This window comes from Parasteatoda tepidariorum, chromosome 9 (assembly GCF_982258835.1).
Source record: "Parasteatoda tepidariorum strain Cologne lab strain chromosome 9, Ptep-v5.0, whole genome shotgun sequence".
NCBI lineage: Eukaryota > Metazoa > Arthropoda > Arachnida > Araneae > Theridiidae > Parasteatoda > Parasteatoda tepidariorum.
The window spans coordinates 84,400,557-84,460,608 of record NC_141763.1 but is presented as its reverse complement, the minus strand read 5'-3'; the positions used below and the strand labels follow the sequence as shown (position 1 = coordinate 84,460,608).

At 29.3% G+C, this 60,052-nt stretch overlaps 1 protein-coding gene across 3 annotated transcripts; it reads right to left on the bottom strand.

Annotated features, from left to right (window-relative positions):
* Positions 1-570: 570 nt before the first annotated feature.
* LOC107443789 (uncharacterized) lies at positions 571-46,267 on the bottom strand. Of its 3 annotated transcripts, XM_016057780.4 has the most exons (10): positions 46,157-46,267; positions 42,556-42,714; positions 36,556-36,703; positions 18,205-19,562; positions 15,392-15,508; positions 13,735-13,791; positions 11,993-12,031; positions 6,209-6,265; positions 4,298-4,393; positions 571-734 (listed from the first exon to the last, which is right to left on the bottom strand). In XM_016057780.4, exons 1-10 carry the CDS (start codon positions 46,193-46,195, stop codon positions 726-728), a joined length of 2,079 nt encoding a protein of 692 aa, XP_015913266.1. In that variant the 5' UTR covers positions 46,196-46,267; the 3' UTR covers positions 571-725. The 3 variants fall into 3 exon arrangements, with proteins under 3 accessions (XP_015913266.1, XP_087008404.1, XP_087008405.1); XM_087152278.1 differs by lacking the exon at positions 13,735-13,791; XM_087152279.1 differs by lacking the exons at positions 42,556-42,714; positions 46,157-46,267 and adding an exon at positions 42,236-42,354.
* Positions 46,268-60,052: the final 13,785 nt, after the last annotated feature.

The window sequence follows — 60,052 nt, the reverse complement described above, 5'->3', positions numbered from 1 at the left end:
TTTTTTCATACTTACTATTTTAATTAAAATAATTCGAGTTATAAATCAAACATATGCTCATTTTGACGAATCAATTTATTTAGTAGCTTACAAGCGCATTTTTTGTGAATTAGAGTTCCACCATCATTATTTTTTGTTCGAAATTCAACTTATAATGAATTAATATGCAATTTTTTAAAAACAGATTCGATAATTTTTCCTTTTTAACTCGAATAATTTAATTTTAATATTCTATTATCATTTTCATCAAAATAATCCGATTTATAAGTTATACATATTCTTATTTTTACGAATCAATTTTATACACAACTTATAAATGGAATGGAAAGCTTTACCATTATTATTTTTCATTCATTTTTCTTCAATTTTTAAGAATTAAAGATGATTTTTCCATTATCTTATTCATTCAACTTGATTTATAATAATCAATTTAATTGAAATATATATATATGAATATAAATTTTAAGTAATTTATGGAAAAAGAAATCAAGCAAAAGATTTCATAAAAAATTAAAAAAGTTCTTCTTTTGTTAATATGATGAGAAACACACTTGTTCAGACTCAAACACACTTGTTCAGAACAATTAAGCAAATAAAAATAGTATCGAGAAAAGTAGTTGTTTCCTTAAAATAGATCAGTTAAGTCAGTAAAATTTTACGAAACTTAGTAGAAGTTTCGTAACTACTGTCCTTTGTATTTGGTATTCTTTTAGTGTTTTTCTCACTTATAAAAGCTAAAAGGAAACAAAATAGATGCATTAGAAAAAATTATAATTAATTCTATGTAAATTTATTAGCAGTTGCTGTTATTATTCTTCCAAAATGATTAAATTACTGCATGCGTATAATATGAAAAAAAAGATGAGCTTCTACGAAAATTCAGGGTTTTCGTGAAATGTTCTACTTTTTGATATTGTGAAAAATTAACTCATAATTTAGTGAACTCGTGAAAATATGATTCTGTTTCCCAAGTAAAGTAAAAAATTCAAGTGTGTGACTGAAATCTTTGTTATGAGTGTTGCTTTTGTTAAAATTTTCTTCGTCATTTTCAGAATCTATACCTAGCGCAGGTCCTGCTTTAAGTTTTGGTGTTCGTGAGAAAATAATGTCTTGCTTTTGGGAAAAACGCAAGGACTATGGGGACTGTAATTTTAAAGAATTGTTTCAGTTAAATTATGAAAAACTGACGTCATCGACTAAGCTTCTTAAAAGTAGAATTTAGGAATGGTCCGGTTTTACAAAATAATTTGTGGAGTATCCGTTTAACAATTTGAGAAGGACCTGTTTTTGCGATAAACTTACTTGGAGGGTCTGTTTTCAGGATAAATTTCTTTTTGGAAAGGATTCGCTTATATAATAAAACTACTTAAGAAGAATCTGTTTGCACGATAAAATTATTTGAGAAGGATCCAAATTTTCAATAAAATTACTCGTAAAGATCCTTTTTACAAAAACTACCTCTGAAGGATCCGTCTTTACAAAATTACTTCTGTGAGATCCGTTTTTGCAAAAATTACTTCTGTAGGATTCGCTTTGATAAAAATTACTTCTGTAGGATTTGCTTTGAAAAATTATTTCTGAAGGTTCCGGTTTTAATCAAGTTACTTCTGATGGATTCATTTTTTTGAAAAAAAATACTTCTAAAGTTCTGTTTTTACAATAATTACTGAACTATTAAATATATGATATTTTGAGATGTAGTATAATATGAGATGTAGTAAAATTTTCTGTTGTATCACACCAAAACACAAAAATTGGTGGCAACCAAGGGCGCCGGCAGCGGGGTGCACTTGCACCTCCTGGTTTTTTTTAAACAATTAAGGAGAAACAGAAAAATAAATTTGTTATAAAAATTTTTATATTAAAAATATTTTTATTCGAGAACAAATAATTAAGTAATTATTTATACATAACAATTAAGAATTTTATAACCAAACAAGAATTGTAATCGTCTTGTTAACTGTCCAAATCTGTTTATAACTTTTTCAATGAATTCTGAGTCATCTTTTGATTCTTTTCTTATGCACACAGAGCATACACCAACTACTTAATCTCTCGTGAGACATAGTAAACCAATTCCATGTTTTGATGCATCGCATTGTACTAAAAGTGCGTTCAATAGTGCACATAGTAGCTGGGGGAGTTAGGCCAATTTTGACTGCCTCCGCTCCACCTGGATAAAACGGTGTGGCCTGAATAACTAAATCGATGTATGCGAGGGATTTATAAGAATTTTCTCTATTAAAACAGATGAAAAAAATTAACAGATGAAATTATATGTAATAACAAAACAAAATGTAACAAAATATTTTTACTTTTTTGGGGGGGAGGGTAGTTTCTTAGAGGGTTGCAGCCCCTTTTATATTATTCTGTCGGCACCCTTGGTGGCAACAACTTCATTACAAAACTAGAAGTTAAGTGAGAGGTGTCAGAAAAAAATACATAAATTCACAGCAGATGGGACACAGGTATCCCATCTGCGTCGAAGGCTTAACAGTCACCATTAGCCGCAGGGCGATGAAATACAACAAATTGAGATTAGAAAATTGTCGACGAGTAGCCATCGTCACGTTTTCGTCGAAAATTCCCCCCATGTGCATTTTATTATCAAATTTATTAAAAAATGTGGAATTAATGTGAATGTTTCATAATATTCATTTTTTTTCCTTTCCTCCAAGCCCTGAGCACGTACCTAGGTTATGAAAACCCTTAACCATATAGCCCAGGACTTGGCCACTGGTCCAGCTCCACTCCAGCCTTAAATAACATAAAATTTAAAAAAAAAACAAATTTAGAAATTAAAAAAAAAGAACAGATTTTACTGAAAGTGTGGAATTTAAGAAGAAATTAGACAAAAAAATATTATACATGTGAAATGGGAAGTTATTAAAATTTTAATAGATAGTCATTATCCGCTAAGAAGTTCATTACTGTTATTAATCTTTTATTTAAAGTATTGTTTGTAATAAAAGTTTTCTGCCAAATTTCTAAATTTGTTGGGCTAGGTTGACAACTATGCCAGGAGACAGTGTAGGAACAACTAGTGAGATAATGTTCAGACGAACCTTGTTGGCCACAGGTGCAAAGATCAGTATCTGTTATATGCAGGTAATTAAAGAAGGTTGGAAATGGTCCATGACCCGTCAAGAACCAGATGACTTGTTTTGGAGGAATTGTTTTGAAAAAAGTAACATTGTTAATAATTTTGAATAGACGTCTGCCTCTGTCTGAATTATTCCATTGAGATTGCCATTTTGTTAGAAGAGAATCTTTAATACGTCGTTTAAGATATGAAACTGGAAGTGGGTATACATAATTTTTCGGTTGTCTCGTAGATTGTTGAGTAAATCATCTGCTTTTTCATTACCTACTCTATTGTTGTGTGCTTTAATCCAGGAAATTTGAATTGATGTGTGTTGTAGTTCTTGTTGAATATCAAAAGAAATTCTATTACTTGTGCCAAAATCAAGTATTGATGATATTGATGATTTTGAGTCTGACCAGATTACATAAGTATCGTTATTATTGAAGTTTTTTTCCATAATATTCTGAAATTACTTTATTTCATCCCTTGTTCATAACAATATTCTTCATTTTAGAAATGAACCTTGAAAAGTTCACCAAGCGTAAACAGCGCCATAAAAGAGTGAAGAATTCCCTCAACAGCCCGTTGCGTGCCAGGTAGGTTAAGACTTCACAATCATGACTTACATTATTAAAAATAAACACTTTTTTACATCGTTTCAAATTTTAATTTTTTAAAAAGTGTCCACTGTTAAAAATGCTACAACAGATCACTGGCGAGTAGTAGCATATTTAACGTGCCAAATACCTGCAATTCTGCTTGGTGAAACCAAACGAATTTAGGGCAGAGGGTGCATTTTTTGGTTTTCAGTGGCGCCATTTATGGCCAAGAATACGACTTCAGTTACACACACGTCACAGCCCGTTTATAGAGTAAACCCATTCATACAATCACAGATCGTAATTTTGGCCTGATCCATAGAACGATCCATTTCCCATTCAGTACCCCCAGAGGTATTAACTTGTTACGGGAACACGAGGAACCCGACATATTTAACGTGCACCAGTCATCATTTACTAAAACTTCGGCCAGCAGCTACCGAACTTACGACCTATTGAACATGGGCCCAATTTCCTACCAACCAAACTATCCCGGCGAACATTTTGATCATATACCTAGTCCTAGTAATATGATCATGCACCTAGTCTTTAGAATCAAACTTAGGTCTACGAAAATTTTACCCACCACACAAATGGAAAAGTTTGAACTCACCTCCATAAACTCCTGGGGAAATTCTTCGATGCATTTCATTAAGCTTCCGGCAGATAATAATGACGAATAATCGTTATATGCCTTGCTTGAAAAGTCCTGAAAAATATTGACAATATTATATTTTCTTGTAATCTGTTCCACTCCTCAACCTAAGCGTATGATAGAAACAATTTAAGAACTAATTCCATTAAAAGTTATAAAAATATGCTAGGATGTTTAAAAAAAATTAAAACTATTAGAATTAAAAGTTAACTGCCTGGAATTGATTTGCTTAGTTTAATTTAACCACTCAACTAGATCAATTGAAAAGGAGAGCTGATTAAAGAACTTAGAAGAATCAATTTTTTAAAGAAAAACTAGTGGCAGCGTTATTTGATGTAGAAATTCGATATTAAAATGAAATATAAAATTAGAAACATAAAATAGTAATATAACATTAAATACCTGAGACGACTATTAAAAAGAAAATAAACATTAAAATAAAAAATAATAATTTCTAAACTAAAAATTGCTTTTACAGGTAAGATGTCCACGAAATGGAAAATGATATCAAAGACAGCATATATTTTACAACATAACATTATGAAAGGGAAAAGAAAACAAGCTAATTAACAATAATTTTTTGGAAAAAAATTAGAGCCAAAGTTATTTTATGTAGAAATTTGCTATTTAAATAAAATATAACATTAGAAATATCAACTCGTAATATGAAACTAAATACCAGAAACTAATAGAATACAGAATTAGCATTAAAATAAAAATAAAAATTCTTAATATTTAAATTAAAAAATTTTAAATGATACCAAAGATGCTTCATCGCACAGATGGACGTTGGCGTATACGCCGTGAAACGTCTGAAAGCAAACATCCTGCAACATTTGCCAGAGGGCTGCAGGCTGGAGGAGGGAGCAATATGGTTTGGGGAATGTTTTCTTGAGATTCGCTGGGTGCACTCATCATTATGGAAGGCACGATGGATCAGCACAAGTACGCATCTGTCCTTGCGGACCATGTCCACTCCTATTGCGAAGGATTTTTCCTTAGAATGATGGCATCAACCAGCAGGACAATGCGAGGTGTCCTACAGCTCGCAGTGTATGTGCGTGGTTCGAAGAGCACCAGGATGAATTTACCGTACTCCCCTGGCCAGCAAACTCACCGGATTTAAACCCAATCGAGAATCTGTGGGACCATCTCGATCAGGTTGTTAGCGACATGGATCCTCAACCGCGTAATCTAGCGCAGCTGGCCACGGAGTCGGCATTGCTCAACATCCCAGTGAATACCTTCAGAAACCTAATTGACTCTCTTCCTGCACGTCTCGCAGCGGTTCGCTCTGCCAAAGGTGGTTATTCTGGATTTTGACAGGTGGTCACATTAATGTGACTGGACTGTGTATTTTACAACATAAAAATAATATACGAGAAAGAAAACAAACTAGTAAAAAAGATACAAATTTTAAAAAAAGTTAAGAGAGTAGAATGGACAGATGGAAATTAAATTATTTCAGTGCAATAAGTCAAAAACATTAAGCAAACGAGTTAGGTAAGGTTTGGTTTAAATATATATATATATATATATATATATATATATATATATATATATATATATATATATATATATATATATATATATATTGATGAATTTATCTCTACCTACAATATGATAGTTGATTGATCGAGAGAAAAAATTAAAGAAAGTTTAGATTTATTAGTAAATGAATAGATTTCATAATGAAGAAAATAAAACTTTAAATAAAAATAACTTTTTACCGTAAAAAACAGGTTTCAAAAGAAATAAAGCATAAAAAACTAAAATGAATAGCTTCCATAATGAAGAGAAAAAAACTTTAATTTAAAAAATAAAAATATTTACAGTATGTATCAAAAGCAATAAAGAAAACTAACATACTGTTTTTACATCAACATAATTGCTGTTCATAACATCCACTGGCTCATTTTTCACAATCTAAAAAATTCAAAATAAGTAAGAAATAGGCTAAAATTCACATTATATTGACATACATGACGTCTTATAAATTATACGATTACACTTGGAAAAATTTTGGCGCATAGCCATCGTTTTTGGTGTTGAGGTAAATTAGATATATTATTAAGCAAAGATGAAATTAGTTATATGCTGTAGTCATTCTATAAAATTTTATATCAAATTGACAAGATCACAATTGTCTAGAAGAATTAGCGTGAATATATTGCTAAAAATGTGCTTTCTTTTAAAACGAAATGTTTTTGCACTGAAGCTATTATGATTCCAATGCTCAAGAAAAACTATGTAGTCAGGAAGCAAACAGACAAAAAATGAATAAGTAATCAAATAAAACTATAACAGCATAAAGTATTAAAAATGTGACTGCATGGACTATAAGAAAATTGAAAAGCAACACCAAAGATAGTGGCTGCTGCACTCCAAAATTTTTCACTGCTTATATATGGTTGATTTTACCAGGGGTCTGTTTAGAAGAAATCTGGGTTCGTTAACGGACCCTTCACAAAATAATTTAAATCTGGGTCCGTTAACGGACCCTTCACAAAATATCTTTTCACAAAAACGGACCCTTCACAAAATAATTTATCTTTTAATCAGGCCTTTCACAAATTTGTTTGGACCCTACACAAAATAATTTAAATCTGGGTCCGTTAACGGACCCTTCACAAAATATCTTTTCACAAAAACGGACCCTTCACAAAGTAATTTATCTTTTAATCAGACCCTTCACAAATTTGCTTATCTTTATTATTGTTGTGTTAATTGATTGATGTAAAATTTTGAAGCTTTTAAATCAATTTCTAAATGCGAGTTGACTCTCGATTATTCGTTCTGCTATTTGTTCAATTTTATATTGTGCGACTTTAATTGATGCAAAATTTTGAGGCCTATAACTAAATAGGAGTTAACTTACGACTATACATTTTGTCGTTTATTCAATTTTATGGTTGGCTACTTAAATGGATGCAAAATTTTAAAGCTTATACGTTTTTTTTTTCTAAACAGAGTAAACTTAAATTTATCTTAATTAAGCGTTTATTTTTCAGAAAATCCTATCTCACTATTTGTTTGTGGTTTTAATTAATGCTAAATTCCGTAAATTATGTATCTGTTTATAATTTGACTTACTCCAAACATTACATCGCAAAAACATTAAAATTTATCCGTTTCTGTTTCGTTTAGTTTGATTTGAATCCGTATTATTCTCACTGCTTGATATTTTAACTTTATTTTAAAAATACGCGTGTGTATGCTCCTTAAAATAACCGACGTTATTTTAAACTGTACCTCAAAATTACTTTATTGACTACCGTACTTATTGCCGTATATACTTAATTGCCGTTCCTGATCTACAAAAATGATACCAACTACTCTACACCTACAAAAATGATATCAACTACTCTACATCTACAAAAATGATACCAACTACTCTACATCTACAGAAATGATACCAAGTACTCTACATCTACAAAAATGATACCAACTACTCTACATCTACAGAAATGATACCAAGTACTCTACATCTACAAAAATGATACCAACTGCTCTACATCAACAGAAATGATACCAACTACTCTACATCTACAGAAATGATACCACCTACTCTACATCTACAGAAATGATACTAAGTACTCTACACCTACAAGAATGATACCAACTGCTCTACATCAACAGTAGTGCAAAGGAATATTACTGATAAATTATTACATTATGTTAGAAGTTTTATTCTGAAATTACAGTATAAGTTCCGGCAGCTGTCTGTCCATTCAATTAACCATTAAGTTTATGGTTGGGAAATTTTTGTTATCTTTGCGGTTTTGAAAACATTTACAACTCGTACGGTCAATTTTTATTTGTATTTTTATCATAAAATTAGATTACTACAGTAAAAATTTAGGTAAAAAACAGAAGGTGGCGGTGCTTCTAATTTTTTACTTAAGCGGGTGAAAGGGTTGATGATTTGCTTATTTTTGCTAACAAAAGGAGCGGGGGATTCCAAAAATATGCTTACGTAATATATTTTAGCGTCCCCTAAATGATCAAACTTTTTTGGTGGAATACGGACTAAAATATCATTAGCTGCTGCGATTATACTAACAACAAAAAAAAAACGATCTACTCATTATGATGAATATGCTTAATGTGGGAACGTTTGACTTCCATTGAGATGACCAATGCTTAATGTGGGAGCGTTCGACTTCCATTGAGATGATCAAAGTCCTTCGAATCCTATCTAGGGGGTCTGTTTAGAAGAAATTCGGGTCCGTTAACGGACTCTTCACAAAATATCTTTTCATAAAAACGGATCTTTCACAAAATATTTTAACTTAAAAACGGACCCTTCACAAAATAATTTATCTTTTAATCGGACCCTTCACAAATTTGTTTATCTTCATTATTGTTTTGTTAATCGAATAAACCCTTCCCAGGAAAGGGGGAGGGTGAAAGACAGATGTAAACGAACTAAATTTTGTCTTCAGCAGACGTTTCTTTCTTTATTCGTCCGAAATGAATATTCTGCGTTCAGCAGTATAGGCTAAATACCAAATATTTATATGTTGCATCGCTAATTTAGTAGCTGCAATTGCTGATTATTTTTTAAAATTTAATTTTTTTAATCATTATTTTACAGTGTTGAGCATAATCTTGTATGTCTTTACAATTTAAAAACTCCTTGAAAAAGTTTTTTCGCAGTAACGGACCCTATTTACACAAATTCACAAAAGCAGGACCCTGATTGAAAGAATGTGACTTAACGTTTATTTTATATGCATCAATTACGAGTAATTTTTTCACAATTTAACAAAAAACGGACCTTTCACAAAATGTCTGGACAGATCCCTGCCATCGGTGGCTAGTTGATACGAATTCTTCTCCCGGTTTGCCCTGACCTCACATCTGACATAAAATATCTTCAATGATAGAAGGATCATGGTTACCGTCCGGCTAACCGGAGGAGGATTTCATGTTTTTCCTCTACATGTAAGACAAAGATCCATCAAAAAATCCTTCACGAACGCTAGTTTAACCAAATGCTTGATATAGGAGCTACCTTGTCTTCTGGGTAGGGTTCAAAATTACATGGAAATGGAGTTTGACATTGATAATCGTAAATTCAGAAATGGGTCGGCTGTTCAACACCGGTTATAAAAAAATACTTTATGTAAAGAATAAAATATTTTATTAAATTATAAATTTGCTTCTCGTGTTTGCATGTGTTGACATGAATAAAATAAGCTAAATTATTATTTAAAAAAAAAAAAAAAAAAAAAAAAAAAAAAAAAACAGTTTTAAACGTTGAGAAACCCAATTTTTTATCCTTTATTTTTTCCGTTTCGTATTGAAAAACTTGATGAAAAATGCTCATGGAATGTTTTAAAAATTTATGTTCTTGTCATAGTTAAATAAAAATATATAAATTTTTGCGATTTCTTTCTTCATTGGCAATTTCATATAAATAATCGAAGCATTCAATAAATATTATTATGGCTATATTAAAATAAGTTAACTATTGAAAGCCCGATAATTCTGCACTGTTAGAGTTTTTATTTTAAAATTATGGTAAAATAGCAGCAGCAGTCTGTTTACCTAATTAAACATAAAGTTTATGGTAAGGAACATATTTTTTACCTTTCTGGTTTGAAACAATTTACAACTAGTATGGTTATGACACCATGAATCTATATGGTTTTTTCAACCATTTACAACTAACATGATTGCAAACGTGAAAATGAAATTTAACTGGACATAGGAGCTAAGTTTTTCGTTAGGTAATGGGCATTGGGGAGTGTAAGACACAAATTGGTTAGTGCAAGACACTGGAAACTCTTCATATGCTGAAGGAAATATTGTGGTGTCAACGCTGGAACTCAAACCAGTTTTGTCGGTCATGAGACTGACAGTAACAAGTTATCCTTCTCAGCTGTAATGTGTGTAGGGTATCTACCACTACAAAATTACAATTGCAATTCACTAGTATATATAAGCCGTTTGTACTCGATTTTTTTTATGTTGGGGTACCTTTTCATAGATGACGGTTGACATGGTTGAAAACTACTCTCCCCACATTGGTGACCTTCGGACGTGATGTGACACACACAGTTGACACTAACGCCCACTTCGTTGGATGGTCCACATTGAACAGTTGACTTGCTACTTGTGACTGCGACATTATCCACCTCCTCGCACTGTTGCTACTCAGTCTCGTCTCGACCACGCACAACGTTGGCTTGCATACACTCGACTGCTAACGGCAACACAGGAACGACTACGACAGTGAAGTTAATACACCTCTCACACTCAGCACTCAAAAATTACGGTGATCCTAATACAGCTCTTCCGGCTTCTCACAAGACAGCAATGAATCAACTAGTGGTATCCGTTCATTGATTTCTATCACGGATATAATTCTGGTGGGGGAGTACTGTAGGGTATCTACCACTACAAAATTCCAATTAACTAGTATATAAGACGTGTTAACTCGATTCTATGTTAGGGTTCTTGATTCCTTTTTAGTTATTCAAGCAAGGTGCTTGAAGCATTCATAAAAGCAACTCCACTTCCTGCTTACCTCAATGCTCAACCAAAACTGTGTTAAAATTCAAGATGAATGGGATAGAGGTCGCTTCGAGACCCAGGTGCCCAATAAAATCGAAACACTAGGACTAGGACTATGTTAGGGTATCTTTTCATAGATGACGGTTGACATGGTCGAAGCTACTCTCTCCACATATGTATGCAGTTGCAAGCAACAAAGTGGTTACTTTAAATGGGCTTAGTTGACGAATTAAAATTCTGATTATTTAACCGTATTGGATGAAAGCAGTTAATTAACGGCTTTTCTTATAGCAGTTTGATTACCATCTTATTTACGGTTATTTGACGGTTTCGTTTTAATTAAAAAACAATTAAATAGTTATTTAACATTTTTTCCAAGAAATTTCTAACAGAGTAGGGTACTGCAAGATATTTTTTGGAAACTGTATGTGCAGACACTTTAATATTCTTTCTTTAACTTTATAGTTTGGGAATGAAGTAGTTTCTACCATTTTTTGTGTTTAGATGCACCAAAAGATTTAACAGCATATCACATTCAAATTAATAAGTTACAATATATTCCTTTAAGGCAGATGGTTAGGACATCGGTATCTTTATATATTTTTTCCTGACGCTTTAATTACGAGTAAAAATATATTTCGATATTTGTTGATTATAAAAAGCCGTCTAATGGTTACTAAAAAATCTGCTAGATTATTGGAATTACATTTGTACTAAAATATATAAATCCAAATAAGTAGTTCAAAATTTTTTTTATTAATATTCAAATATTTATCAATAATTTATCTTGTAAATTGAAATTTCATTGACGCATAACTGTTTCTCTTAGATCTAAATAATTGAAAATACGAGAAAATTTGAAAAATTATTGTTTGAAAGAGAGCCGTGTATGGAAAATTTAGCCTTTAACGCAAAAAAGAGACCTCAGTGTTTCATGCGGTATTTGATGACTATAAATTATTGAAATGATAAATATAATATTTTTCACGTATTTTGACCTTAAGTAGAAAAGAGAGATTAACGAATAATATTAAGAAAATATAAAAATATTTTTTTACTGCGAATAAGCAGCAAGAACATAGAACTCGTAAAATAAGTTAAAAATATAGAAAAAACATGATTGAAATTTACCTCTTTTTTGTCCATGTCATTCAGTGTGTAATCATTAATCTGCAACAAATTAAATGTTCATCACCGAATGCAGAACTTGTGTGCAGGTCAAAACAAAATATACACATTTTAAAAAAAAAACATTCAGTTTTGATCATCTCATTGCAGTAAAAAAAAATTATGAAAGTTGAAAGAAGAAAAAAAAATCATTATACCCAACTTACCTCAGCAAATTGAAAACTATTAAAATTAAAAATGGCAATAGTTGCTTAACATTAAATAATGTAATTTCAATGTTCAAAAGGAATAAATGTTCAATTAAGTAAATTTTAACTAGTATTAAAAATAAAAGTGACTTAAGTTCACTATAGAAAATTTAAAATATGCAATTATAAAAGTTAAAGAAAATAAAGGTTCACCGAAGGCAAACCTTAAAATAGTCAAACCTATTAAAGGTAAAAATCTTCAGAATGCAAAGCAGTCGAAAACCAAGTTTCAAACTGAGCAATATAATTTATAGGAAATAAAGTATATTAAAGCAAATTTTTGTAATGGTAATAATCAAAATGTATTAAAATACCCTTTTGTATACAATTTATTATCTAATTATAGAATATAAAGATGAATAAAAGTTCACTTAAACTATCCAACTAGTTTCGAGAAATTTTTTTAAAATATTAATATAAAATTTTAAAAAACTAGTTTATTTTATTTATTTATTTTTTGTGGCTGGGTGGCTCAGTTGGTTTGATCCCCGGCCCAGACGCTAGATTTTTGGGATGCAGAAAATCCTCAGCGGCCATGTCGTCTGATTATGCGGCATGTAAAAGATCCCTGAAGTGCCTCTTGGCATTTCCAGCAAAATTAAATTCCTAGTGCACTTTAGCATCCAAATAGTCACGGTGCTGCCATCTAGCATGGCAGAAACTAGACATCCAAATTAACATGACCAACGGTATCTCACCCATTGTGGTGGTCCTGAAATAGTGGATACCATCTCTGGAGAACGCACTAGGTCTGCTCATCGGCAAGACCGATTGTGCAGCTCATTGGAAATAAAAAAAACTTTATATTATTTTGTGTCATTAACTTACAAAAACAGCAAAAAAAAGCATTATTATTATTGTTTGAAATGCCCATTTTTAGGTAAAAATAAGACAGTTTATATACATACGGTAAATACTGTAAAAAAATTCTATCGCCTAAAACAAAAAATCGGTTGATCATTTTTAGTGTTTAGAAGGCTATCAACTATGTTCTGAGCTATTATCTTAAAAGCAAGGTGCATAAGGATCATTGTATTTAAAAAAGCTAATTAATGAAGGAGGAGACATGTAACCGACTGTAAACTTTCTGAGGCGAGATGGAATATTTTGCTTACAGTTTGGTTTTGCTTACTTTATTATTGATTCATAAGTAAAAATCACTTGATAGCGATTAGATAGTTAATCTTAATAATTAATTATGTGTTGGCTTTCATCAATAGTATCATTATCGGTGCTGAAGAATATTGAATATCAATACCTTTTTATTTTTTGCCGAGTGAGAATAATTTTAGAATAATTTTTTTAGTATAGATTATTTATATAGAATTAGATTATAGATTATTTATATAGAATTTTTTTAGTTTAGAATAATTTTTTTATAATTTTTTTAATTTTTTTCAAGAATAATTTTTTTAACTCCGCACGAAAGATGAGATTTCAGATAGTTACTATTATTATCAAAATAGAGAAAGAAAGAAAAAAGAAAATTGAAATTACCCATGACGCAAAGCCAAATTTACAACACAAATTGCTGTTGAAATTGGACTGAATGAGCTGAAATAAAACAAATATGCGTTGTTATACGATAATGTTATACGATTAAATACAGAATTTGAACGAAAGCAACCAAATAGTTCATGAAAAATCGAGTTTTGAAAATGTCGTACATTTAAAAATTCGTTTTCTCAGGAATCAAATCAAACTCGGAGCAATCGTTCAAACTCTCTATTTTGCTATACATAATTACTTTCTTTAAAATGGTAAAAAATTTGTATGTCTTACATTACAATTCAAAATTTTTCTCCGTATTACTAAATGAAATAATAGATTATTTCTGATTATTTCCTTTTCTGAGATTATCTTTAGATAAATGAATTTTATAATTGTGAGCAAAAATTTTTCATTTTGAGATATATTTTTTTCTTCCTATGACCGCCCGATTGATACTCGTCATTCAGGTATCAACTGACAAATAACTAAAATATTTTAAAATGTTAGTTATTAAACTCTTCTAAAAATAGTCAATTAGGCGACATTTTCCCACCTAGATGAAAATTATCAAAATCAAGGCCTCATACTCATTTTTTGCAATTTTGTTATGAGCCCACATAATGTAGCATTGGAGTAAGCTTTTAAATATTAAAACAAAAAGGGTAATAATTTTCTCAAAACTGTGGCTTTTCTCATATTGACGTTTTGGGCCATTTTCAAAATCAAGATAGAGGGTGCTGGGTAAAGATAAACTAAATTTGTCCTAAAAGGTCATAAGTAGAGCCCGGATTTTGATGACCTAAAAAATCTCAACTAATGCCCTTAAAAAGGGCAAAAAATGCCCTTAAAAATCCAAAAATTGCGCAAAAATGTCTTAAATAAAGTAAAAATATTGAATTAAAAAATTTTTTTGCTCTTTAAAATTATTATGAGTCATTTAAAAAATATAAAGCAATGCAATACTTGTTCTGCGTTCATTAAAGTTTGAAAAATTTGCTTTATATCCTAAAATAACAAAAAAAGGAAAATATATTGACACCAAAATATTTTTATTTTGTATAGAAACTTTAATGGATATAACAACTTCCATCTCATAATATTACTAAATATCAGAATTACATTTGATAATTAAATGTTTTTTGATAATTTGAAATGTAAACGAGAGTCTCTTGTCTGAAAGTAAATTTTCATTACTGCAGAAGCTTTTTTCAACGTCTACTGAAATTATGTTATAGGTGCGTACTTGAAAAAGACGGTCTCACTTACTGACAATTCTTCTTCAATTTGAAAAGATTTTGCTTCACCTGTTAATATTCTATAGATTTTCTTCATTGTTTGGAAGCCAGTGTAATAATGAAAATTGATAAAAAATAATAAAAATTGGAAAAAATTAATAAAAAACTTTAAAAAATGCATTAAAATGCAAAATACGCCCCAAAATTTAAAGAAAAATGCACTATAAATCTAAAAAAATGCTCTAAAAGACAAAAAATGTCCAAAAATGCAAATGTCATCAAAATCCGGGCCTTAGTCATAAGTAACTGTTGCAAACTCATAACAGTTATGCATATTATTCGCAAAACAGTATGACTTCATGCGACAACAGAACTTTTGAAAAACAAAATTTTCTTTGATTACAAGAAATGTACATTTAGATACTTACATCTTGGTTTCCTGCCTCTGGGATTTTAATATTGGTGAATCCTTGACTGTCATCATCAAAACAATCAAACATAACATCTGCGTCAAAATTTGGTGCTGGGAAGTATGGCTCTTTATTCTAATTAAAAAGATACAAAAGAATATACAGAATACCCTCGATTGAATACACAGAAATTATTGTTTATCTCTCGATTTAAGACCAAAGAAACAAAACAATTTCAAATCAGCTGTAATTGGGGACTAGAATTTTAGATGTAAATTGATTTTGCTTAACCATGTGGTTTTAATCGGAATTATCTAGTAAGTGACGTACCTGTAAGTGACGTCACGCGTGTGTGTCAAACTTAAATAGTTTCTGTATCAACATATGTCATGATTTACCTACGATGACGTCACTAGCAGGCATTAATTGAAATAAAAAAGTTAGATACCAAAGGCAAAATTAATGTGGAAATGGTATTTATTTGTTTCGTGAAAAAGTAAAAAAAAAATCGTCATACTCTTATCAATGCAGATATTACTTAATTATCTTGTGGTAGTAGGTACCAAATACAGTTAAACAGGTATTTAAAATAAGTACAAAAGATCAGTACTTTGGTAATAGGTTTTTTACGATCCTAAAAAAGGTGATAGTACAGGAAAAATTATTCGATTGAGGTAAATTTTACTTATCATGAGTCGGTCTCGAGCAACTGAACCATGTCAACTGATACTAAATACAGTCAATTTTAATCTTGATTGAAGTAGCTATTAAAATGGTACTTTGATTAGTCTAATAACGTAAAGTCACCGGGAAGTTCAGCTAACTAATATTAATAATATTTAATTATAATAATTAAGTCGGAATGTCTTTCAGCTTTGTCTATAAACTTGAGAAGTTGATCAATACCGATTAATTGGAACATTTAATATTTTGTTTCAACCAGTTTCTTTAAGATAATTTTAAAGAATGCTGAGGAAAAGTCATCATGTTTCGAATAACAATAATTACATCAATTAAATCACTGACTATTTATCTGCTTCCTTTATAATCTTTATAACATATTCTTGCATCACATTTTAAGAGACACTTGATCTAAACTGAACATAATATCTGGAAAATTTAACTGAGGCTAAATAAATTCGTATTTTATAAATTACACTTAATATTTCTTTTGCTTAGATTTTTCTGGCAAAACCATAAAAAAATGGTTCTTTTTTTTAAATTTAAAAAATTATTTTATTTTAAAATTGAAGAAACTATTTGTTACAGACAATTTCATAGTACTGCTGCTTCCTGGCTCATCTATATATATATTTCTCTTACACGGCGACTAAAAGAAAAGTCTCATTACAACTCCCCGAATGGCAATGCTAGAAAATCGACCAATGATTGCCGCTAAAAATGTCACATGCCAAATCTAGCTGAGGTGGCTCAACATAAAGCGCTTTTAAAAACGGAAACTGAAATAACCCTAAGCTAGGCAGAAGTGAGTAGTCCTTGTCAATTGATCTCTATTTTAGTATTTGGTCGAAGGCGCTTTTTTTCACGAATTTATATATTTCGAATTTATTTGACGATTTTTCAGGGTGCGTAGCCAAATCTTTGAATCAAAAATAAGCACTTTTTAAAAACTTTTCAAGCACTTTACAAAAATTTTCAAGCACTCAAAAAATTCATATTCAATCAATGATATTATTGAAAAACAAAAACTTTTTATAAACAGTTTTAGTGTTAAAAAAAAACAAAAAAGAAACGGGCGTAAATCAAAACAATCAGTACCTTCCCGCATCACCGAGTGAATTCAACTTGACCCTGAACTCAGAATAAAGGTACCCTTACCCCCTACGTCAAGAAAAGTGTTAGAAGTAAAATAAAATAAACAAGAACAAAAATAAATTAAATTAAAAAGAAAAACATTTCATAAGGATCTGATATTCTCTATCCGAATTGGAGCACTCGTGTTTCGGTTTCAAGTGTGCGCATGCGCAAGTCATGACATGGGTACGACATGAAGTCCGCGTCAATGATTACGTAACAAACTCCCCATTTTTCGTGAAATGGATGGGATCCACCAGATATCACTGAAGGAAAGAAAAAAAATTATTCGGAAAAAAAGCACTTATTAAAAACGCCAGCTGAAAAAAGCACCTTTAAAAGCTTTTAAAAACGAAATCCCCAAAAAAGCACCTTTAAGTACTTTTTACAAACGCTACGCACCCTGTTTTTGATTTATATCACGAATTTATTTGTTTTATTATTGTTATTAGTTATTCATTGAAAAATGATTCTCAGTCGTGCTGTTACGCTTTAAGATTTTATACTATAGCACATTTATAATAGGTTTAACGAATTACATGTCATTTATTTGAATTCAAATTTATTTTAATGACTTAGTATTTACTAAAAAGATGTAATTTTTTTTTAAAAAAAAATGTTGTTATATGGATTTGAATGATTGTTCTGAATTCTTAGAATTTTGTGTATTTGCAATGTACCTCAGTTAGTAGCGAGCGAAGCGAAGCAAACCATATAAGATTGCGTAGCAATTTTCGGGGGTTGGCGAGCGTTAGCGACCAGGGGGCGCAGACCACTAGTTTTATTTTAATATTGTAGGAACTATTTGTTACTGAGAATTTTACAGTACTGCAGTTTCATTGCTCTTTTTTTATCGGATACTGCTATTACTTTATTTTAATATTGCAGAAACTGTTTGTTACTGACAATTCCATAGTACTACCGCTTCACGGTTCTCTTTATTAGTAAGTACACTGTAGCAAAACCGTACTCGTTTTTGCTTTACTTACAATATATATTTGGAAAGGGAAACTTACCTCTGTTTTGATTTCATTCAAGAAAATTACTTCATTTTGAGGTTGTGGTTCAAAGTCATTTATTTCTTCACGTTTCATTTCATTTTTTAACTTCTGGCTTTCTGCTGATTCCATCTTTGAATGTTCCTCCGTGCCAATTACTTCATACCATTTTCTTTGATTCAACGCATTATTATCTTTAGTGAACTTAACACATTCCGAATTCCATCCGTCGCTGCTTTTAAAGGTATTTATCATGTTTTCATGTTGATGAGGATTTTTAATTTTATGCCATATTTGTTGCTTTGCTGTCACATTGACATCTTCGCTGTCACACGGTTTATCATTTTCGGAGATGCCACTTTCAGTAAGAAAACATTCAGTATTCTTGCAAGTTTTGTTATTTTCATGCACATGTTTCTTTCCATGGCCTTCCAATGAATTTTTTTTAGTTTTTTGAGCACGTTTCTGCTTCTTGTTTTCGATAAAGTTAACCTTTTTATTTTCGTTTTTCAATGCGGAATCAGATCTTGCCAAATTTTTATCCCCTACGAAGGTGGTATTGTTGATTTTTGCTTGTACCTTTGACTGATAACATGAATTATTTAGATCCACTGCAAAGGTAAATTTATTTTCCTCTTCTTTAGCTGTTTCATAGCTTTTATCATTATCCACTGGTAAGTCGAGGTTCTTTTCACCTACTGAAGTAGTGCCACAGTCATTACCAATATTTTCCACAAGTAACGTGATATTCTTTTTTCGATCTAACGTTTTCTTCGTAACTTTAAAATCAATCTTATCAGAGGAAAGAGTTGTGACCCTGTTTGAATGCTTATCATTGTCTTTTAAGAAATAATCATGATCTTGGATAGCAGAGAGGCAGTTGTTTTCATTAGAATTCATTGGCAACGGGGAAGGACAATAAAAGTTATGATTCATATTACATTTATAAGAAAGATCTTGCTCCTTCTTTCTGTTCCCCTTTCGTGAGTTTTTCTTTATTGGTAATTCTGGACCGATCAGTTCATCCAATTCTTTTTCATTCTGAGTCATGTTTGGTTTCGCTTTTCTAGGTCTGAGAATTCGCTGTGGTAGCCACAAATTCTCGTCAAGAGCTTGCTCGGAAAAATTATTCGTATGCTTTTTTTCAACGTTCTTATTTTTTTCTGTGCAGGAAACATCTGATTTTAATTCGGTACCTGGTGGTGGCTCAGAAGGCGAGACAGACTTAATAGTATCATTTTCTTTAGTTGCTGATAGAACTTTAGATTTAGAAGAAATTCTTTTTTCTCGAGGTTTACTATTCATGCACGTGTTGGCATCTTGAACATTTTTTCCAGGTTGTACAATTTGAGTTTGATATACTTCTAATGGTAAATCTAAAATTAAAGTAAAGTACTAAATGTTCACAGAGAAAGTACAACAAAGAAAAATGTCAATTTAAGTAAAAATCGAATGAACGTTTTCTTTAACCAATCTAGTTATTTTTTTCTATTTACGCTCAAGGGCTGGATAAACCAAACTGTTATTCTGTTAATTAATTGCTTTTATTAATTTATATTTCTTTCAAAACTAGGTGGTAAATATTTCGTAAAAGAATAGATGTACTACTATTTATTGCATGATTACACATTTTTCTAATATCAATGCTAATTACATTAATCTAATATTAATATTAACTACTAATATTAATAATAATCTAGTATTAATACTACTCGTCAACACATTAATCTAATATTAATACTACTAGACTACGCATGAATCTAAAATTAATACTACTAGACTACACACCAATCTAATATTTAATACTAATTATTCTTTGTACAAAAGAAGTCATTTAACTACTTTTATAGAATAGAAATTATTCTTTTGTTGTGCTACCATCGACTTTTGGCATGTGCTTTTCTATATTTTATTTACTTTCTAAATAAAAGTTGCCTAGCAAAAAAAAAAAGAAAGAAAAAAGAAAAATAATATTATGATTTGTTCAATTATCAACAATATTATGATCAACAATATTATGATATTCTTTTGGTTAAGCAAGTTCAGTTTTAGGGACAGATTTGTTTTTAAGAATGAAATTATTATTAAAACCAAATAGCCATGAGAAATCTTAAAAATAACATCCCATATAATTCATAATTATAATTTCATTTTTGCACGGAACAACATATTTTCGGTGTTATTTTACATAACTGCATGCAATAAAAATGAAAACATGAGATTAAATCAGGGAGAATTTTTTGGTTGCATTCATACAAATAATTGATCTTGCCTATTCAGGCGTGGGTAGCATAAATGTTGCGGCTAGCTTCTAGATGAGTTAGGACATATCATCAGGTTTAAAATTACATAGGAACTCATACTCGACTAGGGGTGTTTCTCTATTATGAACTGTTCAGAAATAGACAAGGAAAACGCTCTTAATGGTGAAGTGACTCATGCGGCGTATGACGACATTTTTGGGTACGGGTTCCGATGCATCATTTATCCTGGCGATGTACCCTAACATCCCTAGAAATTTGTATCAATATTTATGCGACCCCCTGTTACATATAACGTTCTAAAACTTGAGCATTTTGTAAAAAAATAGATTAAAAAATTTCAATTTATTTCTTTATTAAAAAAATGTTTGTAGAGAGAAACTGATTGAATAGTTGAGATCAAAGACACGAAACTAGGATCTGTAAAAAAATCTCAAGCGACAAAAAATATTCCCCAAACTGACCGAATGTTTTACACTCATTTTTTTAGAGAAACACTAAAATTAATACATTGTTAAATTAAACACTAACTAGTTACATTGTTAAATAAGACATCAGAAATAAGAAAACAGGAAAGGAACAGGAAAACATATGATTTGTTTTATATTAATTTGTTCATTCCCTTTATGGATTTGAGGAAGCACTCGTTTTACTTGTTATTAATGTAATAAAATAAAATTATATTAAAATCATCTACACATGAGGAATTCTAGTACACTTCAAAAAAATTCAGAAATTAATTTTGATTCAACAAAAATTTTTCCGAAAGTATTAGCCAAACTTGGGTAACTCGCAGATGCAATCTGAACACGCCTACCTCGACTGAAACGCCCACTTCGATTTAAACCAGGGGTCTGTCCAAACATTTTATGAAAGGTCCTGTTTTCGTAAAATTGCAAATAGGGTCTCGTTATTGCAAAAATTGTTAAAAATCTTTTCAAGAAGGTTTTAAATTGTAAATAGATACAAGATTATGCCCAACAATTGCTGTTACTAAATTAGAGACGCAACATGCAAATATTTTGTATTTAGCCTATACTGCTCAACACAGAATATTCATTTCGGACGAATAATGGATACAAAATCACTCACTTTTTTAATAATTTCAATTGACAGATTTTAAATAATACAATTTAGCAATGTATCACTTTTAATGTGTTACGCATTATAAATTATCTTGTGAAGGGTACGTTTTCGTGAAAAGATATTTTGTGAAGGGTTCGTTAATGGACCCAAATTTCTTCTAAACAGACCCCTGTTGAAACACAACTAGTTCGATGGATGATTGACAGTGAATAGTTGACTTGCTGCAATATTGTCTGACTGCAACATTGTCCTCCTCACGTTGTTGTGACTCAGTCTCGATCACACACAACGGGGGCCTATACATACTCAACTACTTATTGCAACACATTAGCGACCACGCCCACAACCCTGATCCTAATAAAGCTCTCACGACCAACTCTTAAAGTCTGGTGATCTTAATACAGCTCTCCCGACATCTCGCAAAGCAGCAATGAAACAACTAGTGGTATCTATTCATTGAATTTGTTAACTCAATTTTATCTTGAGATACCTTTTGATGGATGGCGATCGATCGACATAAGAAACCTAGCCCCACAAGAGGTTTCCGAGATATTAAGAAACGTATAACCTTTTTCAAACTTTAATTCTGTTATGGAATACAGCAGTTTTAAAATGGAGATCCACGGTTCCCGAGGGAACCGTATAAGGTTTCAAGAGGTTCCAAAAATTAGGCCCTTTTTCATGGCTCTTCCTATCAAGTTTTTTTTCTCTGGTATTTAAGTTTGAAAGAACAACAAGGATGAAAGAACAACAATTCACGTTTTAAACTTCTTGAGGAAAAGAAAAAAAATGAATTTTTTTTCCTGTCATTGGTGTTAGCGATTAGAGAGTCTTTTATCTAATAAATATTAAATCAATATTGTTCCCTTTAAAATAAAAATGCATTTTGCTCCGAAAAAAAACTACTTGAATTCTGTCATGTTTTTGGATTTTGTCAGTAGAAATTCCCTAATTATTGCAACAGAAACTTATAAATTTCTAAAAATTTCTTTTATTATAATTTTGTGTAAATAATTATTAATAATAATATAAATGACTATTAATTGAGAATGCTCAATTTTAGTGAATTAACTGTTTACACAATCAGATTAATAATTTTTTCATAATTTACAAATGGAGAAAAAGTCTTTTACAGTTTAAAAGTGAAGAGAAAAATAAAGTAGAGATTACATTTATAAATTAATCACTAACCGAAGGATGTTGACGTAATGGCATTAAAACCGAAATTTCAAAAGAAAAAAAAATTCAAGTTTTAGTGTACAGTGAGAAGTAAACAAAAAATCTAAAACTAATTTTTGTTTTGTTTCTAATTTAAAACTAACAGATGTCTACGTTCCAGGACTCAATCTTAATGGTTCCAGAGGGTGACCTCAAATATGCCAGCAGACAATATATTTTAAGTTATGAAATCAGACACTAAAGCGTACTTACTCCGAGAAACTTTTTTCCGGCGGATTCGGATTTTTGATCCCCAGTTTACAGGGGTAACCGCAATCCGAGAAATTTTGTCCCAACTGTTTGGCCAGGAAAGCGATGCAATGGATGCAGAACTTTAAAGTGATCTGAAAACTTTTTACACTCAATGTTTTAATGTTGATTTAATTTAGAATTTCTTTGACTCCATACAACTATTGTAAAATATTTACTTTTCACCCAACTTGTAAAATTAAAAAGGTTAGAATTCTTTATAAAATCCCTCAGGTGAAGTAATTGTGTTTTATTTAAATCTTTTTACATTTAAAGTTTTTATCCAACTTTTGTTTTTTATTTACCTATAGTTATTGAAAGTTAAGTTAATATTTTTTGACTCTCATACAAATAAAAATAAATGTCGCCCTGCTTTCCATATTTCAAAAATTATTTCAAAAGAAAAAAAAATAATTTAGCATTAAACACTCAGGAGCAACAATAATAAATGAAACAATCACTATATTTATTTATTAAAAAAAAAACTCTTATGAACTTATAACTCTATTACGAGTTCACCAGTGGAGCAAAAATTTACCGAACTGAAATGGAATTCATTTTTGCTCTGTTATATTAAAGCTAAAATTTTGCTTTATTATTTACTTCATGTGGCAAATGACAATTTATCAAGATTATGTTTAAAACACAGTCGAATTTTCAAAATAGAGTAATGATGCATACAGAACAAATAAAATTAAATATTTCTCTGGAATTAAAAGTTTCATTTGATATGTCTTAATTGATTAAGGTTATTATTAACGATTCTTAACGAATAAAGTGTCGATTATTAAGGGCATAATTGCCTGAATATTGCATACAATTTTGTGTCCATTGGAAAGAATAAAAACAATATTAGTAATCATCCCTCTTTTCTCAAATGGAAATTAAAAATAATCTCAGCTGGAATCACATCAAAAATTTAAAAAGGTTTATGGTGAAATTTATTCACTTGTTCAGACGGCTCTTCTTGAAATTCAATACTGTTGTAGACAGAAAGGCCAGAAATCGGGAAAACTTCGAGTTTAAACTGTGAAAACTGTAAAGTGACAATAATTTATACACTTCGAGGAGTATAGGGCTGCTGAAAGTTACTGCCTGCTGAAAAAGGTTGGAGGGAGGAGGGAACCAAAAAGAAACCCTATGTGCTTTGAAATTAGAATTATGCCACGCTTCCGGTTTATCTCTCAGCAAAGCATGTATGTTAGAGTAGTAAATTTTTTTTTATTTTAACTCCTTTTGTATTATGATATTTTTTATAGTAAAGTTAGAATATATATATATATATATATATATATATATATATATATATATATATATATATATATATATATATATATATTAGGGGTGCACAACCTTTTTGAGTGAATGGCCACTTGCACAGCAGTTTGGCTAACGAAGGGCCGCACATGTATTTAGACATGTTAATGACAAATGTAGTAATGTTTATTTAAACATTAGCGCTCCATTTTTTTATCAATAATCTTAGTAATATCAATAACTTAGTAGTGTTCCATTATTTGAATTCATTCAAAAATAAAAAAAACTTATACTTTTTTTTTTTTTTACAAAAAAAATCTTGCTATTTTTATCATATGAACTACAGATTTATCAAAATAAATAAACATTGAAGAAAATAAATGTTTTTTTTTTTTTTTTTTTTTTTTATCATATCATGCAATACGAAAATTCATTTTAGAATTAAATTCTAATAAATAAAAAAAAACTGCAATTCCCACAGAATGAAAGTAGGAAAAAGTTTAGTCATAATTAAGTAATATAAATTCTAATTAAATATTTTAATTGAAGAAAATTTATAGGTTTTAAACAAAAGCCTAAAATAAAAACAAAACTGTGATAGATCAAAATAAAATTCCATGCTTATTTTGTAATATACTTTATTATTTTATTAATTATTAGATTTTTTTATATCGTAAACATTTTCCTTTTTTTTAAATCAAAAAAGATCACTTAAGCAACAAAAGATTGAAATCTAAACTACAAACAGTGAGCAGTTTAAAAATTAACGTTTTACGCCATTTTATGAATTTCTCCAGTTGCAATAACATTGCATTTAAATTAGGGAGGGATGTAACAAGTATTTGGCCCTTCTGTGAAAAATTCAGTTCGTTGATTGATCAGTCAAATATTCGGCAGAATATTTTTTAGAAATGTATTTTTTATTTTTGAATTTTTATCGATATTACTTTTTTTTTTTTAAAAAAATTATAATCAGACAAGTCAATTTTGTCATTTTTTCAATACTTTGAGAATTGAGAAGGATTTTTTTCCATTTTTTGCTGTTTTTATTATAACCCAGCATTTTAACAGAGCGTCTCATACTATTAATTTATTATCACTCTTTCCCTGTACTGTAATAAAAATAACCAGTAACATAGAAAAGTGTGATTTTCAGTATTTAAGTTTTGTTTCAGGAACGAAGAAAAATTTGTTTTTTCTGTTTTTCTTTTTTTAGGCATTTTTATTATGACTCAGCATTTGTTTTAAAAATAAAGTTACAAATAAAATTTCTTTTATAGAAATTTTTTTTCTTCCAAAATTATGGCAATGAGAAAAATTTAAATTGAGATTTTCGGCATAAGATTTTCATTAAAAAAATTAAGGACGTTTTTTCTATCTTTTTATTTTCTTTAAATAAAAAAAAATAACTTTTTTAGACGTTTTCATGTAATTTTTAATAGCATTTCTGTTGACTTAATTCTTTTTTCTTGGCATTTTCTGGTAATTGAAAAACTGAGATGTTCAGCTCTAAAAAAATTTTCAAAAATTAAGATAGATTTTTATGTTTTCTTTTTCGCTGTTCGACATTTTCAAAAACGTTCTTTATTGGCCTTATTTTTTAGAGTTAATTTATGAATACGCTTTTCCAGGAAATATTATTCTGAGCATTGAAATTTTAGTTTCAGTGTTGCTATGCTGCTAAAAGATTTTGCTATTTGGCCCCAAGTGTACAGCGTTCAGTCGATTTTTCCCCCTTTTTTTTGCCGAATATTTGGTTTTTGATCAAATCACAATTCATTACCATCATACCATCATCATATTACCACAAATCATATTCGTTGCGGAAATAGAAACGAAGGAAAAATAATTAGGATTTACGATAAAACTGTACCGAAATACCGTATCAAAAAGTGATTATTTAATTGCGCGATTAACAATCACGTGTCATAATAACATCATAGTTAAATAACGGGATCGTCAAAATCATGTGAAAAAGTATAGAAATAATTGGGGAAAAATCTATTTATGCTGAACTCAGCACGAATAAAGCGTGTCAAATGCATGATTTAAAATTTGCATGTCGTAATAGAATTATTGGAATTTTTTATAATACGTGGGAACGCATAGCAATAACTGCCGAAAAAAGTTGTTGAAAAAAAAGAAAGAATTGCAAAAAAAAAAAGATAAAAAATCACTTAGATTTAAGATTAAATCGTCACAAATAAAGTGCACAAAAAGTGATTATTTAAATTTGCGATCTGAAACTCGCGTCGTTATAAAAATTCGGAATTTTCAAAGTCACGTAGAAAAGCGGAAATAACAGTTTAAAAAAAATCATTTATATTTACGATAAAATCGGCTTAAAGAAAGCGCGTTAAACGTACATTTACTAAAGAATCTGTTAAAATTGATTGTGTCAAAACGTGATGACTTAAAAGTGCGATTAAAAATTGCCATTTTTTAAATTTTTTTTAATTGTGTTTAGAAGCTCTCGCGGGCCGCACTTCAGTAGTCGAAGGGCCGCATTTGGCCCGCAGGCCGCAGGTTGTGCACCCCTAATATATATATATATATATATATATATATATATATATATAAGGGGTCTGTTTAGAAGAAATTAGGGTCCGTTAACGGACTTATCACAAAATATCTTTTCATAAAAACGGACCCTTCACAAATTTGTTTATCTTCATTGTTGTTTTGTTAATCGAATAAATCTTTCCCAGGAACGGGGGGGGGGAAGACAAATACAAACGAACTAAGTTTTGCCTTCGACAGAAGCTTCTTCCTTTATTTGTCCGAAATGAATATTCTGCGTTCAGCAATATAGGCTAAATACCAAATATTTGTATCTCAAATTTAGTAGCAGCAATTGCTGTTTATTTTTTAAAACTTAATTTTTCTAATTATAATTTTACAGTGTTCAGCATAATCTTGTATGTCTTTACAATTTAAAAACTCCTTGACAAAGTTTTTTTTGCAATAACGGACCCTATTTGCACTAATTCACAAAAGCGGAGCCTGGTTGAAAGAATGTCACTTAACGTTTATTTTATATTCACAAATTACGAGAAATTTTTTCACAATTTTACAAAAACGGACCTTTCACAAAATGTCTGGACAGCAGGCTTCGTGATTTTTTTGATTTTTTTAAAAAAAATCAAAAGAATCAGATTTTTTTTATTTAAATCGGATTTTTTTGATTTAAATCGGATTTTTTTGATTTAAATCGGATTTTTTTTAATTCAAATCAGATTTTTTTGATTTTTATTCAAATACACTGTAAGAACTTTAATTTATGATTAAAAAAATTATAAATGTTGAATCAAATTAACTTAATATTAAAACTATATTGTAACAATATTTTAGAAGCTCTAACTAAAATAAATTTTCATTATAATACATGGCTTTGAATGCATAGTAACCATTTTGAAACAAATGCATGATTAAAGACTAGGGGAGAGGGGGGCACCTTTCAACAGTTTTTGCTTAAGAATTATTTTCGAAGTTTTATTGCTTTCAAAATCTAAGTTCTAATTTTTATTTACTAATTTGATATTTGAGGTAACCTCTCAATTTTTTTCAAAGGTCTAAACCAAAGGCAAAATACCTAATTTTACATATTTAGTGAACCATGTATTTTGTTGAAATCTACCCCTCCTGGGGGGCAGTTTTCAACAGGTGGTGGGGCACATTTCAACAACTGAAGAGAACGTAACAAGATCATACAGTTTGGAAAATTAACTTTACTCATAAAATAATACTAATAATGAATGAACATATTGGATTGATTTAGATTTTTTCTACATTATTTGGTCTTTAATAAAATCAAAGTTTACGGAGAATGTCATGAAAAATACAGCTCGAGCTGTTACGCAGCTTAAACTTGGTTGAGGCAGTTTCATTTTAATGTCATTTCTTTCTATACTACTAATTCTGGAAAATAAAACATTGATTATCATGCTTCCTCGCTCTCCAGAAACTACTTGTCTCACCAGACCAGCTCCTAGATTGGCAACAACATTCGGAGCTGGAACAAGTGTTAAAACTCCAGTTTTATCCAAGTTATATATTTGATCCACTGTAAAATTACCAGAATTAGGAGCTCTCTCATAATTGTTGATAGATTCTTGAACATTTTCTTTATTAAAAGCTATAGCTCTTGCAAAGCTGGTGTTTTCCGGTTTTCTTAAAGTAAGCTGTGGGTGACACTTCATAAAAGCTTTAACCCAGTCAATTCCAGACGTTTTATTTTTGTTCCAGCTACTAGGAATTTTGGAGTTGAAACACTTTGCGTTATCATAGGAAAGTTTTCGAACTTGTCTGTAAGTTAGACTATAATTGAGAATTGAACATGTAATTATGTATTCACAAAGCAGGGTTTCTTGCTGGACATCAAAAACTTGTTGGCTTGTGTATTTAGAACTGTAGCATTTTGTGTTAGTAGTTGTACATTGTTTGGTTTCACCAACCAAACAATTATTTGACTTTCTTTTTTTTAATTTATAAAATAAAGCTGAAAAGTCTATTCCAAATAAGTCTGCTGCTGCTCTTAAACATGCACCATTTCTGACAGCTTCCATTGCTTTTTCAATGTTTTCTTCACTAACTTCTGGTTTAGAGTGCTTTTTTTTTTTTACATGTTCGCAACATTTTGATAAATTGTAAGAAGGTAAAATAACAGAATTGAGAATTTTATTAAATATGTTACACCCTAAACTTTTCAATTTTCTTAAAATTAAATTATTTTCATGCTAAATTAAATTTTCTTGAATATTTTTATAAAATTTTAAAATAATTATTTTATTGATGCTTTCAATGAATTCTTTGTAAATAAATTCTATTTTCAACACATGTTTTTCAAAATATTTAGAATAATGCCTTACAGAAAAAGTTGAGTATTTTAAATATAACAACCGTAATTAATGGGCTTTTTGCAAACTAATGACTTCTGCAAGATTACTTAACAAAAAAATAATAAGCCTGGGACACCTTTTAACACTGTTGAAATGTGCCCCCTAAGCTCTGTTGAAATCTGCCCCTGGTACAGACATTTTGGTTAAAGTATTATCAACCACTTTAGAAAAAGACTTTTTACTAATAAATAATACAGTTGGAAGCAGAATTAAATAAACTAGCAGATGAATAAATATCACTTACTTTATTAAAAGATTACTGGTAGATAAACAGTTTTAAAATCAAAATTGTCTTTTTACTTTTGGAATGTTAAAACATGTTCCACTGAGTAACACAACAGTGGTAAAAAGAAAGTGCTTAAAACTAAACGTCAACAGTTATGCATAGTTAAAGCTTATTGTCTGGCATATTGGCGAATCATTTAAGCAATATTAGAAGGTAGAAATTCTAGTTGTTGAAAGGTGCCCCATGTTGAAATGTACCCCCCTCTCCCCTAGATGAAATAGAGAATTTAAAGAATAAGGGGTCTGTCTAGGTTTTTCTAAGAGTTACCTATTTTGTAAAAATTAAAAATTATATTAAAAAATCAACACAAATATAGTAAAAATATGGATTTATTGTTTCTTACGAGACACAAAAATAAAATTTTAAGAAAAAGTATTTTGTGTGATTATTCTATCATTTTCTCTAAAGTTGAATTTGTAAAGGTACCGTTAAACGGTAGTAAATTTGGCTTGGAGAGACCCCTTTACTTTAACTATTAAAACAAAGTTTCAGTTAGCAAACCATAACTTTAATTTAAAATTGTGATTTCCTTTTTTTTTCCTCTTGATTTTTAAAATGACAAAATAAATGTAGCAGACTGTGTTTATAAATGTAGTCAGTCATCAAATAATAAATAAATATTTAATCTATATATTTTTATATTAAAATATTCAATTTTAATTCTATATCAAAATAGATAAGTTCAGCTAAAAAAAAATTAGAAAATCTATGTACTCATAGGAATTTTTTTTCACAAAATTTCTTTATAGAAAATCAGATAATGTCAAAGATATTGTAAACATATTATGAGAAAAAAATACCAATTAATAACCCTACTGCATCAAATAGACTTTGAAAAGGAAGAATGACACTATATTAGGAAAAAAACATCTGAATTCATCAGCCCTTTTTTTTTTCCTTTTCTGTTTTTGGCCCATTAGGGTAATTTCTTTTTCATATAACCTCAAGCTACAGAAATATACATTTTCCACCAATAAAATATGATGTATATTTTAATTCACGCCTTTTCAATCAAAAGGTAGAATTTTAATTAACATTATTTGTATTATTTTTTGAAAGAAATTCATGTTTATTAATTACTTTCTACAGCTATGCAAGTCTATATTAAAACAACATTAAATGTTTACTTTAATCTGTACTTTCAATCTCAAGAATCAAAAGATTTTTAAAAATGTAATTTCAAATGTGTTGGAATTTAACACACACCAAGAAAGTAATTTCGTTAACTAAAATTAATTAATGCAGCAATTTATTTAAATTAAATTTTAATACTCAGAAAAAAAAAACAATAAAAGTATCAAAAATTTAAAACACTATTTTTTAACTTTTAAAATCAATATATATAGATAAAAAAAATTAGTTGATTTAAATCAATCATTTTTTTAAAAAAATCATTTGATTTAAATCATGATTTAAATCGTGATTTAAATCAACGAACCCTGCTGGACAGACCCCTGTATATATATATATATATATATATATATATATATATATATATATATATATATATATATATATATATATATATATATATATATATATATATGGGGTCTGTCCAGACAAAGGAAAAGGTCTTGTGAAAGGTCCTGTTTCTGTGAAATTGTGAAAAACTACTCATAATTTGAGAATATAAAATAAGCGTCATATTTTTTCAACCAGATAATGCTTTTGTGAATTTGTGGAATTGGGGTCCTGTTATTACAAAAATTGCTAAAAACCTTTTCGCAAAGTTTTTAAATTGTAAATAGATACAAGATTCCGCTCAACAATTGCTGCTACTAAATTAGAGATGCAACATACAAATATTTTGTATTTAGCCTATACTGCTCAACAGTAAATATTCATTTCGGACGAATAATGTAAACAAAATCACTCACATTTTTAATAATTTCAATTGGCATATTTTAAATAACACAACTTAGTTATGTATCACTTTTCATGTGTTACATAACTAAGTTATAAAATTCATGTTATGTATTACATAACTTTGATACATAAATAAGTTAGTTAAATAAATTTAAACCATTCTAAATTTATAATATTTTATTTAAAAAATTGCCGGCAGTTTATTTTTATTCACATAATATTCTATTAATTAATTTTATGAATAAATATAAATTGATAAATTATTTATTTACAAAAGAAAAAAATCATTTAATATCTATAAGAATGTGCACACGATATTTGTAAATATAGAAATATTTTCTCAGAATACTACATTTGGAATTTAAACTTAGGGAAACTTGGAAAACTTAGTTCGTTTCGAACCGTCTTCCCCCCGCATAGGGTATATTCGATTAACAAAGCAATAATGAAGATAAACAAATTTGTGAAGGTTTCGTCTTCTAAACAGACCCCTGTAAAAAAATGCCCCATTTCTAAAAAGATGATTATTACTAATTAAAAACATTTTATTCAATGCAAAGCATTTAAGAATCCATGAAATAATACCAAGCATCTTTAATGATCATTTTCAATCCTTTCGGATTTTATATTTTAATAAATCATACAGTGCACAGAAAATGAGAACACTCTGAATACCTTTTAATCTAATGATAGTTATTTTTTACTAACTGAGACTCAATCACTTACTCAATCACATTTACTCAGACTCAATCACATTTTAAGTGAATTGAAATATTTTTGCACATAATTTTATAATTCGTACAGCAAATGACAATTTCATGCAAGAATAAATTTGTTTATATATATATATCAGGGTTCCCACTCTTCTATCAAAGCAAAAATTAAGCACTTTTAGGGCCTTTTATCAAAAAAATTAAGGACTTTTTTTCTAGAAATTAAGGACCTTAAAAGTGGCATAATGATTATTTATCATCAAATAAAACATCATAGATTAATAATAATAGATTAAAAAAATGGAATAGCTTTTCTTCAACTCAGTCATCCTTTAAAAAATTTAAAAAAAAACTACATAAAGAAATGTTTAATACAAATAATCTGTATTTAATTAAAATTAAATTGCATTCAATCACCTCACGTAAGCTTTTAAGAATATAAAGAAAAAAAGAAAAACTCAGAATGCAGATTAAACATTAAGATTTTCTACTTCACAATTAGAAAAAAAACTGGGTAAACAGATAGAAATATATAAATTAAGATGGTAAATTCATTAAATTAATAAAAATATCATTTTGAGTGCTCTAATACTAAACCAAGACAAAAAGAAACTAACAAATCTAAGCTTATTGAAGTTAAGACAATTATTTTAAACTAAGTAAAACCTAATTATAATAAGCTAAAGATTTATTAAAATCACAAAATTAATATAGAAAATTTAATGATTAAATTCGGAATATATTTAGTACCTAACAATCAGGGAAAAAGAAATAAATAAACTATAAGGAAAACTTATTAATTAAAATTAAGAACTGAGAAATAGAAATGATAGTTAAAATAAGTGCTAACATAAATATTGAAACACAGGACAAGGCAGGAATGCAATGATCAAGTGAAATAAAAATGAAAAAATTCCATATCTAAAAATTGAAATGAAATAATTCATTATGTACAAAATTTATTCTAAATGAAGGGGAAAAAACAACAAAACGTAGTGGAATTAGAAACATCATTTATAAAAATAGATAAAAAAATCTTTATAAAATAGTCTGCTTTTAGTTATAAAAAATTGTATGCTTACACTGATAAGCAATACTGCACCTCTGAGGAATTAGAATTTATTCAATAAAAAAGTATTGTATCTTGTATAGATATTAAAGGAATTAAAATAATAGACGATAAAAAAATTTGCTCGTAATAATTAAAGTATTGTTTGAAATTATAAAACAATAATTAGTCAAATAAATCAAAGCTAATGAAAATTGGATATAAATATGAATTATATATATATATATATATATATTACTATTATTATAAAATAGGGCATAATGAATAGTGATTTGGTCGAATAGTCAAATATCTGGCCAAAAAACGGCCGCCTACCCAGTGATCAAACAACATTTAAAAAAAAAAAAATCCTCAAGAATTATTATTGTTTATGTAAAAATAGGCCTGGGCATTGTAAGAAATTTTATATCGTGATAGATCATCAGTCAGACATCGCGATGTATCGCAATTTAACATGTTTAAAATTTATCAATCAGAAATCTTTAAATGAATCAAAAATAAATCTATAACAACAGAAATGTTAATTTTGAAAAAAAAAATTGCTTCTATAACATCAATAGCATTGCTTAATTTTTTCAATTAAAATAAAGATGGTTTGACTTAAGACTGTCTTAAAGATTGACTTGCCTTAAAGTAAAAACAAACACAAGCTTTATTTAAATTTTTTTTAAAATTAAAAATGACTTAGATTTTTTTTGAATAATAATAAAACTGTAACAAAATATTTTACATACATTACAAATTAAAAAAAAAGTGCTATTGCAACATTGTTAGGCTTTTGTTAATTACTTATTTAAAATAATAAAGTTGTATTGAATAATGGTCAAATGGTTTTAATGTAAGTTTTTTTATTTATTTACTATTATTTTCCTTTTTGTAAATGAAATAGATTAAAGATTTAAATGTTTAAAAATAATACTCACTATCTGAGAAATTATTAAACAAACATGCATTGAAGGAATTTTAAAAAAAAAATTTCATATTTAAGAGCACTATTGTTAAATTATTGAAAAGCGTTAAAACATTGCTTAACATTTTATTTAATTTCAAAAAAATTTTGTCATTTTAACTAACAGCCAAATTAAAAAGAAAAAAAAAGAAAGAACGCAAACTCTGTTTCAATTTTCTCAAAAATAAAAGCAAATTAAATGTAGGTTGTGTTTTAATTTTTTTAAACTGAAAGCGACTGAAGATTTATTGGTTTAAAAACTAATCAAATTATCATATTTAAAAAACTAAACTCAATGGCGCGACGCCATGGCCTACTGTGCCCATCTCAGTTTTTTTAACCTTGGGCTCAGGGGTGCAACGTAAATTAAATAAATTTTTAAAAAAATTAACTTTCATGACAAAATATAAATTACTTAAATACAAAATATATAAAATATTAAATTGTATCACTTTTAAAAAAATCAATAAAGAATCTTTTTATCAAAAAGGTCAAAAATGGCGCATAAAAAAACTCAACGCGTTCTATATTTCAACCTATGATTTCAACGCTAATCCTCGCTCTTCGTTATTCAATATCGGCCAGCCGATATGTGCATTAAGTCGATAATTCGCGATACATCGATTTAAAAATGTCTAAGAGTAGTGCTCGTTAAAATTGCAGCATCGTAGCATAAACAAGAGCTTTTTTTTTTTTTTAAATGGGAATAAAAACAAAAAATCGTTCTCAACTTTTATAAGAAAAATTTAACGTTGAAAATTACACTTTAAGTGTTTCGAAACGCCGGATTTTTATCAAAAAATGACGAAAAAGAAGCTCTTCAAAATATGCTATCAAAATAAATTAAAAAAACACAATTAATCAAAAAAGTTAAAGAGAATCAGAACATTTTCCTAAATTCTTAAGACAAAACTTGCAACGTAGAAAATCAATTTTCTATTTTACCGGTTATCTAATTATCTGAATAAAAATAAGACCTCCACTCACATGCAGTATCACGATCCCCTCTCCCTACACTAAATTATTTTCTTTCAGAGTCATCCAGAAGGAATATTTTAATGAAAAAATTAATAATAAAAGGGGGAAAACAAAAAGGGGGAAAAAACAAAAAGGGCGTGTTTTCTCCCACTTGCTTGTAACCCCTACCCTCACACGCATTCAAAATGTTCTACCCTCGATGCAGGGTCTCATTCTAGGAGAAAGACGTACTTTTTAACTGTGGATATTTTCCAAAGATAAAAAAAATGTTCCAACCAACTAGTGATACTAGAAATAAAGGGCTATTAAGGACCGTGAATCAAAATTAAGTACTTTTAAGGGGCCCTTAATTTTCAAAATAAAAACTAAGCAGTTTTTATGGACCGTGGGAACCCTGTATTTATATACTGTTAAATATTTCAGGTCGGAGCGTCAATAAAGAGGTGCATAAAAGTTTAAGCTTCCAAAAAATTGGGTCACAAAATTTTAAGCCACAAAATAGTTTAAACGTCACAGTTTTGAAACCAACGGTGGTAGCAATCTAGTCAGTGTTGCGCACCGACCGTCCTTATTTTCCAGACAAACTGGTATCCAACATGAATGGGGGGGGTGGGAGTTTCAAGGTAAACGAAAAAAATAAAAAGTTCGACAAAAAAGCAGCAGAAATATTTTATAAATGTAAAGATAAAATTAATTTATGTGAAGATTAAAATCACTCAAAAAGATAAAACTTTCTGAGAGACTGCTGTTATTTGATACCTTAATATGCATGCGTTATTAGATACATTATATATAGCACTAATATAAACTTTATTTAATTGTTTTTACAATTAAAAATATATATTAAAGTAAAGCATTATTGCAACAGTCAGCTGTGGGCTAGGAGGTAAAGATTCCACAATTTTGTGACCATCGCCATTATTGTGGCAAATTTGGTTATGGCACAGCCCCCCTTTACTTTCGCAACAAGCGTCTACCCATTGATTTGAAAATGGGGTGGGGCCTCATTCCACCACTGAAGATCGAGCCTTTAAAATGATAGTTCAGTGCCCTAACCACTCAAAGGCCAAAGGTTCAAAAAATATGAAATATAACTTAAACTTCGTATCTAAATTAATTTTTTCTTCAAAAAAATATTTAATTACGCTTGAATAATTATTTAATTGCATTAAATTCGCATTTAATGAAGATAACTATTATTGTTATTGGGGTGCTTTTTTTCCAAAGTTTTTATATCCGATTTTTTATATCCGTGTTTCTTTCGGTGTTATTCTACTGTTATTTGGGTTTCAAGCCATCATCTGGGATAGTATCAAATTTATATGGAATCAGACGTTTTGATAGATTCAGATTAAGTTTAAGATGAATAAATATTATTTAGAGTTTAAAACTAGTGACATTAAAGAAAATTCCCTTCATTTGTAAATTTTTTCCTTCTTGAAATCAATAGCACAACTCATGAAACTCATTTAGTGAAATTAAAAGCTTTTTTACGTAATGAATTTGTTTTCTTAATGGATAATTGAGTTAATTACTTACCAGCAAATGAATATTTTCTGTATCCATCACGACAAGAGACTTCTTTTACATTCTTTATGTTTCTCAGTGCTGCTCTCAATCTTTGTTTGGAGTTCACGTGATCTTGGTGTGACAACGGGGCTTGCCGACCTTTCATTTTGTCCCATGCCTGATACAATTATATATATATATATATATATATATAATAAAATGTAATATATATTTAAATAAAATGTTGTTTGTTATTTTTTTACTTATTATTTCCCACCCCCTTTTTTCATATATCTATTATTTTTCTTTGTTTTATTCTTCATTTTGAACTTTTCTAATGAGTGCTGTTTACTTGCAGCTTAAGCGCAATAAATGATACTTATTGTTTTTCTTAACTTTCTTAGTGTTTTGTTGTATTTATTTATATATATATATATATATATATATATAAACAAAAAAATGGAGAATACTATTGTAATGACATATTTTGCTTTGACTATATTATTTCAAAAATACAAAGTACTCTTCTTTGCGGATATAATCGTGTGGGCTGATGACGAGACTGTCTTTTCCTTATTTTGTTTCGCAGCAATTTAATTAATTTATTTATTTTTAATTTTTAAATATTTTTAAAAATACTTTTTTGTAGTAATTTTTCTTCTTCACTTTAACAGAGTTATATATTTTATTTCCACGTCTATATAATTAAAAAATTAAATTTCATCACACAATAAAGTAATTTAATAATAAAAGAACTTTATTATTAATTATTAATGAATTTATAAGATTTAAATGAAGAATTTGCCTGAAGTTTGAAAATCAATTGGTTGCATGCAACTCGAGAAAATGGTTGCTGGTTATGAGGAAGCAAGATGGCGTCTTAACATTGTAGATTTTAGAATTGGTTTATTATGAAGCTTAATCAATTTTTCCGATTGCATTTAATTGGATATCAGCCAGCATCGCGAGTGGGTGTCGAACCTGATTGGCTTCTGAATCTTGACATAAACAAAGGTCACGAGTCAGAATCCAATAAGATGCGACTTTCACTTGTGACAGCGAAATGTGTGTGAAAACGCCAAGCTTGGCAGTGCAGATAGATGCTAGAGCAACGAGACCACATTTTCTTTAAAATAGCTAACTATCGGAAGTAAAAAAAAAGTGGCCTTGGGTAAATTTTCTACATATACATGGTTATTCATAATTCCCTCCGGGATTTCGAAGCGTTTTAGTGAAAAAACGAAGACGAATATGGCAAAAAAGAACATGAAATTGTTCCGAAAGTATTCAAGTTTTATTTTAAGCAGTTACCGTTAGATGGCAGAAACATGTACCACTGAAGCTAATTGTAGTAAACATAAGGTTGTAGTAAACAGAGGGAATTATGAATAACCCTGTATAGATATATATTTTTGATGTTTAGTAAACTCTGAAACATTCGATGACATTGTTTTTTTCTTCTTTTTAATTGATTTGTGATTGTGATGGACGAAATATATGATACGCGTCAATTTTACAATAAGTCTACTTGACGTCATTAGAGCGAAATTTGGGGGTCTATTATGCTAAAAATCACAATTTCTTTTAACTTTAAGAACATATGTTTAAAATTTAATGAATGTAAAGCTTTTATTTTAACATAAAAATGGAAAAATATATTTGACAAAAATATCGGACTTTTCAAACATCTTTTCAAACCCATGGATGAATCAGTCAAATTGATTGATCGTCAGTTATGTTATCGTTAAAATATTTGACAAAAACTAAATTGTTTATATAGTAGTTTACTTTAAAAATTGGCTTCCTATTAAAAAATTTAAAAATGCCATTTTTAAAATGTCCTATACACAGACGCACACAAATTCCTTATTTTATTACCTGCATAGATAGATAGATAGATTATATTTTATAACACGACAATTGAAGATATAAGTTAAAAAAAATATATACATATTTAAATATTAAAATTAAGCAAAACATTTTTCGAAAAAAGCTTGTAATCATTATTTCACACACTCATTCATACTGTATAAACATCTTAGTGCAGGAAGATTATTTTCTGAATTTCCACGAACTTAGAAAGTATTAAAATTGATACATAACATAACATCACTTGCTCATTTTTTAAAATTAACTTTTCATTTTGGCTAAACTAATTTACTTTCGGAATTAATGAATTGAAAGATAACTTATTGCTAATTTTTTATTCATATAATAATTCAATTAAATCTATAATTCAATCAAATATGGACTAAGAGAATTTAATGTGATAAATAAATGTCATATTAAGTTATAATTGACGTACTTGTCATAAAATTTATTTGAGTAATATTTTTGTAAGAAATTATAAATATTTGACAAAACTAACCTTTCCGTCTACAGACCTACCATTTATAACTAATTGAACTAAGAAGTATGGCAGCTTTTTTGACTATGACACTGACTTTATTACCTCCAGCTAAATTAAGATTTTATAGTCGTGAAAACACATAACGATGCAGGGTTTTCTACAAATCTCATTATAAGGCTATTATAGAGTACAGTAATTTGCATCACTACAAAATGAAATTTGTAAAAATCCCTGATCATTTTCAGCTTTCTTTATAAAAAAAATATGCAAAAACTACACGAAATAAATGATTGAAATTTTTTTAAATTTTTAGGACATTCAATTTAGATTTTTTTTATTAGTCACTAAAAACGAATCACTAGATAATTATGAAATTTTTTTTTTAACTTTTTCTTCGCATATACAGCATACTACGTTAAATATTAATATCTCGCGCAGTTTAGACTTTTCACTTTTTCGTTTTCAGACTTTTTTTCTTTTTTTTTTTAAATTTAGAAATAATAATTTTGTAATTTGTACAAACTATGTTTTTAATTGTTTCAAGAAATTTTATTTTATAGAATATTTTTACAAATCATAACGAAAAAAAAACGTAAGACCAAAATAGTTAAATTTTTAAAAAATGTCCATACCACCATTAATATTTAAGTTAAGTTACATCCAGTCATTGCAAGTAAACAAAGTAATCGATACAAATAACACGTTTATTGTTTGATTTTCCGGCGTAGGATGTTCAAAAATAGTTGTTTTTTTTTCGTGATTTATTGTAGGTTCCTCAAACCTTTTAAATTGTTAAGTAAAATTTTATTGCTAAGTATGAAAAACTGCATTTATCTAAAAAGTTGCTTAGTGAGGTCATAGACGTGCCGTCAAATAATTTTGACTTCGTGATTATTGGGAAAATAATAATACTAAATACTCTCAACTCAAAACTCTTTATTTACATTGAAAAAAAAAACATTTTGCAATGTCTCAGTTATACGCGTAATTCAACTTAAAGTAACATCAGTGTGACTTCTGTTGTTGCAGATTAGATGACCAATAACTTATATCAGGGTTGGAGTTTTTGCCGGTAAAAAGGGGTTTTTGCCAGGACAGTGGCAAAAACCTGGTAAAAACCGGCAAAAACTGGTAAAAACCGGCAAAAACCAAATTATCTAAATTGCTGATTAAATATTATTACAAAATACTTGAAACAAATTTAAATCAGTCATAAGGAATAATAATTTTGATACATTACATGAAAAAATTATTTTTAACATATTAATAATTAATATACCTAAGGGTAATAATTTTTAAAAGATTGAAAGTTTTTGATCTCTTTTCATTTTAGAATCCTAAAATAAATGTTTTTTTACAAATAAATATTATTATTTGTATAATACTATTATTTATTATAAAAAATTATTATTTGTACAATAATTAACTACACATGTTGATAGATATTTTATGCTTTAAATTATATTTGTATTAATTTAAAAATAAGTTCATTTCACTGGAAAAAAGAGAATAATCACAAATTTTCCAATCAATAATGTTTTAAACTACTAAAATGATACATTATCACATAATTATGGAATAATAGTTTTGTTAATTTTTTTGTAATTATTTATATTCATAGTATATATTTCAATTTTAGGAATAATTTTGTATCAAAAGTGTGTTTTTGTCCTCTCATCTTGGAAAATATAGGTTTTTGCCACTTTGCTTGGCAAAAACCTGTTTTTGCCAGGACGGTTTTTACCGGTATTTACCATGGTTTTTTCCACCTGCGGCAAAATCTTGCCAACTCTGACTTATATTAGGTTGTAAGATGTTAGTTTAAGCAGGATTGTTGATTTTTTTGCTAGTTATTTATTGTTAGCTTGTTTTTTACGGTTACAAATTGTTTTTTTTAGTATTAATTTTAAATTTTTTTATTAATAATTGTTTATTATTTTGTTTGTTTTTTGTGAATTTTAATTTAATTGTTGCATATGCTTCATAGCGTAATAACATTTGTGTAATAACAATTCATAGTGTAGCAACAATTGTGATCGGTGGAGTGCCCAAAATATCCCTGCTGCAGGGTAATGTATAGAATCTTTCACAAAACGGATGGAAAGATTTGTGTAAATTTTAGAAGCAATGGAATACCTGTGACAAAGTAGCGGGTGTCTCTACCCGGGATTGGTTAATTTAACGTGGTATTTCTTCACGTTATCGACTGTTTTTTCCGCTCTATTTCGAGTAAGTTAAGCCCGTCAAATATCAATTCTCTAAAGTGATGCATTCTTAATTCTTTCACGAAGATTCTCTCTCCAAGATTATAATTCTTTCACTATATATTAACACAGATACTTAACGCAAAGAGAGGCACGAAGCCACTTGGAACATAAACAAACCAATTATGCATCGGATTTGTGAGGCACACAAAACAAGAATATATCACGATTAGAATAAAATACATAAACAAATAATAATTCTAAGTTAAGTAAGAGAAGTAGCCGAGAAAGAATTATATTTCAACTAATTCGATGAACGATATGGCTCTTTGTTTAATTATCCTTAATTTGCATTCTAACATATGTAGAGAAATTTAGTTCAACTTTAATGCACCATTTTGCTGATAAAAATTACCTGGCTCCGACGCCATAGGTAACATGTGTGGGTAGGGGAGAGTGGAGTCAATTGCAACATTTTTTACTTAACTATTTTCAACTAACAAAAAATCCAATATATTATTAGTATTAATTGACAGACGAGTAAAGTAGACTATCCTCTACTAGAAAAAAAAAATAAATAACTTATTTTACATGTTATTATATTAGTTATTAACAATTTTTGACAGTCGTGCACTTGTTGCAATTGTCCCCACTTACGGGGTCAATTGTAACAGTTCATAAATTGAACTAAAACATAGTTAATTATAAATATTATCATAGTTGTGATATATTTTTTTATTGATCAAAATAGTAGTGATATTTTGGCAGTAAAAACAATAATGACCAGAGACCTAAAGGTTTAAACGTTTAACTTTAAGGGGGTAAAAATTTTAATTTATGCACTTAAAGGTGACAAATAAAATAATATACATGCAACATAATATAAATGATATAGGAAACTATTGGTGGTTCTTAAAGAGTTAAGTAATGGTTTGTAAACATAAGATTATTTATTTTCAGCTGTTACAATCGTCCTCAAGACGCCTTTTCAGCTTCATTTGTTGAAAACAATGCTAGTTAATTAACAAAACTAATTTTTTTTCTATTGAAATGTTAATTAACGTGAACACTTACATATTCGGTTAATAATTTTTCATTGTTTAAACAAAATTACTTTGTTACAATATAATATTCTAATACCAAAAAAAGTACTTACGTAGCGTGAAAATATCTTTTGTGATGTAACTCTTTCAAAAGTACATAAAAATGGTTGCCAGCAGGAATGTACATGTAGATTTATTAAATACACCTTGTGCGCCACCTAGGAACCAAATCTAGAACCCGAAAGTCGAAATTTTTGCTCTGTTGCAACCGTACCCTGCTATTACAATTGACTCCACTCTCCCCTATGGAAGGTCTTCTTCTTGAAGACCAACTCTCATATTTTAACATACATTATTAAAATAATTTTTACTATTTTAAAGAGAAGAAAATAAATAATTAGTATTTTTTTTCCATTTTTAAAGGAACACTTACAACAAAAACGTCAGAATCTTCAGTCGTCCAGTTCCGTGATGATTTATGAATCCATCGGATGCAAAACACCTTAGCAACCTCATGATCCCACTCTAATCTTGATCCGAATCTTCGATCTTTTAGAGAAGGGATGATGAAATCTTGTAACAATCGACATTCCTGTATAAAATAAATAAGAAGCAAAATTACATTGTTGAGGGAAATTTTCCTAATAAAAGGCAAGAATTAGTGAATAAAACACTATTAACTTTTTATTTAAAAAATGTGGATGAAAAGAAAACTATATCGAAATTTATCAAATCACTAGCGAGGAAGGTGGAAGGAAAACAACTGAAAAAGTGATAAACACGCGCATCGAGAAAAAGCAGCTATTTAGAATTATTTTAATTTTTACATAGTTAGAAGGGTTCCTTCATATAAAGCAAAGAATGCTTCAAAACAACTCCGAAACAAATAATAATAGAATTTTAAAAATTTCATCTTCCAATATATTGCAAAAAGTGCTAAACAAAATTAGGCAAAAAATTATCAATATGGTTCCGAACCGAAAAATAATCGACGTCAATTTTTCCAACCATGAAGAAAAATTGGATTTTAATTAATTATCATTTTATCAAACTTACTAAGCAGTATTACCGGATTGGGCTGAAAGTACTTGTTTTTTTTAAAAATTTCTGGCGTCTGTTCTGAAAGGTACCGATTTTGTGAAAATTTAGGCATAATTGGTGAAAAATTAAAAATTATATTGAAAAATCAAACACAAAAACATGGTAAAAATACAGACTTATCGTTTATTTATCAAAACAGCTCCAAAACGAATAGTAATCGAAGTTAAATTTTTCAACCATAAAGAAAAATTGGATTCTAATTAATTACCATTTTATCCAACTTACTAAGCAGTGTTACCAGATAGGGTTGCAAGTACTTATTTTTTAAAAAATTTCCTGGGTCTGTCCTGATTTTTCTGAAAGGTACCTATTTTGTGAAAATTTAGGCATAATTTGTGAAAAATTAAAAATTATATTAAAAAATCAACACAAAAACATGGTAAAAATACAGACTTATCGATTATTTATCAAAACAGCTCCGAAACGAATAATAATCGACGTCAATTTTTTCAACCATAAAGAAAAATTGGATTTTAATTAATTATCATTTTATCAAACTTACTAAGCAGTGTTACCAGATAGGGTTGCAAGTACTTATTTTTTAAAAAATTTCCTGGGTCTGTCCTGGTTTTTCTGAAAGGTACTTATTTTGTGAAAATTTAGGCATAATTTGTGAAAAATTAAAAATTATATTAAAAAATCAACACAAAAACATGGTAAAAATACAGACTTATCGCTTATTTATCAAAACAGCTCCGAAACGAATAATAATCGACGTCAATTTTTTCAACCATAAAGAAAAATTGGATTTTAATTAATTATCATTTTATCAAACTTACTAAGCAGTGTTACCAGATAGGGTTACAAGTATTTATTTTTTTAAAAATTTCCTGGATCTGTCCTGGTTTTTCTGAAAGGTACCTATTTTGTGAAAATTTAGGCATAATTTGTGAAAAATTAAAAATTATATTAAAAAATCAACACAAAAACATGGTAAAAATACAGACTTATCGCTTATTTATCAAAACAGCTTCGAAACGAATAATAATCGACGTCAATTTTTTCAACCATAAAGAAAAATTGGATTTTAATTAATTATCATTTTATCAAACTTACTAAGCAGTGTTACCAGATTGGGCTGTAAGTACTTATTTTTTTAAAAATGTAGTATATCTGGGGTCTGTCAAGGATTTTCTAAAAGGTACTTATTTTGTGAAAATTTAGGCATAATTTGGGAAACATTAAAAATTATATTAAAAAATCCAACACAAAAACATGGTAAAAATATAGACTTACCGTTTCTTAAGGGATACAAAAATAAAATTTTAAGAAAAAGTATTTTGTGAAATTTCCTGAAGTTGAATTTGTGAAATTACCATTTTACCTTAAATTGAATTTGTGAAGGTACCGCTAAACGGTAGTAAATTTGGACTGGACAGACCCCTGTATATGTATATAAGTTAGAAGTATTTATATACAATAATTTCGTATTTTTATTGCGATGAAATCTTAAGTTACGAAGTAATTATTTACATTAATTTTTGATCATTTCTAAATTTGTTGTAGAAATTTTGAATATAAATGGTGCTATGGTGCCGCATACTGTCATATAAATGAGCAACAGCACATACTCATATCTATTGATATATTTTACTTTGACTATATTGATACAACATTAGAAAGCGCGAGATAATGAAAAGATTATATCTTTTCATAATTTTGTTTTCCAGCTATTTATTTTTTTCAAATTTTTTTTTATATATTTAAAAAAATATTCCATTTTAATAAAATTTTCTTCTCTTTTCATATATATACACCGAAGCGAAGAGCCATTACATTATGACCACCTTTAGCCCTCAAAACTGCTAGCGCCAGCCGTGGCATTGATTCCACAAGGTGCTGATAGGTAGTCTGAGGTATCTGGTATCAAGCGCTCACCAACTGTTCTTGCAATTCCCTCACATTGCGAGGGGGTAGCGTGGCAGCACGAATTTGGTTTTCCAAGTAGGACCACAAATGCTCTATTGGATTAAGGTCAGGTGAATTTGGGGGCCAAGACATGACTTGAAAGTCACTGGAGTGTTCCTCGACGATTCGACCCTTATGATATGGTGCATTATCCTGTTGGTAAACAGCATCCCCCGCAGGAAAAACTGTTACCATGAATAGGTGAACCTGGTCTGCAAGTATGTTCAAGTAGCTTACAGACGTCAGGGATTGTTCTATGAGGATTATGGGTCCTAATGTGCCCCATGAAAACATTGCTCCTGGGCGAAAAACCATGAAAACCTGGGCTAGCCCATTGTTATAGATGGAGAATGGTCATAATGTAATGGCTCTTCGGTGTATATATATATATATATATATATATAGCCACACGATACTCAACTACTCGAAAAGCGGCTTGATCTTCGATAAAATGCAAAATGCTAAGCTAACAAATCAAAATTATCTAAACATAGTATTGCATTTACTCATTCGCTAAAAATAAATTTAGCATGAGTGAATACACATATATCGCATTTTTTGAATTTTATTTATATTGGTTTAAATAACATTTAAATAATATCACTGTAATTCCTTAATTTTAAATATGTTTTCATTTAACTATCATATTAATTTTGTCATCATATCAATTAGATTTCTGAAATTTCATGCTTCCTTCTCCTAAGAAACATGTCTTTTACCTCTCTTTAGCAAACAATAAATCTGCCTCGAAGATGTCATCCAAAGTTCTCCTGAATCAAAATTCGGTACTTAGGTAAAAGAATCACACAATAAATGATACTAATTACATTAATTGGCAATAATACTTAAATACTGAAAAAGTGATGCCATTTTTTTATGAAATTACATAAGAAATCTTCGGGAATTTTATAAAATATACAAAAGTTAGCAGAATTTTTAATTGAACCTCGGCCATCGAACGGAATTCAGTATATTGGAAAAGATAGCATTCGCATTATTGTTGATACTGTAAATAAATAACTTACTCTGGCTTGAAGCTTCTTAGGTTTCGTTCGAGGACCCATTATTTCAAGAGGATTGTAGAGATTTTTAAATAATGATCGCACCAACAAAACCTCGTTGACACAACTCTTTGCTCTGGGATTGATGCGCTTAAAAACGAGGGTTTTAAAAAATATTAGCTTTGTGATTTGCCAATTATATTTGGTAACGCCCCTCTGATTGGTCAGGATTTTGTTCTCTTAAATTACGACTTAAAAAAAAGCTGGAGTCGAGGAAGGCGTCGAATTGTATGAACATAAAGTAAAAGAATAATCATTCCTATTTTGTTTTTGTTTTTCAATTCTGACGGGTGCAAAGAGTGAAATATGTATACTGTTAATTTAAACAAAGTTCTATTAATGTGTAGTTATGGAACCCTGTTTGGTAAATTTTTCTCACTGAAGACAGACTTAATAAATGAAGTTCTTTAACAATCGTGAACATATATTACTAATAATTCAGTTGTATACTATATTTTAGCGTTAACAGGAATAATTTTTGAGTTCTGAAAGATTTTTGCCCAAAAATGATGAAACTTTTTAAAAGTTTTAAGTTCATATTTTTTTAAACAATTTCTGCCAAAGATATATATTAACAGTTATCACGGTGTAAACATGTTGATGTAAATATTCTGCGGAAAAAAAACTGAAGCAATAAGTTGTTAAGATTCTGAGGAAAAGTACTTCAAAAAAGGTCAGTTTTAGCATTATTGGTATATGGGTGATTCCTCGGAAACATGACAATTCGGAAGGGAAAAAAATTCTTCAAATTTTAAGTTTTCAAAATAATCACAAATTTTTTTTTTATATATTTATTTAGTTACACTTATTAATATCTTACAGACAGCAGTGTAGTTCATTGACATTTTCTCAAGAAAAAAAAATATATAAATTCACCAAATATTGAATGCCAGAAAAATGACATATTAGCTTAGAAGTTAAGAAAACGGTCATTTTAAGCTGATAGTAAGTAAAGACAAAGTTGAAAAGATAAATTTAACTTTTTATGTAAATAAATTCCAAAAATAATTATTGTGTATAATTTGAACATACCGTTTCTTCTCGGCTTTACGTTTCTTTCTTCTGAGTTTATTTTTCCTTGATTGTTTTTAGGCTCCATGTTTTAAAATAATCTAGTAAAATTTATTTTATAATAATTTACATCGGAAATTTTTTTAATATATTATTTAAATTTAAAATATCTCAAATCATTTTATTTTACAACTTTATCACATTCCTTAATGTATACCCCCATGTAGAGTTTAAGGACTATGACAGAATTAAATTGCACAGTGATGTTCTTAGCTTATGCTTTATATTTTAACTATATGTGTTATGAAAAAAAAATAACCTAAAGACTTTGCGTTAGATGGACCATGAATAGTTTAAATTAATTCTTTTATCCACTGTAGAAAGAATAAAAAATGTTTTTGTTGCTGACATGTATAGAATAAAATTGTGTGTAATAATCAATCATTAAATAACTTTTATTACATACAAGCATATTGCAATATTACATAAACTGGGTATTAGGTTAATATTGGCTTTCCCTCTTAACACTATAGTGCAGTGATTCTCAACCTTTTTTGGGGGGTGGGGCACACTTTTAACGATTTCGAAATTTGACGGCACACAATGAAAAAAATTAGTTTAAAAGTTGTTTACTTACCCATAATATATTGTGTTAAATAGTTTGTGATAATAATTTTGAATGTGAAATGAAATAATGTGTACTGCAAAAGCACGTTTATTAAGGGATTAATTATTTCTTTCGACTAATTTTTTACTAGTTAGTAACAGTTATTCACTTTTTTTTGCTAGTTATTAATTGTTAGCCTGTTTTCTATAGCTATTGACTGTTATTTTTTGTGATTTCTTGTTAACTAGTATTTTTGGTGATTATTAATTGTTAGTTTATTTTTCTGTTAGTTATCCTTTGTTAATTTGTTTTTATAACTATTAATTGCATAGCTTACTTTAATGATTAGCTTTTATTTCCATTTGAAATTTAATATTTAGCTTGCTTTCCTTTGTTGATTAATAATTTTAATAGTCATTAAATTTCCTACTTATTTCAGCATTTTTTAAAATTGTCAAAGACAATTTAAACACTTCTTTCATATTTTAAGATTGTCAGAGACAAGACAATTACCGACAAAGATGTTCACGCGGTTAAAGCGTGGAAAAATTATAAAATGTATATATATACAGGGTTATTCATAATTCCCTCCGGGGTTTCGAAGCGTTATAGTAAAAAAAAGAAGACGAATATGAAGAAAAAAAAAAGAAACGTATGAAATTATTCCGAAACTATTCAAGTTTTACTTACATACATTACAGGTGTTCTATGTGTGAACCCTTGGTCACACGGCATACATCAATGCGATAGTCCAGCTCCTGCCCGGACGGAATTATGAAAAAACCCTGTATGTATAATATTATATATATATATATATATATATATATATATATATATATATATATATATATATATATATATATATATATATATATATATATATATATATATATATATACACTTTTCTTCAATTTAAACAACTCGTAATAAAAAAAAGTATTATAATTTTTATTGCCTCGTTTCTAATATTTGGCGGCACATTTTAAGAATTTGGCGGCACACAAAAGTGCCGCGGCACAGTGGTTGAGAATCACTGCTATAGTGTTTAAAAAAAAATCTAATAACGCATTCATAAAGACAGTAAAATGACAGCCCGAATAATGACAATTTGCCATTTTACATCATTTTACTTTACTGTAATTTCGGTCTAAGACGTTTACTTTTCGCAGAAAAAACAGGATTTCTTGAAATAACTCAGGTAAATCTCTGTAGTTAATGTTATTAATGATTTCAAGAAGACAGGAAAACGACAACATATAAACCTACTCACCTTGTAAAATTTTTTGAAATAGATTTTTAACCAGAAAGTTGGCTCTTTATTGATGAAATAAGACATGTTCTGATAGGATGGTATTTTACTCTATCTCCTAATCTAAGCTATTGATTGCTTGCCTTATCTATTTTGGTTATAAATTACTAAAAAAAAGTGGCCAGGAAAATGACTGATTTTCATGGGTCAAACAAATTATTGACAGAAAAAATTATTTTCCACAAAGTTTTTTGGAAACTAATACCTTTAGCATATATTCCAGAAATGCTTACAACGATTTGAAAAAATTAGATATTGAAAAATTTATGGAAAGTTTTGAAGCTAGTTATTATTGAAAATATTGTATGTGACAATAAGCCAGGAAAATAACATTTTAAAATTCAATTAATTTTTTTTTACATATACAAAACAGTCAATGTTAATGCAAAGTCATTTTAAAATGCTAACAGCAATGTTATTTATTAAATTTTTTAAAAAAGTTCTTCTAGTAGTATAGAATTATATCTTGGAGTAAAAGACTGTCAATTGTCGTATTTCGTGAGAATCACCCATATGCTCCAAGACTCTCCTTAAAATTAGGTTTTATCTCCAACGATGGTTGATCTACAACGATATCTAGGTGAGTTCTAAATTTATTTTAGGCGCATGGTAGCAGCAAATAATATTAAGTTTATAATAAACAAGTATAAACATAGTTTTTTCTTTAACACATAACCTTTTCATAATTTATTCAACAGATTGTTATTTTAAAAATAAAAGTTTTTTTAAACTTATCTATTTTTTCTGGCATTTTGCTCAATTTCATAAAAAAGAACAGTTATTTATAAATGATAGCATCTATATTACAGTTAAAAAATATTTTCCTTTGTAAACTTTCCTCGGGAGAACTTTTGTAAACCGCTGAAGTGGAGTAAAATTTACAACGTTTTTGTAGACTCTTTATAATTTCAGAAATTCAATTCGTGTTTACGATATACAGCGGTAAATATTTCTCACGCTAAACATCGAATTATTTAAACAAACAGTGTGCAAATGGAATCGATAATACACTCAGTAAAACTGATTTACAGTTGAAACATAATAACGGTTGAAAAATTTCCTAGCAACCCGTTCATTTTTGAAACAGCCCGTTGTGGGCAGGGGTTACGAAATTTAAGTAAATTGAAAAATTAAACAAGGTTAGAAAAAAAATTAGCAGCGAGTTGCAAAAGAGTAACTAAACATAGTTGCAAAATTAAGAGGATAATTAAAAAATTTAAACGATATGGGTTGAATAGTTTCCAAATAATAAAATTTTAAGAAAAAGATATTTAATATATAATTTAATATTTGTATATAATTATATATTAAATGTCTCTTAATTTAAAACATAATTTTATACTTGCATATAATTTTACATTATATATTAAATATCTCTGAATTTAATTTATAACTTTTTCTCAAGAACTATGCGACCCATTCCTTGAAAGTTTGTATTTCGTCATTTACATTTAAACAGTTTAAAATGATGTAAAAATTTACATAATTTACCATTCAAAATATTTTCGACTCTTATTAAATATGATGCTATTGAAAATTATTTTTACACTGCTATTAAAAATTATTATCGGATTACACGGAATTATGTTTGTAATGTATGGAATATTACATTAAAATTATTACACGGAATTATGTATGAATGAATCAAGCATACATATGAGTGAAAATGTTTTTGATTCGTTTGAAAAAAAATTGTGATATGGAGATAGATGTGAACAGGGAAATTAATATTGAGGGACCCAAATTTTCCTCCGATCTTTCATCTGCACAATCAAAACTATAGCAGATCCGTGCGCAGTGAAAAAGCAATTTTCAAAATTGCTCTTTCACGGCGACAAAGAAAGTCCACATTTCTTTTTCACGTTGCAAACAAAGAATTCAAAGATCAAGCGTATGAGCTTTCATAAGCATAAAGCGTAATCATATATGTTTGAACCGCAATGGCTCAGGGGATAGAGCGTTCGCTTTCCAATGAGGGGAACAGCGTTCAAATCCAAGTCGATACGAATTCCGCATCCGGCTTGCACCGACCACAGTGCTGACGTGAAATATCATCAGTGGTAGACGGATCATGGGTTAGAGTCCCCTTACTAACCGTGGGAGGTTCTCGTGATCTTCATCTCCATGTAACGCAAATCCGAGTTAGCTCCATCAAGATGTCCTCCACGAAGGAATATTTCTCCTAATACTCGATCCAGGAGTTTCCTTGTCTTCTGGATTGGGTTTAAAATTACAAGGCTACGGAGTTGAACATTAGTAGTCGTAAACCCATAAAATTGGGTCGACTGTTCAACGACGGTTATAAAATAAAATAAACATATATGTTTACAAATTTCTGAATGAAAATTTTTTCTTGCGTGGACAACGAAGAACTGAAACAAATTGAAATATAATACAGGAAGTTTTGGGGGGTTAAACGCAGATAGTTCATACCAACAAAGTGTTCTATATTATGTTTTAAATATATTTATGCAGGTTTGATAATAATAATTTTATTCGTTGTAATTGATTGAAAAATGAGTATTAGGTCTCGCAATTACAGTTGTTAAGTATAATGAAAAAAAAAGTGAGCTAGAAGAGTAGTAGAAAGTGCTGATAACAATTATGACAGACGTGATATTATAATATTGAAAGAATTCGCAGCCATCATCGAAGTTCTTAAAAATATACTTACTGTTTTATATTTGCAAATTTTTCTATTATATGTCATTCACATCGTTTTAATTTTTTTTATATCAATAAGTTATTATTGACAAAAATTTCAATATTTTGAAGAGGAATTAGTTTTAAAGATTTTAATAAATTGACTTAAATTCTGAAGATTTTACTCTAGAACAAATTTTAACCGGGTTTAACTTAGTAGAGAGAATGATTTGTAAATCAAAACATAAAGGATTTGAATGGCAATCTTAGAGGGTTTGGGTGCGTCTGTAAACAGTGGGCGGAGACCACTTGTTGTATCATAATTATTGTAAACATATGTATAGCTATAAAAATAAATATTGTGCCTAATATATAGAATGCAGTTAGTGGCAGTGTAAGAAATGGTAAGATCAAAAAAGAAATTCATTACGTAAACTCAAGAACATAATTTAAAGAATCTAATAGTAAACGTTTTCAATTACATATGTCAAAGCCACGATGGCTCAAGGGATAGAGCGTTTGCATTTTAATGGGATGAACCGGGTTCGAATCCCAGCTATGGCTAGTCGATGAAAATTCCGCATCTTGCTTGCACCTATCTTAGTATAGACGTAAAATATCCTCAGTGATAGACGGATCATAAGTTAGAGTCCCCTTGCCGTCAGACTAACCGTGGGACGTTTTCGCGATTTTCCTCTCTTTGTAACGCAAATGCGAGTTAGTTCCATCAGACAAATTTCTCCCAATACTTGATATAGGAGTTCTCTTGTCTTTTGTTCAAAATTACAAGGCTACGTAGTTGAATTAGTAGTATTATTGAACATTAGTAGTCGTAAACTCAAAAATTGGGTCGGCTATTCAACGACTGTTATAATACAAAATAAAATTACTTACGTCAAAGCCGTGATGGATCAGGGGATATAGCGTTCGCCTTCCAATGAGGTGAACCGGGTACGAATTCCAGAAATAGCTGGTTAATACGAATTCCGCATCCAGCTCGCATCGACCACAGTGCTGACGTAGAATATCCTCAGTGATAGACGGATCATGGTTTAGAGTCCGCTTGCCGTCAGACTAACCGTAGGAGGTTTTCCTCTCCTTGTTACGCAAATGCCGATTAGTTCCATCAAAAAGTCCGCTACGATGGCGAATTTCTCCCAATACTTGATTTAGGAGTTCCCTTGTCTTCTGGATTGGATTCAAAACTACAAGACTACGGAGTTGAACATTGGAAGTAGTAAACCCAAACAATTGGGTCAGCTGTTCAACGAGGGTTACAAAATAAAATAAAATGTGAATATATTCATTAACAGAAGTCTATTAATTACTTTGAAAATATATAATGATCTTAATTCTATTAATTATTTTCTGAAATAAAGAATGAAAATATATTTCATCATGCTGTTTTATCAAGTATTAGTTTTAAAATTAGCTTTTGCGTCAGACAGTTGAATTCACAGGTCTAGAGCGGCATCTTGCTTAGTTCTTAATTTTATTTTAGTGCATACATAAATTGAAAATGTATGAGATGAAATATGGTTTTCACTAAAATAAAAACGAAAAAGGAATAAAATAAAACGTAGAAAATGATAATCAGGCAAAACGTACTTTTTCATTGTTAACTATGGTTATTTTTATTCGATGCAAAATGAAGGAATTTTTCACAAATACATACATTCTTTTACTAATTTACTCATTATATTGTAATTAGAAAAAACAATGTTTTGAAATTTCTTTTTTCACAAACATTCCAATTAATTAATTTCTTTAAAATGATGGAAATATAAATAAAAATGGATTATTAATGAGATATAAATTTAATAACCAGATTTCGAAAATTATAACTGATTAAAAACTTTATAACTCTCGGAACCTCTACGACCCATCCACGTTACAGCTAGCTCAGATTAAAGAACCATTAAACATAGCTTAAAGTTTTTTTTTAAATTTGCAACTGTATATTAAAAATAAGGGTAAATTCTAGAACTTCTTTTCAACCAAAAAGCTTTTTTACGTTATTCCAAAGAAAAGAAGGATGGTGGCATAAATTATTGTCTTTATTTTCGGCACATGTGTTTTTGCTCCCTCATGTAATATTGCCGAATATTACTAATTTTTTTTATTTATTATACTTCCGGCGCGTTCTCGACTTCGTGTCGCCAAATGATTTTAACATCAACCTAGTTCATTCAATATACGCTATACATTTTAGCATTTTTATTTTTCAACAGCAAAACAAAAAAGTAGCTCTAACGGAGAAAATGATTTGATTGGCTAGAAGTAGACATACTAACTTGGTGTGTTGTACATGTACATCTTCACAATTACATCTGAGTAAAACTTTCTCCACTGTTTCATAAAAATGTGTCGATTTTTTTAAGTAAATTATGAACAAAATATTTACATAAAAGTGAATAATATTTACTCCACAATTTCGATTTTCTTTCAACAATTTTCTTAAGAAATTAATATAAAAGCGAAAGATATTGAACTAATTACACGTAAAGAAACATTAAGAATACATTTCATAACCTGCTGAGAGCGTTCGTCATCCAGTGAGGTGACCGGGTTCGAATCCCAGTGATGGCTGGTCGATACGAATTCCGCATCCCGCTTGCACCGACCACAGTGCTGACGTTAAATATCCTCAGTTGTAGACGAATCATGACTTAGCACGGTCAACCGTGGGAAGTTTTCGTGGTTTTCCTCTCCATGTAACGCAAATACGGATAAGTTTCGTTAAAAAAGTCCTCCACGAAAGTGAATTTCTCTCAATACTTGTTCCAGGAGTTCCCTTGTCTTCTGAATTGGGTTCAAAATTACAAGGCTATACAATTGCTAAGGAATTGAAACATCAATAGTTGTAAACCCAAAATTGGGTCGGCTGTTAAACTGCGTTTATAAAAGGATTATTTGTAATAATTTCCAGTTCGACTTTGGACTGAATACATAGCTGCAAAACCTCTAATGTTCGCTGTAGAATTTCGATTTATGTTTAAAATGAGAACAAAATTTATGTATTAATATTCAGTACTTTTCGAAAAGAAATTTAACAAGTTTTTAAAAATGTATTTTACTGTAATTTATTTTATTCAATATTTTTGCGAATGCCCATTTCGTTCATTATACAGTGATGGTTTTAAATAAAATGTAAAAATAAGGAAGGCTTCTTTTCGCTCGCACCCTCCTAACCGAAAAATACCAAATATTGTTATTTTTATTTAGCAAATATATGACTTATAATGACTTCACTAAACATTTATAATTAGTAGATATATAATAATATTCCTTAAAAATATTAATTGTTTGCATCTATAAACTAATTTGTGTTTATGTTACCGGCAAAGTATGAAACGCCGGCATTGTATAGAATACCGTATGTTTTTAGGCAAAGTATGAAATGTGAGAATTATTATATACTTTCAATTAGCATTGTATATAATGCCTAGGCATTCTACAGAATGACAAATCCTACTTACGCAAAGTATGAAATAAACGTCCTGATGAGGTTATTATGTAAATGATGTGCATGTTACTGTGATTGACCGAAATCGTTGGTTGTTGACTTTCACCGGTGAATGCTCACAATCACATAGTCGCTTTGGTGAATGTCCGAAATATTTATTACATCCGATTTGATATTAATTTATTCGTGGATATAATTACACTTATTCGATATTTTAATACTTACTGACGATAGATTAGAGGAAACATCAGTGTTTGGAGTATCGGGCAAATATATACCGGGCAATGGCACGTGACCTTAGAAAAACATCAGTGTAGGGTATACCGGGCAGTGGCACTCAACGAGACCTAGTATATATTTCGGACATTCACCAAAGGTCTAGTCATACTAGGTCTAGTTAAGTGCCATTGCCCGGTATAGCCTACACTGATGTTTTTTTAAAGTCAAGTGCAACTGCCCGGAATACATTTGCCCGATAATCCAAACACTAATGTTTCTTCTAATCTATCGTCAGTAAGTATTAAAATATCAAATAAATGTAATTATATCCACGAATAATTTAATATCAAATCGGATGTAATAAATATTTCGGACATTCACCAAAGCGACTATGTGATTGTGAACATTCACCGGTGAAAGTCAACAAACACCGATTTCGGTCATTCACAGTAACATGCACATCATTTACATAATAACCTCATCAGGATATTTATTTCTTACTTTGCCTAAATAGCATTTTGCATTCTATAAAATGCCTAGGCAATGTGTGAAATATAAATCATCACATACTTTGCCGGCTAATTTTTGGCCTTCTGTACAATGTCTAGGTATTCTATACAATGCCGTATTTCATACTTTGCCGGTAACATTTACAATCATAAAACGTTACAACTTAAGCATTATAATGGATCTTTACTAGAAAATGTAAAAAAAAAAAAAAAAAAAAAAAAAAAACAGCGGATATGTGGCACTGGCATCCTCAAAAATTCTCGGCCCTGATGTCGGCTCCTATCACATTATATATCAGGGTTTCTATCATAACTTTCCGCCACCCTCTATTTGTACCATATATTTTGCCTATGTCTTTTCTATTGTTTTCAATTCGTTTACAATCGTCCTGCTCCAACTATTTTTAGGTCTTCCTCTTTTCCTGTTGCCCTGAGGGTTTAAATCAAAAACTAGTTTTACTTTAAATTTTCCAGGTTTACGTAGAACATGACTATTTCCATTAACGATTAATCGGTTTATGTTTTGCTTTTCTAAGGATTTCTGCATTACAAATTTTATGGAAACACTCGATACACAAGATTTTTCTTATGTTGTTAATAAATACTTGAATTTTTTCATGTTATTTTTAGTGCAGTACCATGTCTCACATCCATATATTAGGATATTTTTAAGACTACTATTGAAAATTCTAAATCTTGTTGAATTTGTTATGTTTTTGTTTTTACAGAATTCATTGAAAATAGCGTAACTGCTTTGGGCTTTTTTTTGTTCATTTAGGTTATCTGAGTAAGTTCCTCTGCGGCCCCTATACGATCATAAATTTTCGATCTAAACGAGGTTTATGTTACAAAAAAAGCATCTATAAATTAAGCCCTTCATGGCCTTATGGTAAAACCAATTTCAAATGAATGGCATGGTTTTGCCTAACCGAAGAAATTACTGGCGGCAGACACCTGCAACCTAATAAATAAGCAAAATGTTTCTTTAAAAATGAGTAAATTTTTTTTTCTAAAGACGGGCGCCTGGGTTTGCCATCGCGTTTGGGATATTTGAAGCCGTATTTCCGCCATGAAAGAAAATAGAAAAATAAAGAACGCCTGTACAAACAATTCAATGTAATGTAAAAATAAAATGTTTTAAAATCGTTTTCCATAGTTGTCGGTGCTTTCATATTGGCATGAAAATCAAATGGAATGTTCCATAATTCAAGCGATTTCTAATTTTTTTCGGCCGTGGAACATTAAATGATCGACTTTTTTTTGGCGGAAACCATAGTTATAATGAATAAGTTTCGTTAGGAATTATGAACATATTAATTAACAAAACGCCATTAATTATTTTGAAAATCATATTTTTATTAATTATCTTTTGATTAATTATCTTTTAAATACATTCGGTGAATGAATAAGGAATTAAATTTTCTCATCATGTTGTTTTGTCACTATTTGTTTTAAAATTGAGTTTTGTGTCAGACAGGTATGAAGCGTGGTTCCAGTCCAGTTTTTAAATTGATTTTAGTGCATGCAATAAATTGAAAATAAATACGCTGAAATATTGTCTTTATTAAAATAAAAACGAAAAAGGAAGAAGAAATAAAGGAAATGTTATCAGAGAAACATGCTTCTTCACTGTTGAAATTGGTGATTTTTATTTAATGCGAAATACTAATGAAGTTTTTCTAAAATCCGTTTAATAACTCATTCATAGAATAAAACATTGTTTAGAAATTTCTTTGTTCATAAGCATCTTAATTCAATAATTTCTTAAAAAGAACGGAAATATTAAAAATGTATTACAGTGTAACCTCCCGGGAGTGAGAACTTTCTGTTCCACAGTAAAATGGTCGTTAATGGAGGATGGTCGTTCTTAGGGTTTGTCACCGTTGACTTCAAAATGTTATGGAAGGTTCATTATTTTTCGCAAACGATTTTAATCAGTGTCATTTTCTTGGTGCGATAATGCAGCGTAATGTTGGCGTCATGAAAACTAGATCGAAAAATAAACTTTAGCGTCAATAAAAATGATCCCTACTGATATAAGTATGCGTAAAAACAAATTTACCAATTAAAAAAGATAAAACTATTTTAAATAAATAAACAATTATGTTTTTTGTTTAAGTTTGCAATTAATACTTAATCATGAAAATTAGTGGCCTTTAAAGCTTGTTTGCTTGAGATTCTTAGTTTTCTAAAATAACTTTTTTTTTAATTATCTTTCAACTCTAATTTTAATTATCTTTCAACTCTAAAAATAAAGCAGTCATAGCATCGCCTTTAGTGCATTCTGACTACCACATGAGGATGTAGATCTCTTTCAGAAATCTTCAAAAAGATATCTCTCTAAATAAGAGCTTAAAACAAATATTTTAAATGCATTTTAATCTTCTTATTGTTTTGTTAAACTTTTTTTGTTTTGATATTTTTTCGCGCTTCTTTGATTAACCTTTTTAGCATTTGGTGCGAAGGATTTTCCGGTAGCTGAAAGAGGTTTTGGCGGTCCCCCATAAAGGTTTTATTCAATTCTAAGTCTATAGAAAAATTCCGTGTCTCCCAAATGCAGTCGTAAATAGAAGAGGTCATTACAAAGAGGTGGTCTTTTCTGGAGGTTTTACTTTATCAATAGCATCTAAATTTACGAAAACTAGTAGGCTGCGCCCCCTGCTCGCTGACGCTCGCCAACCCCCGAAAATTGCTACGCAATCTTATATGGTTTGCGTCGCAAACCAAGCTCGCTTCGCTCGCTACTAACTTAGGTACATTGCAAATGCACAAAATTCTAAGAATTCAAAACAATCATTCAAATCCATATAAAAACTTTTTTTTTAAAAAAATTACATCTTTTTAGTAAATACTAAGTCATTAAAATAAATTTGAATTCAAATAAATGACATGTAATTCGTTAAACCTATTAGAAATGTGCTATAGTATAATTCGTGATATAAATAAAAAATCGTCAAATAAATTCGCAATATATAAATTCGTGAAAAAAAGCGCTTTCGACAAAATACTAAAATAGAGATCTATCGACAAAGACTACTCACTTCTGCCTAGCTTAACAGTATGAGATTGCCGCAGCTGATGCTCTCTGGTTATTTCAGCTTTCGTTTTTAAAAGCGCTATATGTTGAGCCACCTCAGCTAGATTTGGCATGTGAAATTTTTTGCGTTCCATTCGGGGAGTTGTAATGAGGCTTTTTTTGTCGCCGTGTAAGAGAAATAGTAACGTAAACAAAACAAAGCAAACGTTGCCACCGGCGGAAAAGAAATACAGCCAAAATCTGGGAGCCACGTAAGAGAATTATATATATTAGATTATAACTTGGTGAAAAAAATTTCATAACTCTCCGAGCCCCTGCGACCACCATTTGGAAACCGCTGCCTTAATTAACAAAGTTCCCGCAAAGTTATCAGCATAAAATTAATAAGAATTAATAACTTATTTTTAATTTATAAATCTGACCCGTACTCAGAATTTCAAATCTAGAGGGGCTCCCTATTTTTTCAGAAAGAGAGAAGGGCTGCTTACAAATCACTTTGAATGGCTTCAGCACAATTGATATTATTTTTCATTACAAAACAACATGTTAAAAATTATTTTGCTGTAAATACTCCCTGCATATCTGCTTTCAGTAAAATATGCAAAATTATTTGATCCTCGGCTTAAGATTTTATCAATTCCACGCGTCAAAATAAATTTCTTTAAAGGGAATTTTTAATTCCACAATATTAATTCTGCCAATAATTTTAGGTTCTGTAATATATATATATATATATATATATATATATATATATATATATATATATATATATATATATATATATATATATATATATATATATATATATATATATATATATATGTAATGTTAAAACAATTATATATTAAATATAATCCTTAAATAGAGCATTTATCCAACGCGCAAACGTTTAAAAACCTTTCCCACAAGAAAGTAATAATATTGATCTAATTATCTCAAAAAATGTGATGATGTGGCTTTAGCAGCTTGGGAAATTGATCAGTCCCACGCTACTGAGACCTATTAACATTTAAATATATTGTCCAGAAAGATATAAAAACCCTCTTTCCAAGGTCAAAT

Excerpts from the sequence above, each read along its gene's own strand:
- LOC107443789 (XM_016057780.4), bottom strand. The coding sequence starts at position 46,195 with ATGGGTCCTCGAACGAAACCTAAGAAGCTTCAAGCCAGA. Across the intron at positions 6,266-11,992 it reads ATGACATGGACAAAAAAGAG|ATTGTGAAAAATGAGCCAGT; the intron begins GTAAATTTCAAT and ends TGAATTTTTTAG. Across the intron at positions 4,394-6,208 it reads ATTATGTTGATGTAAAAACA|GACTTTTCAAGCAAGGCATA; the intron begins GTATGTTAGTTT and ends AATATTTTTCAG.